The 72,089-nt window shown below is 44.7% G+C and overlaps 1 protein-coding gene across 1 annotated transcript; it reads left to right on the top strand.

Moving 5' to 3' along the window:
- Positions 1–48,849: 48,849 nt before the first annotated feature.
- On the top strand, positions 48,850–54,607 carry LOC141194388 (uncharacterized). The gene is made up of 4 exons (XM_073662292.1): positions 48,850–48,886; positions 52,037–53,217; positions 53,322–53,385; positions 54,561–54,607. The coding sequence occupies exons 1-4, from the start codon at positions 48,850–48,852 to the stop codon at positions 54,605–54,607; spliced, it is 1,329 nt and encodes a 442-aa protein (XP_073518393.1).
- Positions 54,608–72,089: the final 17,482 nt, after the last annotated feature.

Here is a 72,089-nt window from a genome sequence, read left to right as displayed (position 1 = left end):
AAATATCCAAGCTTAATATTTTTGGAAGTTGGAGTGGTTTTTTTTTTAGATTTGGCTATCTTAGGAGGATATCTGTTTGTGCAGGTAACTATTACTGTGCAGAATTATTAGGCAACTTAATAAAAACCAAATATAATCCCATCTCACTTGTTTATTTTCACCAGGTAAACCAATATCAGTGCACAAAATTTAGAAATAAACAATTCTGACATGCAAAAACAAAAACCAAAAAAATTACTGATCAATATAGTCACCATCTTTATGATGACACTCAACAGCCTTCCATCCATAGATTCTGTCAGTTGCTTGATCTGTTTTCGATCAACATTGCATGCAGCAGCCACCACAGCCTCCCAGACACAGTTCCGAGAGGTGTACTGTTTTCCCTCCCTGTAGATCTCACATTTTATGATGGACCACAGGTTCTCTATGGGGGTCAGACCAGGTGAACAAGGGGGCCATGTCATTATTTTTTCTTCTTTTAGACCTTTACTGGCCAGCCACGCTGTGGAGTAGTTGGATGCATGTGATGGAGCATTGTCCTGCATGAAAATCATGTTTTTCTTGAACAATACCGACTTCTTCCTGTACCGCTGCTTGAAGAAGTTGTCTTCCAGAAACTGGCAGTAGGTCTGGGAGTTGAGCTTCACTCCATCCTCAACCCGAAAAGGTCCCACAAGTTCATCTTTGATGATACCCGCCCATACCAGTAACCCACCTCCACCTTGCTGGGGTCTGAGTCGGAGTGGAGCCCTCTGACCTTTACTGATCCAGCCTCTGGCCCATCCATCTGGCCCATCAAGAGTCACTCTCATTTCATCAGTCCATAAAACCTTTGAAAAATCAGTCTTAAGATATTTCTTGCCCATTCTTGACATTTTATCTTACGCTTCTTGTTCATAGGTGGTGGTTTTTCATCCTTCCTTACCTTGGCCATGTCCCTGAGTATCGCACACCTTGTGCTTTTTGATACTCCAGTAACGTTGCAGCTCTGAAATATGGCAAAACTGGTGGCGAATGGCATCTTGGCAGCTTCACGCTTGATTTTCCTCAATTCATGGGCAGTTATTTTGCGCCTTTTTTGGCCGACACGCTTATTGCGACCCTGTTGGCTATTTGCCATGAAACGCTTGATTGTTCGGTGATCAACAATTATATAATAAAAAATGTGTGGCTTGGAAACTGCTGTCCTAATTGTGCTGCATTCAAGCAGCATTGTGATAACAATAGTGAACATTACATGAGGGTCATAGTAAAGTCCCCACACACCAATTGTTTTTTTTTAATTCACCTAAAAAAATCTGATAGGTAATGTGTACATAAGTCTCTGAATCATAACGGTGGTAGTTTGGGAAGCCTGGGGACCCTGACATGATGGAGAGGAGATGAGTTTAATGACAAGCATATGAAAACATTATGTCTACATAACCTGCATTTTCTTACATCATAAGACACAATACATATATTCACATCATTGGTTTTTCCCTTTAAAAAAAATTGTTCCATATAAACAGAACGTAATTGAGAAAGTGGTATCCTTTTTTTGTAGTAGACATAGATATATCTATCAGACATATATGCAGACCTTATCCATACATACACCCACATATACACAATGCTTACAGTATATGTAACCACACAGAGGGTCAGCACTTGCGAGGGAGTCAACAGACAGATGCCCCCTTGCCCAGGCCAACCATGTGGTAATAGTAATACACCCCCCTCCCCAATTGCCATAGACAATAATAATGCTCAACTTTGTTCCCCTCCACAGTTATTGTGCTCAACAATACTAAGGGCTCATCTAGATGTCTGTGCAATGTATAGACTGGCTGGGGGTCTCCTGACCGGAGCATGACAGCTTCATAGAAGTATATGCAGCTCCGTGATGAAGTCCTGATGATAAGAAACAGGGAAGGGTCGATGTAATTTTCCCACCTGGTGGAGTTGAGCCGGTCAGGAACAACTGTGATGAGAGAAGTAGCAAAATGGTATTCATCGTATAGACTGCTTCTCCACTGTTGAAGTCAACAGAGGGAGGCAAAAAATTAGGAAAAAAGGCTTTATGAAGAAGATATCAGATCGAATTTGAAACACATTGCGATCTTTTAATATGTTTGTTGTTTTTCGCCACCTTCTCATCCTTGTGTTCAGCATGACAGCGCCCACCATAAAGCTTCTTTTCTCATTTTTTCCTCGCAATTATAGAAATATGAGGCTGTCATCATGCTCAAGTCAGGAGAATCGAGGCCAGTCCATGCATTGTAGTCTGTACTTGGACAGGTGAATGAGCCGTAACAAGGTTGTTTTTATCCTCTTTGCTGTAATCTATAGGACACAGTTCAGACCGAACTTTCGTCAGGCCTCATAGAGCAGAGCTGCTTAGCACATGATATCAGTAGAGCTCACAGCATTAGAAATATTTATTTTTTTCTCCCACCACACATTCAAAAAACATCACGGAAAAACGGGGCCATATTTACCAAAAGCAAGATGCTGTTACACTGACTTACTTCTCACGGACAAGCCATGAGTTAGGATAGTCAAGGAATTCAAGGTCAAGAGCCAGGAGGGTACGTCATAAAAAGAGGGAAGAAACAAAGGCCTAGTCAGGTCACAGTCCAGAGTCAGAATTCCAAAGTCAGCGTGTGTCAAAGCAAAAGGGGTAATACAAATGGGTAGTCAATAGGGTAAGCCAAGGTCCGGCAATAGAAGATCAGAATGTCTGAATTCAGAGCACAAAGCACAGAGGGAACAAACCACATTGAGCTTTAAGCTACGACCGGCAGCTATCTGGGACTGACAGCTCAGCTAAGTAGCAGGTTAATCACTAGGAACAGGGAACACCTGAAGGAAACTCAGCACCTCCCAGTCTCAGATTGCATGGCTGAGCTGTCACTCAAAATACACGTCCCTGCACTAGATTGGACGACTGAGCTGTCAGTCACTACGACCAAGACACATTGAGCGGAGGAATCGTGACAAACACAATATCAAATACACTGCAGGACACAACAGTCCTCATGATAAAGGCGGAGGCAGCACAGGTGCAGAATGGATGAAACAACCACTCACACACCGACGGTTCATGGAAGGGCGGCTGCCTAGTATTATAAATGCACATGGATAAGGCCGGTTTAAGGAGCCAGTCACACAGATAAGTGAGGTACATAGTGTCTGGCCTATGACCTAATAGAGACGCTCACCACACACTAAACACTTGTACGCGCTCCATCCTGCAGGGTACAGCGGAGTCCTGCATCCACTGAGGGCCCTGATCATGTGACCCCTGACTTCTCCCCTCATGTGACCTCATCACAGGTCCTGTGGGCACAGAGCAGCCATATATGTGGTGGCAGCTCTGCAGGAGGAGGTATTTATTTATGTGGAGATTCCCCATTATTCTCTATATCACAACCATATTCCATGGCGCTGTACACACATTATTATCACCGTCCCCATTGGGGCTCACAATCTCTATAGACTTTATTCACACATTGCAATTGCATTTTGCAGCTGCAAAAACAATTAGATTTCTACATTTGTGTGACCTCCCAACTTTCAAAGAATATAAAGAGGGATAGATTGTACATCATGACAGCATCTTAGGCCACGTTCATAACCATTCCTCTAACCCCTAACCACACTCATGTACCATTTAATTCTACCCTGAACACATAAAGTAAATGGACGACCCCTTTAAGGCTGTGTTTACTGCTAAATCCATCCGTAGTTATGTTCCTTTGTAGAAATAGAGCAATGGAAAACAGACTGGGGACGGATTCATCACTAGATGCCCAGGAGCGGAGCCCGACTGTCCCCACTGACTACAATGAGCTCCGTCAACTTTCTCTCAAGGTTCCCATCATATTTCACACCTAAGTTGTTCTTGTTCTTATAAGTCCAGACTCAGGCCGTCGCTTCGGTGTTCCTCTCTATCCTCTGCATTTCTTGTCGGTCTCCTCAGTGCTCCTCTTTACTCTCAGGCCGTCCCCTCAGCGCTCCTCATTACTCTCAGGCCATCTCCTCAGCGCTCCTCTTTACTCTCAGCCCGTCTTCTCAGTGCTTCTCTCTATACTCAGGACATCTCCTCAGCGCTCTTCTATGCTCCCAGGTCATCTCCTCTGGACCCCTCTCTGCCCTCAGTCTGTCTCATCATCGCTTTTCTATGCTCTCAGGCAGTCTCCTCAGCGCTCCTCTTTACTCTCAGGCCATCTCCTCAGCGCTCCTCTTTACTCTCAGGGCATCTCCTTAGCGCTCCTCTCTGCCCTCAGGCCATCTCCCCAGCGCTCTTATTTACTATCTGGTCATCTCCTCAGCGCTCCTCTTTACTATCTGGTCATCTCCTCAGCGCTCCTCATTACTCTCAGCCCGTCTCCTCAGCGTTCCTCTTTACTCTCAGCCCGTCTTCTCAGTGCTTCTCTCTATACTCAGGACATCTCCTCAGCGCTCTTCTATGCTCCCAGGTCATCTCCTTGGGACCCCTCTCTGCCCTCAATCTGTCTCATCATCGCTTTTCTATGCTCTCAGGCAGTCTCCTCAGCGCTCCTCTTTACTCTCAGGCCATCTCCTCAGCGCTCCTCTCTGCCCTCAGGCCATCTCCTTAGCGCTCCTCTTTACTCTCAGGCCATCTCCTCAGCCCTCCTCTTTACTCTCAGGGCATCTCCTTAGCGCTCCTCTCTGCCCTCAGGCCATCTCCCCAGTGCTCCTCTTTACTCTCAGGCCATCTCTTCAGTGCTCCTCTTTACTCTCAGGCCATCTCCTCAGCGCTCCTCTCTGCCCTCAGGCCATCTCCTCAGCGCTCCTCTTTACTATCTGATCATCTCCTCAGCGCTCCTCATTACTCTCAGCCCGTCTCCTCAGCGCTCCTCTTTACTCTCAGCCCGTCTTCTCAGTGCTTCTCTCTATACTCAGGACATCTCCTCAGCGCTCTTCTATGCTCCCAGGTCATCTCCTTGGGACCCCTCTCTGCCCTCAGTCTGTCTCATCATCGCTTTTCTATGCTCTCAGGCAGTCTCCTCAGCGCTCCTCTTTACTCTCAGGCCATCTCCTTAGCGCTCCTCTTTACTCTCAAGCCATCTCCTCAGCACTCCTCTTTACTCTCAGGGCATCTCCTCAGCATTCCTCTTTACTCTCAGGCCATCTCCCCAGCGCTCCTCTCTGCCCTCAGGCCATCTCCCCAGCGCTCCTCTTTACCCTCAGGCCATCTCCTCAGCGCTCCTCTTTACTCTCAGGCCATCTCCTCAGCTCTCCTCTTTACTCTCAGGGCATGTCCTCAGCATTCCTCTTTACTCTCAGGCCATCTCCCCAGCGCTCCTCTTTACCCTCAGGCCATCTCCTCAGTGCTCCTCTTTACTATCAGGTCATCTCCTCAGCGCTCCTCATTACTCTCAGCCCGTCTCCTCAGCGCTCCTCTTTACTCTCAGCCCGTCTCATCAGTACTTCTCTCTACACTAAGGACAACTCCTCAGCGCTCATCTTTGTTCTCAGGCCATCTCCTCAGTGCTCTTCTATGCTCCCAGGCCATCTCCTCGGGACCCCTCTCTGCCCTCAGTCTGTCTCCTCATCACTTTTCTATTCTCTGAGGCAGTCTCCTCAGTGCTTCTCTCTACACATAAGCTGTCTCCTTAGTGTCCCTCTCTGCTCTCAGGCTGCCTCATTTTCATTCATCTCTAACCTCAGGCTGTCTCTTTAGCACTCATCTCTTCCTTCAGGCTGTCTCCTGAGTGCTCCTCTTTACGCTCAGTCTGTCTCCTCAGCGCTCCTTTCTACCCTCAGGTCATTTCTTCAGCGCTCCTCTCTGCTTTCAGGACCTCTGCTCAGCGCTCTGCTCTCAGGCTGTGTCCACAGCGCTCCTCTCTGTATTCGGACCATCTCCTTTCTTGTCTGCTCTCTGGATGCCTCCTTGGTGCACATGTCTAACCCCAGGCCATCCCCTCAACACTCTTTTTCACTTTCAGGCTGTCTCCTCAGCGCTCCCGTCTTCACTCAGGCTGTCTCCTCATCATTGTTGGTATATGCAACAATTGTGGACTTCTTTGTTTGTGTGAAGGAGGACTTTATGCTGATCTGACAGTAGATGGCGATGTTGGGTAAATTTTCCTTGTTTACTGTATTATAAAAGAAAAAAGTCTCTTTTTTTTTTTTCAGTTTTGTTTTTACTTCCTGGTGCAGTACTGTGTGACTGTGCATTTTTTCCTTTACCTCATGTTCTGAGAAGTAAAAGCTTGTTATCCCATGTAATCTGCTCTGTGAAGTTTCTACTGCAACTGTTGGTATCCAGAAACTATGCAACAGGTTATGGGCCCAGGCACCGAGGACCCCAGGCACCCAGGACACCGTAACTCTCAGCAAGAACCTGGTGAATGCAGAAGAATTCTTCAGTACAATTCTCTCCAAACAAGTAAGACAAGTTAAAGATGACAAGTAGCACAGAGCTAAAACTCACAGTAGCTAAGCTGAATAATGAGAATTATCAGTTATGGAAGTTCAAAGTAGAAATGTTATTGTCTAAAGATGATTTATGGGAAGTAATCACTACAGATAGACCTGATGAGGATAATCAGATATGGGATAAGAAAAATAGACAAGCAAGAGCTACCATCAGCCTATTAGTGGATGATGCTCAATTAATCCACATAAGGAATGAGGATACAGCAAAGGGAATGTGGGAAGCACTAAGAAAGATGCATGAAAGACCCAGCTTAAATCACAAGTTATTTCTGCTAAGAAAGCTTTACAGTATGAGACTAAGTGCAGACAATGACATGCAAAAGCATATATTCTCTATTATGGAAGTGATATCACAGCTGAGATCAATTGGTGAAGATATTAAGGAAAGCCATGTAGCAGCAATATTATTGTGCAGCTTACCGGATTCATATACTGCTTTGATAAATGCACTAGAGACAAGAGCTGAAACAGATATTACATTAGAGTTTGTGAAGACCAGACTCATAGATGAATATCAAAGAAGGAAAGAACAAAAATAATTCTTCTACTGAAAAAGATAATGGAAATGCTCTTAAAGCTACAGAATCAAAAAGACCCTATAATAAAGAGACAAGAGAAAGTTTCAGATGTGATAAAAAAGGACATTTAAAGAAAGACTGTACTATATGGAAAGCAGAACAACAGAAATTACATCATAAAGAGAATACACACAAAGTGAAAAACACAATTTCTGATTCATGTGAAAATAATTGGAATGGCACATTTAAAGTGACTGATAAGAAATAGGGTTGAGCGAGTATGTTCTGTCCGAGTATGCTCGGGCCTAGCTCCGAGTATTTACAGCTGCTCGGTGATGTGTTTGAATCGCTCTCGTGTGCATGATTTGCAACTGTTTGACAGCTTTATTACATGTGAGGAATGTGTAAGAAATAGACATTCCTCACATGTAATAAAACTGTCAAACAGTTGCAAATCATGCACACGGGAGCGATTCAAACACATCACCGAGCAGCTGTAAATACTTGGAGCTCGGCCTGAGCATACTCGGCGAAAGGGTTAATAGAACATACTCGCTCCACACTAATAAGAAAGCATCGTTGGGTTGGTTTATTGATTCAGGAGCAACAAGTCACATGACAAGTAATAAAAATTTCTTTACTGAACCTAATTTAAATAAGAAGGAAGCCATTTATCTTGCAGATGGAAGCAAAATAACTGCAGAAGGTGTTGGATAAGGAATGCTAAACTGTTCTAACAAGTTCGGGCATGTTTCAAAAATACTTGTACAGGATGTGTTATATGCTCCAGCATTAGAAGGAGGATTGTTATCTGTAAAATGTCTAACAGCTAAAGAACTTACTGTAGAATTCAAAGATTATGAGTGTACATCCTAGCTGGAAACAAGGTAATAACCAGTGTCAAGGCAGATGAACAATTATATAATCTAGACACATTAAAGGAACAGATGAAGTTGTGTACACAATATCATAAGAATTGTATTCACACATGTGGCATAGATGTCTAGGACACAGACATTCAGAAAGTATAATGGAGCTACAAAGGAAAGAATTGACAAAGGATCTATTGATATCTGACTGCTCAATTACCGTAAGATGTGAATGTTGTATAAAATCAAAAGCCACAAGGATATCTATTTCCTTAAGAAAGTGAAACAAAAAGCACAAGACCATTTGATTTGGTGCATACTGACGTATGTGGACCCATGAAAGTGACTATATCAGGAGGCAATAGATATATGGTGACTTTTATAGATGACTACTCAAGATACACAGTCACATACTTGATCAAGAACAAAAGCGAAGTTTTCAATAGGTCCATGGAAGGAATATTTGTTGGTATATGAATATGGTATATTTGTTCAGTATATGAATATAGTGAAAATTGCAAAGGATATAGAATCCTAGATCCCAAAACAGACGGAGTTATGGTGAGTAACAGTGTGACATTCATTAAGGATCTAAATGAAGACACTATGATTTCACTGGAAACAAAAAATGAGAAAAACAGCAATGATATAGCTGAAGGAATATCTGATGAAAAAGAAGTTGAAATTAATAAAAAACAGAATACTGAAAGTGAAGAGAAACAACTACAAACAGACACAGAACCAATACGTTCAATAAGAGAAAACAAAGGAAAACCACCAATACGCCTTCTGTACAAGGCAAGTAACATAGTAACATCGTTTTTAAGGTTGAAGGAAGACTAAGTCCATCTAGTTCAACCCATAGCCTAACATGTTGATCCAGAGGAAGGCAAAAAAAAACATGTGGCAAACACTAAGCTCCACATTGGGGAAAAAAAATTCCTTCCCGACTCCATACGACAATCAGACTAGTTCCCTGGATCAACGCCCTATCAAGGAATCTAGTATTTATAACCTGTAATATTATACTTTTCAAGAAAGGCATCCATGCCCTTCTTACATTTTAATAGTGAATCCTTCATTACAACATCATGCGGCAGAGAGCTCCATAGTCTCACTGCTCTTACAGTAAAGAATCACCGTCTGTGATTATGATTAAACCTTCTTTCCTCCAGACGTAGAAGATGCCCCCTTGTCCCCGTCTCAGGCCTCAGAGTAAAAAGATCAGTAGAAAGGTCTTTGTACTGTCCCCTCATATACTTGTACATAGTAATAAGATCACCCCTAAGCCTTCTTTTTTCCACAGTAAATAACCCCAAGTGTAATAACCTGTCTTGGTATTGCAGACCCCCCAGTCCTCTAAAAACCTTGGTCGCTCTTCTCTGCACCCGCTCTAGTTCAGCTATGTCTTTCTTATACACCGGAGACCAAAACTGTACACAGTATTCTAAGTGTGGTCCCACTAGTGACTTGTATAGAGGTAAAATTATCTGAGCATCTATGCCTCTTTTAATGCATCCCATTATTTTATTTGCCTTTGCAGCAGCTGCCTGACACTGGCCACTAAACGTGAGCTTGTCGTCCACCAATACACCCAGGTCTTTTTCAGTTACAGTTTTGCCCAGTGTTTTACAATTAAGCATATAATTATACATTTTATTTCCTCTGCCCAAGTGCATTACCTTACATTTATCCCCATTAAAGCTCATTTGCCATTTATCAGCCCAAGTTTCTAGTTTACATAGATCCTCCTATAATATAAAATTGTCCTCCTCTGTATTGATGACCCTGCAGAGTTTAGTGTCATCTGCAAATATTGAAATATTACTCTGTATGCCCCCTACAAGGTCATTAATAAATATGTTAAAAAGAAGGGGGCCCAATACTGACCCCTGTGGTACCCCACTGTTAACTGAGACCCAGTCTGAGTGTTTTCCATTAATAACCACCCTTTGTTTCCTATCACTGAGCCAATTCTTAACCCACATACATATATTTTCCCCTATCCCCATTATTCTCATTTTATGTATCAACCTTTTGTGTGGAACCGTATCAAAAGCTTTTGAAAAGTCCATATACACAACATCCACTGCATTTCCTTGGTCCAGTCCGGAACTTATATCTTCATAAAAGCTGATCAGATTAGTTTGACAGGAACGGTCCCTCGTAAACCCATGTTGATATTGGGTCATGAGGTTATTCCTCTTCAGATACTATAGTATAGCATCTCTTAGGAAACCCTCCAGGATTTTACCCACAGTACAGGTTAAGCTTACTGGCCTATAAATTCCAAGTTCAGTTTTTGTCCCCTTTTTGAATATTGGCACCACATTTGCTATACGCCAGTCCTGTGGTACAGACCCTGTTATTATGGAATCTTTAAAGATTAAAAATAATGGTCTATCTATGACGTTACTTAATTCCTGCAGTACTCGCGGGTGTATCCCATCCGGGCCCAGGGCTTTGTCAACTTTAGTGATTTTTAGACTCCGCTGTACTTCCTGCTGGGTTAAGCAAGTGACATTTAATGGAGAATTTTTGTTATCACTGATCATGTTTTCTGGCATGCGATTTTCTTGTGTAAATACGGTTGAAAAAAAATAATTTAGCATATTGGCTTTTTCCTCATCCTCATCCACCATTTCACCCAGACTATTTTTAAGGGGCCAACACTATAATTTTTTAATTTTTTACTATTTATGTAGTTAAAGAATATTTTGGGATTATTTTTACTTTCTCTGGCAATGAGTCTCTCTGTCTCAATCTTTGCTGCCTTGATTTGGTTTTTACAGAATTTATTTAATTTTCTATATTTATTTAATGCCTCATCACTACCTACTTGCTTTAGTTCTCTAAATGCTTTCTTTTTCTCACTTATTGCGCCCCTTACAGCTCTATTTAGCCATAGTGGTTTCCTCCTATTTCTAGCATGTTTATTCCCAAACGCTATATATTGTGCACAGGTCCTATTCAGGATGCTAATAAATATCTCCCATTTGCTTTATGTAGTTTTATGTCTCAGGATATCGTCCCAGTTTATTGCACTAAGATCATCTCTCAACCGTTGGAAATTTGCCTTCCTGAAATTTAGTGTCTTTGTAACCCCTCTACTACACATCTTATTAAAGGTTACATGAAAACGTATTATTTTGTGATCACTATTACCCAAGTGACCCCCAACTCGTATATTTGATCTGCGGTCTGGCCTGTTGGTTAATATTGGGTCTGGCAGTGCCCCCCTTCTTGTTGGGTCCTGAACCAGTTGTGAAAGGTAATTGTCTCTCATAGTTGTCAAAAACCTATTACCTTTGCTTGAACTACAGGTTTCTGTCCCCCAATGTATTTCAGGGTAGTTGAAGTCTCCCATAATAATGACTTCTCTTTGAGTCGCTGCTTCATCTATTTGCTTTACGAGGATATTCTCCGCTACTTTCTTTATTTTTGGAGACTTATAACAAACCCCTATCAGTAATTTATTATTTTTTCCCCCTCCCCTTATCTCCACCCACAGGGACTCTACACAGACTATAGCCCTGTAAATTAACTGCCCAGTCATGGCTCTCGTCCAGGCACGTCTCAGATATCCCTACCATGTCGTAATTATTTTCCAACAAAATTAATTCTAATTCCTCCATTTTGTTGGTGAGGCTTCTGGCATTAGTGTACATGCATTTTATGTATCTCTCTGTACCTCTATTCCTTCTTGCTTTATTGACTGTTCTAACCCCACCCCCAATTTCTTTATTTGTGCCCAGGTCACTATCTGCACTATCTTCCCCACCTATAAAATGAATACCCTCCCCCCCAATCCCTAGTTTAAACATACCTCCAACCTTCTAGCCATTTTCTCCCCCAGCATAGCTGCACCCTCCCCATTCAGGTGCAGCCGATCCCTAGCGTAGAGTCTGTAGCCAACTGAGAAGTCGGCCCAGTTCTCCAGGAACCCAAATCCCTCCTTCCTACACCAGTTATTGAGCCACTCATTTATCTCCCTAATCTCCCGTTGCCTCTCTGGCGTGGCACGTGGTACAGGTATTATTTCAGAGAATACCACCTTGGAGGTCCTTGCTTTCAGCTTGCAGCCTAATTCCCTGAAATCATCTTTAAGGACCTACTACTTACCTCTAACTTTGTCATTTGTGCCAATATGCACGATGACCACTGGGTCCTCACCAGCCCCTCCCAGTAATCTGTCAACCAGATCAGTGATGTGCTGGACTCGAGCGCCAGGTAGGCAGCACACTGTTCGACGATCCCTGTCTTTGTGACAGATTGCCCTATCTGTTCCCCTAATAATTGAGTCCCCCACTACCAGCACCTGCCTGGCCTGCCCTTCTCTCCTATTTCCCCCCTTACTGGAGCTGACACTCCTCCGGCTTTCAGGGGACATGCATTGCTGCATCAGTGCTACCCCTGTACCGTCACTCCCCTCATCTGCCAACTTTGCAAACTTATTGGGGTGTGCCAGATCAGGACTAGCCTCCCTAGCACTCTTCCCTCTACCCCCCCTTCTAACTGTCACCCAACTAGCGGCCTCACTGTCCTGCAGCTCCCTACTACCATCCTCTCCCACATCTACCCCAGTGAGCAGCTGCTCAGTGAGCAGCAGACTCCTTTCCATATTGTCAATGGATCTCAGTGTTGCCAGCTGCTCATTTAGATTCATTACCTGGGCTTCCAAACGCACAACGTGCACACATCTCGCTCAGCAGTAAGCAACCCCGACCGGTTGTTCAAGGAATGCATACATGTGGCAAGATGTACACTGGATAGCATTGTCAGTAATGGACAAGTAAAATTTATGAGCCTACCTCTTGGGAAGACATATCTCAACTTCCTGAAGAAGAAGCCAATAAATGGATAGAGGCAACAGAAATAGAAATAAAATCCATGCATGACTGAAAAACATGGACACTAACAGAATTACCAGAAGGAAGAAAAGCCATAGGATATAAATGGGTTTTTAAAGTAAAGTACCAAACAGATGGCACAGCTGAAAGATACCGAGCAAAACTCATAGCTAAAGGTTATTCTCAAAAATATGCAGAAGACTATGATGAAACATTTGCTCCAGTTGTCAAACAAACATACTACAATAAGAACTTTGTTTGCAGTTGCAGCAATGAAACAAATGGAACTGAAACATCTGGATGTAAAGACAGCATTTTTGAAAGGAAGTTTAACAGAAGTTATTTACATGGAACAACCTCCAGGATTCAAAGATGAAAGTAACCCAAACATGGTTTGCAAATTACAGAAAAGTACAGTTATCTGAAAAAGTTTAGGCACCTCTATTAATCTTAAGCTTAATGTTTTATTTAAATTGGTGTTTTTGCAACAGCTATTTCAGTTTGATATATGTAATAACTGTTGGACACAGTAATGTTTCTGCCTTGAAATGAGGTTTATTGTACTAACAGAAAATGTGCAATCTGCATTCAAACAAAATCTCAAGCAAAGTCTCCAATGGAAACTAATTATCTTAAAGAGATGAGTAGTGAGAAAAATGTTACCAAATAATGAAGAGTACAGAATGGCGATAGGAAAATTACTGTATCTAGTGACTGTTTCAAGGCCAGACATTGCAGCAGCAGTAGGAATTTTGAGTAGAAGAGTGTCCAAGCCAAATAAAGCGGATTGGAATGCTGTGAAGAGAGTAATACGTTATTTGAAAGGAACCAGCAATATTAAACTGAAACTGCCTACAAGTGATAAATGCATTTTAACTGGATACGTTACTGCAGATTGGGCTGGAGATCCAACTGACAGAAAATCTACCAGTGGCTATCTTTTCTTTCTCTCAGGTGGACCAATTAGTTGGACTAGTAAAAAACAATCAATAGTAACGCTGTCATCAACAAAAGCAGAATATGTTGCAGCAGCACATTTCTTGAGGGACCATCAGGAACAATGAATCCTGAAATTAGAATATTGTCCAACTGAAGATATGACAGCAGACATTTTCACAAAGGCATTGAATGCTGAAAAACATCAGAGACTAATGAAGAAATTGGGTTTAACTGAATAAGTCCTTACTGTTGAGAAAGGGTGTTGGTATATGCAACAGTTGTGGACTTCTTTGTTTATGTGAAGGAGGACTTTATGCTGATCTGACAGTAGATGGCGATGTGTAAATTTTGCTTGTTTACTGTATTGTAAAAGAAAAAAGTCTCTTGTTTTTTTCTGTTTTGTTCTTACTTCCTGGTGCAGTACTGTGTGACTGTGCATTTTTTTCCTTTACCTCATGTTCTGAGAAGTAAAAGCTTGTTATACCATGTAATCTGCTCTATGAAGTTTCTACCGCAACTGTGGGTATCCAGAAGCTGTGCAACAAGCATTCCTCTCCTTCCTCAGACCATCTCATCAGCGTTCCTCTCTGCTCTCAGGCCATCTAATCATTATTCCTGTCTGTCCTCAGGCTAAGGCTCATTACAACTTGGAACATCACGATGTGCCCTGGACCAGCTGCAGAGAGGAGTATCATAGAAGAGGTTTCCCTTTCAATCTTATGTACACAGTCTATGAGCCTGTGTAATAAATACTATAATCAGCATTACTCACCTTCCCCCTGCTCCAGTGTCGGCTCTCTACTGCTGCTCGGGTCTTGTTTATAGGCTGCTTTGGTGATGTCATGTCTTTAGCGTACAGACAACCGCAGGCAATCACTGAGCTCAATGATTCATAGTAAATAAATTGGCATCAGTTCTGAGATCAGTGGTTGACTGCAGCGGTCTAATGCGCTACAGTTATGATGTCACCAGGGCTGAAAATTAAGTATCTAACAATTTTTTTGTGTCGCCATTTTTTGAGACCCGTAACGATTTTCATTCTTCCATCGATGGCCCGGTTTCAATGATTTGTTCTTGCTTTCTTTGCTTTTGTTGATACAATTTTGGAGGAAATATGACATTTTAATAGCTTTTTATTATGTGGAATTGTGGTGACCAAAAACATTATTCCTAGTGTTTCGATTTATACCACATGGGACAAAAATATTTCAAATTTTTATTAATTCAGACAGTTACGTGCATGGCAATACTGAATAATTTTTTCAATTTGGGGGGAGGGGAATGATATAAACATTTATTGTTTGTTTTTTAATATTTTGTCTTTTTCACATATTTATTTTTCATTACTCTCCTTAGTTGTTCTGCCCATGTTTCCCCACTTCCACATAGTTATAGCACTATCTATAGTGCCATATAAAGTAATAGCCCCCCTCTCATTGCCATATACAGTAATGACCCTCATGTTTGTTACCCCCATAGTTTTAGTTACGCACACCACTAATAGGGTTGTTCTTCTCTTTTGTTGTAATATGCAAGACATGGTTGTAATCATTTATTTTTTGTAACACCAGAAATTAACACCTGAGCATGTACTGCACTCTGCTAGGTGCAACCATGCCAGTGTTTCTTTTGTATTACCATATAAAACAGTGCACCCCTAATACATATTGCTTAAAAGATATCATAATCACAATGGAGACAAGCTTCAGAATATTGCCCAACTATTTTCACTTTTTTTGCTTTGTCAGGGGTCAGATGTGGAATCCACATTCTATATATTGAAGGTTGATTCCTGAACATTGCACCCGTAGCTTATAGCAGTTGAGAATAAAAATTAGTTTTCTTGATCACTTTGAAACATACACTGTGTGCGCAATTATTAGGCAAATTAACATTTTGACTATATCATCATTTTTATGCAGCTTTTCCAAATGCAAGCTATATAAATGTTTGTTTATTGGATGAAGTAGATCAGGTGATGTGTATTTGTGTAATGAGGGTGTGTAGCTTATGTAGGATATTGACAGGACAGAATTATTAGGCAGCTTCTTTTCCTCTGGCAAAATGGGCCAAAATGAGTTTTAACTGACTCTAAAAAGTCAAAAATGTTTAAAAGACTTCCAAAAGGATGCAGCACTCCTTAAATTGCTCAGATATTGGGGAGTGACCACAGAAGCTTCAAAAGTCTACAGGGTTGCAAAAGAAATATACAGAATAACATTAACTGCAAAAGATTTCAGAAGACTCAAACGTGAAGCGGCCAGGAAGATCTTATCCTCCAGTGCTGTCGTATTCCAGAATTGCAGCCTCCCTGGAGACCCAGAAGAACTAGGTGTTCAGTGCTCAGAGACAAAGCCGAGGCTGAATATCAACCACCACTGAACAAGACACAAGTGCGAACATCAAGACTTAGCCAAAAGATATCTGAAGACAGATTTTTTTTAAAGGTTTTATGAACTGATGAGAGTGACTCTTGACAAACCAGATGGATGGGCTCGTGGCTGGATTGGTAATGGGCACAGACCTCGACTTCGACTCAGACGCCAGCGAGATGGAGTTGGGCAATGCTATGGGCTGGTTTAACTACAGATGAGCTAGTTGGACCTTTTCGAGTTGAATATGGACTCAAAATCAACTCCCAAACCTACTGCCAGTTTTTAGAAGACACTTTCTTTAAACAGAGGTATAGAAAAAATCTGCATCCTTAAAAAAAAAAAAACAGGATTGTTCTGCGGGACAATGCTCAATCGCAGCAACGAAGTCTTCACTGCTCAGTACCCGGAAAGGCCTTAAAGATGAAAGAATAATGACATGACCTTTTCCTCACTGGACCTAAACCTTACTGAGAACTTTCAAGCTGTTCTTAAACTCGAGATTTATGGTGAAGTAGAATAGTCCCCTCTCTGATCAGTGTCTGGGGCTGTGTCTGCTGCTGCCCACAAAGATGATCGTTAACAGATTAAGAAACTAATGGACTCCATGGATGGATGACTTATCACTGGTATTGAAAAGAATGGTGGCTATATTGGTCACTGATAAATTTTTATTAAATGTCAGAAATGTATTTTTCTACATTGAGTTGTTTGGGTCTTATTCTCACTATAACAGATGAAAATAAACACAATGGAAAATTTACATTTTTCATATAGTTGCATAATAATACTGGACACAGAGATATTCTCCTAAGACAACACCGCACTTTTACTTTCTTAAATATTCAGGTTTCAGGTTTATTACCCTTTGGATTGACCGACAGCACTGGAGATATTAATAAAAGTAATCATCAAAATTACAGATTGCTTAATAATTGTGCACACAGTGTAGAATAGGCGGTGGAGTTAGAAGACCTCTTCTTTCTAGAACTTATCGTGGAGAAAACTGTTGTTTCTTTATATTGTTGAATTGACTGAATTATTTTATAACTTCCGTAATCCCAACTGACAGCATATAGCCATCTCTGTATGACCTGAAGATGTAAGAAGTGCTCTACCACATTATTGCTTTATACCGGCATCACAATGCTATTGATTTTTTTTATTACACAGAATTTTATAGATTTTACACCAACTTCTCTTCAATCCACTCAGATTCCCACAATATGAGATACTAATAATTTATCTATATAATTTACCTAGAGAAAAATGGATAGAGACAGAAAGAAGATGGTGGAGAGGATATTACACCTCACCCTAGAGATCCTCTTCCAGGTTACTGGAGAGGTGAGAGATTCTGATGACGTCACATTACATCATTCTTATCTATGGGAATAACAGATGGACAGAACTGGAGAGGTGAGGACTCTGGAAATGTCTGTACTGAGATATATTAATGTGTCTCTCCATAACCAGGATTACACAGTAGTGAAGAAGACCTCTAGTGAGCGCTGTCAGGACCCTGTGTCTGAGGGATGGGAAGACCCCTGAGCCCAATCACAGGGCCTTCATCTCACCCCCTGATACACGAGGACATCAATGACCAGAAGATCCTAGAACTCACCTGCAAGATGATTGAGCTGCTGACTGGAGAGGTGACACTGCTGGGAATGCTGGGACATTATACAGGAACGCTATGAAGGGATCGGGGGATGACGGTATCATTGTATGTGTCAGGTTCCTATAAGGTGTCAGGATGTCTCCATCTATTTCTCCATGGCGGAGTGGGAGTATTTAGAAGGACACAAAGATCTGTACAAGGACGCCATGATGGAGGTTCCCCAGCCCCTCACATCACCAGGTAATAGACAGGACTAAATACACACGGCCTATAATTATCTGTATATAAAGAATGAATTCAGTCCTATATGTGTTTCCTCCAGATCTATCCAGTAAGAGGACAACACCAAAGAAATGTCCCCGTCGTCTTCTTCCACAGGACTGTAAACAAGAAGATCCCAATGTTCCTCAGGATCATCAGGTAGATGGAAAAAAGGTGTCATGAGATCTCCCCTATGATGCGTAGATGTTTGTGAAGGTCTTGTGTTCAGTCTTGTTTTATCTACCAGTATTATATGTTTTATACTTGTGTACTGAGAACGGTGGAGACAGCAGGATTAGAGCTTATCAGAGATGTGACTTCTCCATCTGTCTGTGACTTTTATAATATTTGTTTCAGGGTGAAGATTTGACCCATATTAATACTACAGAGACATATGTGAGGGGTGATGAGCGGTGTAAGGAGGTGATTCCTACATATGACCACCCTGGTGAGTAGTAACCACTAAATGCAGAGAAGTCACAGATTCTTCTCAATCACCGGCTGTGGCTGCTTTATCGGTGGTGTAGACCGGTCGTGTCACAATTGTGTGATCACCATTTTACCTCTAGACCACAACATTTTCCTCCATCCAAAAATCTTCACATTACTTTGTTGTAAGGGATCCACAGCGGCGACATCAGGGAGATCACACAATATCCCACTGCTGCCGTCATTCTGTCAGGATTGTCAGGGATTGCACACACGACCCTGATAACCCACTACGTAGCTATTGAAAGTGAGCAGAAAGCTTATGGCGTACACACCTCCGGATTCCAATGCATGGAATATGTATAGATGCCCCAGTGCGGTCACTGCCAGCTTCATGATAGCCCACTTAATATTACTCACTGCCACCACTGACCAGATTTGAAATATAATACAGGCCTGATCAAACTCCTGCTTTCTGGTAGCGTGTATGGCTTCGGGGGAGGGAACGACAGGACAAAAGAAACAGGACTATTAACTTTTATATTTAATCCAAAAGGGAGGCAGTGTTTATGAAAAATATACAAGAGGTTTTACAAAAGGAGACATTACAATACAGAATATACAGTTACACAAATAAAATAGGTTTAAAGAAGAACTAACTCGACAGATCGCAGAGACGATCCAATCTAGCTGGAATGGAGGCGATCCAATTGATTTGATCGTTATTGAACGGGACCCCTTGCTTATAGAATCTATACCTCCCAGCAATGAATACTGATACATCTTCAGCTGGGTCTTTTATGCTGAAGGGGGAACCTGCCCACAGACCTCCTGTGCTGACCTCATGGAAGCTGGAGCCCAGCCCACGTATTTTCATTAACATATCTGGCTTCTGCGATAACTTCTCGCTGGTTGATCGCAGAAGCCTGAAAGTGATACCATGTTTTCTATTATGAATTTACCTTTCTTTAGAGACCACACATGACATAGCTGCAATCTGTAATTTTGTACTTTTGCATTACTGCTCACCGGAGGGGCGTTCAGCTATGGAAAATTATGCATACTGTTCCTTGGATGACCCTGCCACTAAAAATATGGGCCCCATTATTATCAGAAGTATAGAACTTTAGATATTCCATATTTTGTGTCGGTGCCGGCCAGACTGCAGATTTCTGTTGAATTATTTTGAGCCAGGAACTACATCTTTCTCACCTAGGTGTATATTGGTCGCAGGCCTGTGCCACTAGAAAATACACTTGCATGTTAATTGGGTTAGTAGCTCCCTTTGTCCTAGCATTTGCTATTACCCTCTTCTCAGGGTGTAAACTCTTGATCCCTTGACAAATACTATATGGGAGGAGGGAAAAGTGGCTTGGAGGAGAAGAGAGATTTTCAATATTTCTATGACATCTCCCCCTCTTTGAGGTAGCATAGGGGCTGATTTACAGATCGCCCCTTAAGCCTACCTCGAGGCCCACCCTTCCTGCTGATCCAAAAAGCAATGGACCCGACTCGCCCACCACTCTGACCGACTGGGGATCCAGCTTTCCGATCACCCTGACTGGTTTGGGGTACATTTTCCCCACCCCTCTGACAGGCTATGGGTACCTTCTTCCCATGCCCCTGACAGACATTTATTTTACCTTGCCTGGTTGTGATGCCTACCTTTCCACCCCTCATTGTTACCTTGGGAGCCTTGCTCACTATGGGTGAGCTACGACCCAGTCCGTCGTGACACCGATTGGCGGCACGGGACCACTTTCCTATGATCCCCGTGTTTCTCCTCATCCTTTCTCATTACCTCTGGAGCCGTGCTAGTCATGGGACAACTACCACCGACCATGTCGCCATCTGGCGTGACACTGGTCACCTGCACAGGGCGACTTGCTTCCTGGTGTCTGTGCCTGCTCCCATTGCCGATAGCACTTATGCTGGCTTGTGTTAGGGGACCCTCAGCAGCATCACCTCACGGCATGATGTGGCTGAGTTCCCTTTTAACACAACACACATTTTCATTATGCATCACATTGACATTACTGACAGTGGCATTACATGACATATCAGATCTGGGAGGGCTGCTAGGAATGTATCGGGCAACCAACCATCCCAGATCAGTTCCCAATAGCACGTTAGTAGGGAGATTCTTAGACACGCCCACTTCCCTTAACCCCCTCCCCGCACCCCAGTCCAGGAAAACTCGGGCCATCAGTATGGGACGGCGAACACCCCCAAACCCGGTGACAGCCAGGGTCTTCCCAGGAATGATTTCATCTGGTAACACGAACTCAGTGCGGATGAGGGTCCGTTCTGCGCCAGTGTCCTTAAGTCTAACAGTAATGGTGTTGCCCACAGTAACCAGTTTTAAGTTCTCATGGGCCCTTCCAATCGCCCCACCCACAAAAAGAATGGCTGCAGTAGGTCCTGGGGCCTCAGGTGTGGGGTTCATCTTCTACCTCTCCAGGCAGACAAGGCTAATGTGACCCATTTGGTTACAAGTATAACACTTATGGGAGTCAAATGCAGGGCGGGTGCTGGAAGATGGGGCAGGACCCGCTGAGAACTGGTTGGTTGTTGGCTTACCCCCTGTCCAGTTGGTGGCTGACTTCCGCACCTCTGGTGTATGGTTGGCCTCATAGGCATCCGTGATCTGGGCTGCTTTGGCGGATCCTTTGGCTCCCGGTCAAGCACAAATTATCGCACTTCTACAGGGCAAAGATGAAGAAACAGGTCCTTCACCATCAGATCCTTCAGGTCCTCGAAGGTAGTGACTGACAATCCTCGGACCCACTGCTCAAAGTTGGTCTTGAGCCCATCTGCTACATCACTGTAGCTATCATGTGGCCCACGTTGGAGGGCTCTGAACTTTTTCCGGTAAACATCCGAAGTCAGCTGGTACTTTTTTATCAAGGCCTGCTTGATGGCTTCAAAGTCTCCATCTTGGTCTCGAGGGCGAGAAGCAAACACCTCCAGAGCTTTTCCACTGAGCCCTGGAGTTAAATACCTGGCCAACTGGTCTTCAGGCAGCTGGTACAGCCTGCAGGCTTTTTCAAACCCTCGCAGAAATATGTCAGGAAAATTACAGGAAAATGCCCAGGACAGGGTTTAAAGCTGTTGGACTCACGGATCTGCAGGGTGGATGGCTCCATCTGAATCAGGGCTAGCTTCAGCTGGTACAGACTCTCCTCTTGGGCCTGTCGCTTGGCTCTCTCAGCCTGGACCTCTCGCTCAGCAGCCTCTCGGTCAGCTTGGGCCTGCTGCTCGGCTCTCTCGGCCTCTTGCTCAGCAGCCTCTCGGTCAGATTGGGCCTGTCGCTCAGCTCTCTCAGCCTCTTGGAATTTCATGATCAGCTGCAGTCATCAGTCACGATCGTCTGCTGCGATCTGCTCCAAGACCATCTGCAGGTGGGGGTCCACACTACCCGGGCTGCGGGTATGGCTGACAATCACAGGTGGAACCCCTGCAGCAGCGCTGGCCGCCCCATCATCAGTGTTAGAACCTTGCTGTTAGGTTTTTTTTCCTTTGCTGGTCACATGACCTTGTTGGCCTATTTAATCCTGCTCCGCCCTTCTGGCTTTGCTGGACTTCATTGTATATCTACTTTCTAGCTAGCCTGTGCTCTGTATCTAACTCTGTTAGTTTGCTTGGTCTACGGACCTCTATGTTCTATCTATTTTGTTTGTTCGTCTGTCTGCTACTATTTCTGTTAGGAGGTGTCCCATATTCCTCCCAGTCCTTAGTACTTGTAGGGATTCCCTCCCCAAATCTATAGGTCTCCGTACAGACTAGATTAGGACTTTAGCAGGTCTGATCGCAGGATCAGGTTCCCTGTTACATCGTAGGGATTCAGCTGAGTCTTATAGTAGGGACAGATCTCCTCTCTTTCCTTAGCTTTGGTAGCAGAACATAACAGTAAGTCCAGCCTGTAAATTCTCTAAGGAAAGATTTTTTTTTTTTTTGTTCCATCATGGTGTCGGTTCAGGATTTGGCTAAACACCTGCAGGGACTCTCTCTGGAAGTGGCCGAGCTCCGTCAGCACGTGAGTAACTGTCCTGGAGCATATTTCTTGGAGCCTAAGGTATGTTTGCCGGATTTATTTTTTGGTGAACATCGAGAATTTTTTTCATTTAAAAATGCTTGCTTATTGTATTTTCGTTTGAGACCCAAGTCCTCTGGGGATGAATCCCAGCGCGTAGGGTTCATTATGTCACTTTTGCGCAAAGAGCCTCAGGAGTGGGCCTTTTCTTTGCAACCTAGTGATACATGCTTCAGATCAGTGGATAGTTTTTTTTCTGCTTTAGGACTATTATATGATGATCCTGACCGTGTGGCATCAGCTGAGACTGAGTTGAGACGTTTAAAACAAGGATCAGGTAATATGGAAAAATATTGTACACATTTTCGTCGTTGGTCCACTCAAACAGGGTGGAACGATTCTGCTCTGAAAAGTCTATTTCTTGCTGGGCTCAGTGAAAAGGTTAAAGACCTGCTAATTGCTTATCCTACACCTGAGGATTTGCAACAGGCTATGCAATTAGCTATACGGGTGGATAGAAGACTGCGTGCTAGGGTTAATGAGAGCAAATCCTCTGCTATGTCAGTTTCTGGTTATGATAATGTGTGTACTAACAGTGGTGAACCGATGGAGATTGGATCGGTGGCACCTCGCTCTCAAGAAAAACACCGTCGTTTTTCAGAAGGCTTGTGTTTCTATTGCGGGAAATCTGGTCATTTGATTAAAGGCTGTGAGCTTCGTATGAAGAAAGAAAAAAAAATGGTCAGTCACGCCCGTATTGCCTGTTTAAATTCCAAGGGTATATTTTTAGCTGCTTCCACGATTGCTCAGGAAAAATTTATGGAATTTCGGGTGTTTGTTGATTGCGGGTCTACACTGAATGTTATTGATGGGGGATTCGTGGAAAAACTCAATTTAAAACCTGAACCTTTATCATTCCCCATTGCTGTGGTTTCTGTGGATGGCTCCCCTTTGAAAGATATTACTCTCAAGGTCTGTGAATTTCCTCTCACTATTAATGGTGTTCACCATGAGAAATTGGATTTGGTAGTTTTGAATAACTTGCCTTCTCCAGTAATATTGGGTTTGCCCTGGTTAAAATTTCACAATCCTGTACTGGATTGGTCTACCAGTGAAATTAAATCCTGGAGCCATAAATGTTATGACAAGTGTTGTAACGGGCGTATTGCAGCTTTGGATAGGGGAGAATTGCCTGTTCCTATTCAGGATTTTTGGAGAGTTTTTTCTGAGAAAGAATCGCAGGTTTTGCCTCCCCATAGAGACTATGATTGTTCTATTGAATTTGTCCCTGGAGCGACTCTTCCTAAAAGTCGTTTATTTAACCTTACTATTCCTGAGAGGAAGGCTTTGGAGGAATACATACAGACAAGTTTGGCCGCCGGTCACATTAGGCCCTCTAAGTCTCCTGTGGCGGTTGGATTTTTTTTTGTAAAAAAAAAGGACGGCGGTTTACGTCCTTGTCTGGATTTTCGTGAGATTAACAAAATTACGGTACGCAATCCTTACCCACTGCCATTGATTCCTGATCTGTTTAACCAGTTATTGGGGGCCAAGTGGTTCTCTAAAATTGACCTTAAGGGGGCATACAATCTGTTGCGCATGAAGGAGGGTGATGAATGGAAGACTGCTTTTAACACTCCTGTGGGTCATTTTGAGAATCTGGTTATGCCTTTTGGTCTTACTAATGCTCCTGCATTTTTTCAGAATCTGATTAATGACATCCTTAGACCTTTGATCGGTAAAAATGTGGTTGTGTATTTGGATGACATTTTGATTTATTCGCCAGATCTGGAGTCTCATTGGCGGAGTGTGCGTGAGGTATTACAGTTATTAATGGACAATTCGCTTTTTGCTAAGCTGGAGAAATGTGAGTTCGCTGTACAGAGAATTAGTTTTTTGGGCTACATTATCTCCAGCAAAGGTTTTGAGATGGATCCGGTTAAGGTTCAGGCTGTGCAGGAATGGCCTAGGCCTATTGGTTTGAAATCGATACAGAGGTTTTTGGGTTTCGCCAATTACTATAGAAAATTCATAAAAAATTTTTCTAGTATTGTCAAACCTCTGACTGATCTCACCAGGAAAGGTGCTGATGCGGTTCAGTGGTCTTCTGAGGCCATTGAAGCTTTTGTGTATCTCAAGGAGAGGTTCACCTCTGCTCCCATCCTTATGCAGCCTGATGTTACTAGGCCGTTTTTGGTTGAGGTTGATGCTTCCTCTGTGGGGGTTGGCGCAGTATTGTCTCAGGATAACGGGGATGGATTACATCCCTGTGCATTTTTTTCAAAAAAATTTTCGGAGACTGAATTGAATTACGATATTGGTAATCGGGAATTATTGGCTATTAAACTCGCATTTGAACACTGGCGCCACTTCTTGGAAGGTGCGGAATTTCCCGTTCAGGTTCTTACGGATCATAAAAATCTGATATATCTTGACGCTGCCAAGCGCCTGAATGCCCGTCAGGCTAGGTGGGCACTGTTTTTCTCGCGGTTTAATTTCTCCGTTACTTACATCCCTGGTACTAAGAATGTTAAGGCGGATGCCTTGTCTCGCAGTTTTTCTCCCATAGTCGGTGCTGAGAAAGAGGAAAACATTTTACAAGAAGGTGTTGTGATAGCTGCTTTAGACTCCGTTTTGGAAGATGAGATTCTTAAAGCTCAGGAGAATGCCCCATCTAACACTCCTCATGGGAGGTTGTTTGTGCCTGGGACCTTTAGGAGAGATTTGTTTGTTGAGTGTCACGAATCTCGGTTGGCAGGTCATCCCGGAATCTCTGAGACCAAGAGACTGGTGGGTCGCAGTTTTTGGTGGCCTGGATGGCAGAAGGAAGTCATTAAGTGGGTGCGCCAATGTACTATATGTGCTAGATCTAAGTCCTCACATACTCCTGCTGCGGGGTTGCTTTGTCCTTTGGAGGTCCCCAGTGCTCCTTGGACACATTTGGCTATGGACTTTATAACTGACCTTCCCCCCTCTGAGGGTTTTACTGTCATCTGGGTGGTCGTGGACCGTTTTAGCAAGATGTGTCACTTGGTTCCCTTCGTCAAACTGCCCTGCGCTAAAACTCTCGCTAAGGCCTTTGTCAAGGAAATTGTCAGACTTCATGGCGTTCCTACTGACATTGTTTCTGATAGGGGTCCTCAGTTCGTGGCTCGTTTTTGGCGTGCCTTTTGTGACAGGTTGGGAATTCATTTGTCGTTTTCGTCCGGATATCATCCTGAATCTAATGGCCAGACAGAAAGGAAAAACCAGGATGTTGAGCAGTTCTTGCGTTGTTTTGTGACAGACAATCAAGAGGGGTGGTCTGAGTTTCTGCCACTTGCCGAATTTGCTCTGAACAATCATACATCTTCTTCTGCTGGTTGTTCGCCTTTTTTTTGTTGTTCTGGGAGACATCCGTCGTTTGGGTCGTTCTCCAAGTTGGGATCTGCCGTGCCTGAGGAGGAGAATTTTTCCGGTGATTTGGAAAGAGTTTGGACGGATGTGCGTGGTAATCTTCAGGAGGCCAACAGAAAATCTAAAGACTACTTTGATAGGAAACGACAGGAGGTTTTGTTCGCTGTTGGTGACATGGTTTGGTTGTCCTCTAGGAATCTGCGGTTGAGGATTCCTTCTAAGAAATTGGGTCCCAAGTTTGTAGGGCCCTTTAAGGTGCTTCAGGTTGTCAACCAATCTGCTGTTAGGTTGGAGGTTCCTACCTCCTGGAGAATTAATCCGGTCTTTCATGTCTCTCTGTTAAAAAAAGCTGTTGTGTCGGATGGTGACGCCTCTGCCTCTGTTCCTCCGGTGGTGGAGGATGGGGAATATGAAATTTCTCGCATCCTTGACTCTAGACGGTATAGAGGTAGTTTGCAGTATCTTGTGGCCTGGAAAGGTTTCGGACCCGAGGATAACTCTTGGGTGAGGTCGGATGATGTTTCCGCGTCCAGACTTATCAGAGCGTTTCACAGGAGATTTCCTGATAAGCCTGGTCCTAGGGGATCCGGAGGATCCTCTTAGAAGGGGGGGTACTGTTAGAACCTTGCTGTTAGGTTTTTTTTCCTTTGCTGGTCACATGACCTTGTTGGCCTATTTAATCCTGCTCCGCCCTTCTGGCTTTGCTGGACTTCATTGTATATCTACTTTCTAGCTAGCCTGTGCTCTGTATCTAACTCTGTTAGTTTGCTTGGTCTACGGACCTCTATGTTCTATCTATTTTGTTTGTTCGTCTGTCTGCTACTATTTCTGTTAGGAGGTGTCCCATATTCCTCCCAGTCCTTAGTACTTGTAGGGATTCCCTCCCCAAATCTATAGGTCTCCGTACAGACTAGATTAGGACTTTAGCAGGTCTGATCGCAGGATCAGGTTCCCTGTTACATCGTAGGGATTCAGCTGAGTCTTATAGTAGGGACAGATCTCCTCTCTTTCCTTAGCTTTGGTAGCAGAACATAACAATCAGGGCTCTGCTGTCGGACTGACTCTCCGGCACCTTGCAACTGTTCAGCAATCAGTTGGGCCTTGGTTTTGCCCGTGGGGTCAATCTGTCTCAGCTCACAGAGGGCAGTGATAGTGTTCTTTGACTGCTGGTGATACCAGGGCTCTCCACGCTTAGCCATTATTGGCAAACAAAAGATAGGACAGAAAAACTAGAGAAGGGGAGGGGATGCAACTGGTACACATATAGTAATGTCTCAGATAAAAAAATATTAAAAACTGAGTCTGATTTCTTAAAACTTTGCACAGAGTTCTCGCAAGAACCGTGCAAGTTTTCAGTAACAGGAATGATTGCTCAGTCCAGCCACTGATGTTCTGTAATATCCCACCGCTTGCCACCAATTTGTCAGGGATCCACAGCGACGACACCTGGGCGATCACACAATATCCCACCACTGCCGTCACTCTGTCAGGATTGTCAGGTATTCGTGCACACACGAACCTGATAACCCACTACATAGCTATCGGCAAGCGAGCAGAAAGAGTTTGGCGTACACACCTCTGGATACCAATGCATGGAATATGTGTATACTCCCCAGTACGGTCGCTGCCAGCTTCACGATAGCCCACTTAATATTACTCGCTACCACCACCTACCAGATTTGAAATATAATACAGGCCTGATCGGATGCCTGCTTTCTGTTAGCATATATATAGCTTTGGGGGAGGGAACGATTACAGGACAAAAGAAACAGAACTATTAAATTTTATATTTAATCCAAAAGGGAGGCAGTGTTTATGAAAAATATACAAAGGGTTTTACAAAAGGAGACCTTACAATACACAATATACAGTTACACAAATAAAATAGGATTAGGCTATGTGCACACGATGAGGTTTTAATACGTTTCTCTTCAAGAAAGCTTACAGCCTGCAATGACCACACTGCCTCCTCAACAACGCCGAAGCTACTACTACTGCAACCCCCCAACCTACTGTCTCCTCTCCATTCCCGCAGAATGTAAGCCCGCAAGGGCAGGGCCCTCTTCCCTCCGTACCAGTCTATCATTGTTAGTTTGTTTACTGTAGTGATATTCTTATTTTATATGTAACCCCTTATGTACAGCGCCATGGAATCAATGGCGCTATATAAATTAATAATAATAATAATAATAAAACCGCCACGGAAACGCATTAAAACCGCTTGTTAATAGGTCTGCCATGTATAGCAAGGGTAATCCGCATGTGCTGTGCCCATGATGCGGAAATTTCCACTTTGGTTTACCATTGTGGCAAAAACAGCAGCAGGACCATTTCTAGTGCGATTCCGCACTGAATTTGCGCCCATTGACTTGCATTAAATCGCAGCAAATCCGCATGTATACATGCATCTATACATGCGGATTTGCTGCATTTCAATCACAGTCAATAGGCGCAAATCCACGGCGGAATCGCGCTGCAGGTGGTACCCGGGTCGGGTAAGGAGATTGCTACTCCTCTCATCCGACTGCTGCTCTGGCTGATAACAGCAAGAGCATCGTGGATGGAAAGAGCAGCAGTCTGCTCTTCCCAGCCCGCAATACACTGTGTTCCAAATTATTATGCAAATAATATTTTCTCAGATTTTCCCAAATTACCTATATGAATTGCAGTCATTGTAATTTTCCAGTCAAATAACTATTAGAGTACAATTGAAAGGTTTTTGTACAAACTGCCTATGATAACAGTATATTTTTAAAAAAATAAAAAACTCAAACTGCTCTCAAAATGCATGTTCCAAATTATTATGCGCAGCAGAGTTTTCAACCTTTTCATTTTAATAAAGAACAAAAAAATGGTCATTTTTGAAATTATAAGCATTAGCAGGTTATTACAAACTGAAATCAAACAGTTTTCAACTCAAAACTTTATTCTAGGTGATGTTACATTTGCACATAGGACCCCTTGTTCGAAAGGAGCTTCTGAACTCTTGGATGGTTTCTGCTTCAATTGTTTTGCATGAGGACAGAATACCCTCCCAGAGCTGTTGCTTAGATGTGAACTGCCTCCCGCCATCATAGACACTCCTTTTGATGATGCTCCAGAGGTTCTCAATGGGGTTGAGGTCAGGGGAGCATGGGTGCCACACCATAAGTTTGTCCCTTTTTATGCCCATAGCAGCCAGAGATGCAGACGTGTTATGTGCAGCATGAGACGGGGCATTATCATGCATGAAAATGATGTTGATGGTCCAGATGGATGGAGTGTAGGATGGCTGGTTGATGGACACCCCATGCAAACACGGCTACGGCGCTAACAAGGAGGAGGTGGAGTAATGTTTTTGGCTGGAATCATGGGGAGAGAGATTGTCGGCCCTTTTAGGATCCCTGAAGGGGTAAAGATGAACTCCATAATGTATGTTGAGTTTCTCAAACAGCACTTCCTTCCATGGTTCAAGAAGAAGAACCGTGCATTCCGCAGCAAGATCATTTTCATGCATGATAATGCCCCGTCTCATGCTGCACATAACACATCTGCATCTCTGGCTGATATGGGCATAAAAGGGGACAAACTTATGGTGTGGCACCCATGCTCCCCTGACCTCAACCCCATTGAGAACCTCTGGAGCATCATCAAAAGGAGTGTCTATGATGGCAGGAGGCAGTTCACATCTAAGCAACAGCTCTGGGAGGGTATTCTGTCCTCATGCAAAACAATTGAAGCAGAAACCATCCAAAACCTGACAAATTCAATGGACGAGAGAGTTCAGAAGCTGCTTTCGAACAAGGGGTCCTATGTGCAAATGTAACATCACCTAGAATAAAGTTTTGAGTTGAAAACTGTTTGATTTCAGTTTGTAATAACCTGCTAATGCTTATAATTTCAAAAATGACCACCAGGCGTGGAATAAAAAAAATTGTAGAACCGTGTGTGTTTGATTTCATTAAAATACTTTATTATGGCCATGTTTTTATTGAAAAAGCGCCGACCACATTACTACGCGGTTAGTAATGGGGGCGTCTTATAGACGCCCTCCATTACTAGCCTGGGCTTCACGTCAGATGCCAATACAAGGCTGACGTGAACCCCATCCCCATTGCCCCACTGCCACCGCTTCAAGGCAGTGGGAAGAGCGAGGCTAAGCGCCAGATTTGGCGCATCTTATGGATGCTCCATTTCTGGGACTGCTGAGGGGTGATATTAATAGCCACGGAGGAGGCTAGTATTCATGGCCCCTTCCATGGTTATTAATATCAGCCCTCATCTCTCTAGTTTAGCCTTTGCTGGTTAGATTTTATAAGGGGACCCCATGTCAATTTTTTTCTGGGGTCCCCCTGTAATCTAGCCAGTAAAGGCTAAAAAAACAGCTGTGTGCTGATATTAATAGCCAGGGAACATTGTTGGCTAATGGTCCATTCCGCGGCTACTAATATCACGCCCCAGGGGTCGGCTTTCCCTCTGCTGGTTATAAAAATGACACAGGAGCCTATGACATTTTTTTTTTAAATTTTAGGCTCTGTTCCCATAATTCAGACGTAGCACCGCTTTGGACGCAAATTTTTGCTGCGTCCAAAACACTGCATTCTATTGTACGTAGTGTGTTCACTGAACCATGCGGATTTACCGCATTCAATACATTCTAGTGGTTAAATTTCTGTTGTGGAGACTAGCAACTCCACAAGAGAATTTGACATGCTGCGGTCCTGAAAGACGCGCCACATGTCAGTGTCCACGGGTGATTCGCAGCCTCTGATGCATGCATAGTGGACGTGGGATTTCTAGAGATCCCATCCACTATAACATAACATCTGGACGCTGTGGGTTTAATGCTGTATAAACTCGCAGCGTCAAACCTGCAGCGGCTCCTGACCATGGCCACGTACCTAAACTCACCCGCAGCATATGAATTTCTGTAGCGGACATGCTAGTCTCCGCAGCAGATTTTGACCGATTGAAGTGTGATTATATGCGGTGGATTCACATATACCGACAACGAAAGTGTGACATTAGAACATCGCGTTTTGGACGCAACATAAATATGTTATGTCCAAAGCGCTGCTGAGTGCTGATCAGGGGTTAGTAGTGGCTAACTAACCAGCTGTGAGATGTTATTTAATGGCCAAGGACCATGTTTGCCTAATGGCACTTTCCCAGGGTAAAATTAACAGCTCACAGCAGTTGCATAAATTACATGAATAGAAATGCTAATAAAGATTGGATGAATGGGATTAGCTGACCCCCAGCTCTTTTGTTTGGTGATGTCAAGGTGTTAATCAGACCTTTTCATGACCAAACTATGACCAAACTTTAATAAGTAAAGAGACACACAGACACAGTGTAAACACGTTATTTCAAACAAGAGACCCATTCTTTAATCATTTAAATAAACCAATATACTAACCCCAGTTCTTATGGTAATCCAAGGGCTTAAGCAATGTATCACCAAATAACTTTATTTACTTCCAAAAAGCATTTATTGATGTACAAAAACGCTTCAAAAAACGCATGTAAAACTTCATGTAAAAACGCGTCAAAAACGCATGTCAATCTGCATGCGTTTTTTTCTGCCAGGGAGAAGCAAAAACGCTCAGGAAATTTCTGCTTCAAATCCTGAACGTGTGCACATACCCTTAAAGAAGAAGTTACTCAACAGATTGCAGAGATGATCCAGTCTAGCTGGAAGGGAGGCGATCCAATTGATTTGACCGTTATCTAACGGGATCGCTTGCTTATAGAATCTATACCCCCCGGTAATGAATACTGATCCATCTTCAGATGGGTCTTTTATGCTGAAGAGGGAACCTGCCCACACACCTCCTGTGCTGACCACACGTGGGCTGGGCTCCAGCTTTCATATTTTCATTAACATATCTGGCTTCTGCGATAACTTCACACTGGTTGATCGCAGAAGCCCGAAAGTGATACCATATTTTCCATTATGAATTTACCTTTCTTTAGAGACCACACATGACATAGCTGCGGTCTGTTATTTTGTACTTTTGTATTACCGCTCACTGGAGGTGCGTACAGCTATGGAAAATTATGCATATTGATCCTGGCTGACCCTGCCACTAAAAATATGGGCCCCATTATTATCGGTAGTATAGACATTTAGATATTCCATATTTCGTGTCGGTACCGGCCAGACTGCAGATTTCTGTTGAATTCTTTTAAGGCATGAACTACATCTTTCTCACCTAGGTGTATATTGGTCGCAGGCCTGTGCCACTAGAAAATACACTTGCATGTTAATTGGGTTAGTAGCTCCCTTTGTCCTAGCATTTGAATATTAGCCTCTTCTCAGAGTGTAAGCTCTTGATCGCTTGACAAATACTATAGGAGAGGAGGGAAGAGTGGCTTGGAGGAGAAGAGAGATTTTCAATATTTCTTTGATATGTGTAATTGTGAAAGTCCTTTTCTGTAGAACTTACAAACTGGAGAATCCACCTACCCCCTGGGATTAGAAGACGCTGACCATTACCTGCCCAGCTTGGTAGACTATAAAGCCAAATGACAGCGTACGTAGAATGTGCATTCAAGTGAGAAAATCACTTGAAGAGAAAGCGTAGGATAAAGATGCTGTTGGCTTCCTAGAACCCTGATATTGGATGAATCTACCTTCCCTCCCTTCTGTGCTGCTGAATGTGCTCGTATGGTCCCTACAAGACCAGGTCCAGTCTTTCTGGCCCAACTTCACTTTTATGATCAACAACATTAAATGTGCAGTGAGGGCCAAGTGTGAATTTCTGTATAATAACAACAGAGTTTCCCTTCATCTTGACCTTTCAATTTATTTTCAAACCAACTAACTTCAAACAGGATTGTGATAAACTAAAGAGAAAACATTACACTTGTGCCATGATATGTCTCTAAGCTGTGCGTGGCTGATGGCTGTAATATACATCTATTCCCGCCTGCAGGAGATGTGGTGGCATGGCTCGAGCCCTGGTTTCATGGATTCACTCCACGTCATAAATTCCATTATGTTTTCAATCCTAAGGAATTCAGATTGCTGCACAATCTCTCCTGAAATGTGGAGCACTAATACTTTCTCTACTCTTCTGCTCAGGACTCATAGTAGCTCCAATGGTCCACCATAAGAATGCAACTCCGGTTTAGTGTTGGAGCTTTCCCTTATATATACGTTGTTGTTGGGGATGCAGCATATCTTTTATTCCATCTTTTTATACAGGTTCATTTTGTAGGATAGCTTTGTTGTGGTTGGATTAGCCTGACTCACTTATGTGTCTCTGTAACTCCATGGTAGTCTTTAAAAGAAGGTCTCCATTACATCTTCCCAAAGCCCGAGGTCTAAATTTAAGACCCCTCAGCTCTGCACTATTATAAAAAAGTTATCTTTCAATGTCTATTATTTCTTTTTGAAACTCATCTGACAGAAAATATTGGCCCTTATCATAGTTTAGATTATGAAGAGTTACCGAGCCCCAGACTCTAATTACCCCAGAGAGGTTTCACCACTAGTTACTCATTTTTAAGACGGTTGAGTCACTTCAGTAGATGTGTGATTGTCTATACTCACAGTTGTGACTACAGTAGTTAGTTCACAAAATACTCTGATGTAACCCCTTCCCGCAGCCAGTTTTGTGTTCGTTATCCGGCTCCATTGTATTTTTTAAATCTGACGTGTGTCACTTTATGTGGTGATAATTCTGGAATTCTTCACAAAGGATAATAGGAAACAAATGGACCTTACAAATTATTTTCCAACTTCTCTTGAATCCGACAATCCCCTATACACAGTTGTACACTACTGTCTGGGCACATGGCAGGTTAAGAAGGACGAACCACAACTTACACAGTTTTAGGTGCTCCGTAAAAACACACCTTTTTAGGGCGGCCTATCACATTCCCTAATCAAAGTCCTTTTACTGTATATTCTTATAGCCCATCCTTTATTTCTCCAAACACAACTCTCCACCGAACCCAAAAGCACTACAGATACTGGCTGGTGAGGAGCTCATGCAGCCTTTATCTATCCCTCATCCCCTCAAGATGGCGGACCATCATTGTAAATAAGCCCCTGTACATTGTGTCACCCCCACCTCATTGTAGATTGTAAGCTCTTACGAGCAGGGTCATCATTATTTTTGCTTTAATTATTGTATTATCTTTAGCTACAGTGCCTACAAGTAGTATTCAACCCCCTGCAGATTTAGCTGGTTTGATAAGATGCAAATAAGTTAGAGCCTTCAAACTGCATTCGAGAGTAGGTTTTATGAACAGAAGCATAAATCTTACAAACCAAAAAGTTATGTTGCTCAGTTGAATTTTATTAAATTTTAAACATAAAAGTGTGGGTCAATTATTATTCAACCCCTATGTTTAATATTTTGTGGAATAACCCTTGTTTGCAATTACAGCTAATAATCGTCTTTTCTAAGACCTGATCAGGTCGGCACAGGTCTGTGGAGTTATTGTTAGAACCTTGCTGTTAGGTTTTTTTTTTCCTTTGCTGGTCACATGACCTTGTTGGCCTATTTAATCCTGCTCCGCCCATCTGGCTTTGCTGGACTTCATTGTATATCTACTTTCTAGCTAGCCTGTGCTCTGTATCTAACTCTGTTAGTTTGCTTGGTCTACGGACCTCTAGGTTCTATCTATTTTGTTTGTTCGTCTGTCTGCTACTATTTCTGTTAGGAGGTGTCCCATATTCCTCCCAGTCCTTAGTACTTGTAGGGATTCCCTCCCCAAATCTATAGGTCTCCGTACAGACTAGATTAGGACTTTAGCAGGTCTGATCGCAGGATCAGGTTCCCTGTTACATCGTAGGGATTCAGCTGAGTCTTATAGTAGGGACAGATCTCCTCTCTTTCCTTAGCTTTGGTAGCAGAACATAACAGTAAGTCCAGCCTGTAAATTCTCTAAGGAAAGATTTTTTTTTGTTCCATCATGGTGTCGGTTCAGGATTTGGCTAAACACCTGCAGGGACTCTCTCTGGAAGTGGCCGAGCTCCGTCAGCACGTGAGTAACTGTCCTGGAGCATATTTCTTGGAGCCTAAGGTATGTTTGCCGGATTTATTTTTTGGTGAACATCGAGAATTTTTTTCTTTTAAAAATGCTTGCTTATTGTATTTTCGTTTGAGACCCAAGTCCTCTGGGGATGAATCCCAGCGCGTAGGGTTCATAATGTCACTTTTGCGCAAAGAGCCTCAGGAGTGGGCCTTTTCTTTGCAACCTAGTGATACATGCTTCAGATCAGTGGATAGTTTTTTTTCTGCTTTAGGACTATTATATGATGATCCTGACCGTGTGGCATCAGCTGAGACTGAGTTGAGACGTTTAAAACAAGGATCAGGTAATATGGAAAAATATTGTACACATTTTCGTCGTTGGTCCACTCAAACAGGGTGGAACGATTCTGCTCTGAAAAGTCTATTTCTTGCTGGGCTCAGTGAAAAGGTTAAAGACCTGCTAATTGCTTATCCTACACCTGAGGATTTGCAACAGGCTATGCAATTAGCTATACGGGTGGACAGAAGACTGCGTGCTAGGGTTAATGAGAGCAAATCCTCTGCTATGTCAGTTTCTGGTTATGATAATGTGTGTACTAACAGTGGTGAACCGATGGAGATTGGATCGGTGGCACCTCGCTCTCAAGAAAAACACCGTCGTTTTTCAGAAGGCTTGTGTTTCTATTGCGGGAAATCTGGTCATTTGATTAAAGGCTGTGAGCTTCGTATGAAGAAAGAAAAAAAAATGGTCAGTCACGCCCGTATTGCCTGTTTAAATTCCAAGGGTATATTTTTAGCTGCTTCCACGATTGCTCAGGAAAAATTAATGGAATTTCGGGTGTTTGTTGATTGCGGGTCTACACTGAATGTTATTGATGGGGGATTCGTGGAAAAACTCAATTTAAAACCTGAACCTTTATCATCCCCCATTGCTGTGGTTTCTGTGGATGGCTCCCCTTTGAAGAATATTACTCTCAAGGTCAGTGAATTTCCTCTCACTATTAATGGTGTTCACCATGAGAAATTGGATTTGGTAGTGTTGAATAACTTGCCTTCTCCAGTAATATTGGGTTTGCCCTGGTTAAAATTTCACAATCCTGTACTGGATTGGTCTACCAGTGAAATTAAATCCTGGAGCCATAAATGTTATGACAAGTGTTGTAACGGGCGTATTGCAGCTTTGGATAGGGGAGAATTGCCTGTTCCTATTCAGGATTTTTGGAGAGTTTTTTCTGAGAAAGAATCGCAGGTTTTGCCTCCCCATAGAGACTATGATTGTTCTATTGAATTTGTCCCTGGAGCGACTCTTCCTAAAAGTCGTTTATTTAACCTTACTATTCCTGAGAGGAAGGCTTTGGAGGAATACATACAGACAAGTTTGGCCGCCGGTCACATTAGGCCCTCTAAGTCTCCTGTGGCGGTTGGATTTTTTTTTGTAAAAAAAAAGGACGGCGGTTTACGTCCTTGTCTGGATTTTCGTGAGATTAACAAAATTACGGTACGCAATCCTTACCCACTGCCATTGATTCCTGATCTGTTTAACCAGTTATTGGGGGCCAAGTGGTTCTCTAAAATTGACCTTAAGGGGGCATACAATCTGTTGCGCATGAAGGAGGGTGATGAATGGAAGACTGCTTTTAACACTCCTGTGGGTCATTTTGAGAATCTGGTTATGCCTTTTGGTCTTACTAATGCTCCTGCATTTTTTCAGAATCTGATTAATGACATCCTTAGACCTTTGATCGGTAAAAATGTGGTTGTGTATTTGGATGACATTTTGATTTATTCGCCAGATCTGGAGTCTCATTGGCGGAGCGTGCGTGAGGTATTACAGTTATTAATGGACAATTCGCTTTTTGCTAAGCTGGAGAAATGTGAGTTCGCTGTACAGAGAATTAGTTTTTTGGGCTACATTATCTCCAGCAAAGGTTTTGAGATGGATCCGGTTAAGGTTCAGGCTGTGCAGGAATGGCCTAGGCCTATTGGTTTGAAATCGATACAGAGGTTTTTGGGTTTCGCCAATTACTATAGAAAATTCATAAAAAATTTTTCTAGTATTGTCAAACCTCTGACTGATCTCACCAGGAAAGGTGCTGATGCGGTTCAGTGGTCTTCTGAGGCCATTGAAGCTTTTGTGTATCTCAAGGAGAGGTTCACCTCTGCTCCCATCCTTATGCAGCCTGATGTTACTAGGCCGTTTTTGGTTGAGGTTGATGCTTCCTCTGTGGGGGTTGGCGCAGTATTGTCTCAGGATAACGGGGATGGATTACATCCCTGTGCATTTTTTTCAAAAAAATTTTCGGAGACTGAATTGAATTACGATATTGGTAATCGGGAATTATTGGCTATTAAACTCGCATTTGAACACTGGCGCCACTTCTTGGAAGGTGCGGAATTTCCCGTTCAGGTTCTTACGGATCATAAAAATCTGATATATCTTGACGCTGCCAAGCGCCTGAATGCCCGTCAGGCTAGGTGGGCACTGTTTTTCTCGCGGTTTAATTTCTCCGTTACTTACATCCCTGGTACTAAGAATGTTAAGGCGGATGCCTTGTCTCGCAGTTTTTCTCCCATAGTCGGTGCTGAGAAAGAGGAAAACATTTTACAAGAAGGTGTTGTGATAGCTGCTTTAGACTCCGTTTTGGAAGATGAGATTCTTAAAGCTCAGGAGAATGCCCCATCTAACACTCCTCATGGGAGGTTGTTTGTGCCTGGGACCTTTAGGAGAGATTTGTTTGTTGAGTGTCACGAATCTCGGTTGGCAGGTCATCCCGGAATCTCTGAGACCAAGAGACTGGTGGGTCGCAGTTTTTGGTGGCCTGGATGGCAGAAGGAAGTCATTAAGTGGGTGCGCCAATGTACTATATGTGCTAGATCTAAGTCCTCACATACTCCTGCTGCGGGGTTGCTTTGTCCTTTGGAGGTCCCCAGTGCTCCTTGGACACATTTGGCTATGGACTTTATAACTGACCTTCCCCCCTCTGAGGGTTTTACTGTCATCTGGGTGGTCGTGGACCGTTTTAGCAAGATGTGTCACTTGGTTCCCTTCGTCAAACTGCCCTGCGCTAAAACTCTCGCTAAGGCCTTTGTCAAGGAAATTGTCAGACTTCATGGCGTTCCTACTGACATTGTTTCTGATAGGGGTCCTCAGTTCGTGGCTCGTTTTTGGCGTGCCTTTTGTGACAGGTTGGGAATTCATTTGTCGTTTTCGTCCGGATATCATCCTGAATCTAATGGCCAGACAGAAAGGAAAAACCAGGATGTTGAGCAGTTCTTGCGTTGTTTTGTGACAGACAATCAAGAGGGGTGGTCTGAGTTTCTGCCACTTGCCGAATTTGCTCTGAACAATCATACATCTTCTTCTGCTGGTTGTTCGCCTTTTTTTTGTTGTTCTGGGAGACATCCGTCGTTTGGGTCGTTCTCCAAGTTGGGATCTGCCGTGCCTGAGGAGGAGAATTTTTCCGGTGATTTGGAAAGAGTTTGGACGGATGTGCGTGGTAATCTTCAGGAGGCCAACAGAAAATCTAAAGACTACTTTGATAGGAAACGACAGGAGGTTTTGTTCGCTGTTGGTGACATGGTTTGGTTGTCCTCTAGGAATCTGCGGTTGAGGATTCCTTCTAAGAAATTGGGTCCCAAGTTTGTAGGGCCCTTTAAGGTGCTTCAGGTTGTCAACCAATCTGCTGTTAGGTTGGAGGTTCCTACCTCCTGGAGAATTAATCCGGTCTTTCATGTCTCTCTGTTAAAAAAAGCTGTTGTGTCGGATGGTGACGCCTCTGCCTCTGTTCCTCCGGTGGTGGAGGACGGGGAATATGAAATTTCTCGCATCCTTGACTCTAGACGGTATAGAGGTAGTTTGCAGTATCTTGTGGCCTGGAAAGGTTTCGGACCCGAGGATAACTCTTGGGTGAGGTCAGATGATGTTTCCGCGTCCAGACTTATCAGAGCGTTTCACAGGAGATTTCCTGATAAGCCTGGTCCTAGGGGATCCGGAGGATCCTCTTAGAAGGGGGGGTACTGTTAGAACCTTGCTGTTAGGTTTTTTTTTCCTTTGCTGGTCACATGACCTTGTTGGCCTATTTAATCCTGCTCCGCCCTTCTGGCTTTGCTGGACTTCATTGTATATCTACTTTCTAGCTAGCCTGTGCTCTGTATCTAACTCTGTTAGTTTGCTTGGTCTACGGACCTCTAGGTTCTATCTATTTTGTTTGTTCGTCTGTCTGCTACTATTTCTGTTAGGAGGTGTCCCATATTCCTCCCAGTCCTTAGTACTTGTAGGGATTCCCTCCCCAAATCTATAGGTCTCCGTACAGACTAGATTAGGACTTTAGCAGGTCTGATCGCAGGATCAGGTTCCCTGTTACATCGTAGGGATTCAGCTGAGTCTTATAGTAGGGACAGATCTCCTCTCTTTCCTTAGCTTTGGTAGCAGAACATAACAGTTATCTTGGCCCACTCCTCCATGCAGATCTTCTCCAAGTTATCTAGGTTCTTTGGGTGTCTCATGTGGACTTTATTCTTGAGCTCCTTCCACAAGTTTTCAATTGGGTTAAGGTCAGGAGACTGACTAGGCCACTCCAACACCTTGACTTTTTCCCTCTTGAACCAGGCCTTGGTTTTCTTGGCTGTGTGCTTTGGGTCGTTGTCTTGTTGGAAGATGAAATTACGACCCATCTTAAGATCCTTGATGGAGGAGCGGAGGTTCTTGGCCAAAATCTCCATGTAGGCCGTGCTATCCATCTTCCCATGGATGCGGACCAGATGGCCAGGCCCCTTGGCTGAGAAACAGCCCCACAGCATGATGCTGCCACCACCATGCTTGACTGTAGGGATGGTATTCTTGGGGTCGTATGCAGTGCCATCCAGTCTCCAAACGTCACGTGTGTGGTTGGCACCAAAGATCTCGATCTTGGTCTCATCAGACCATAGAACCTTGAACCAGTCTGTCTCAGAGTCCTCCAAGTGATCATGAGCAAACTGTAGACGAGCCTTGACATGACGCTTTGAAAGTAAAGGTACCATACAGGCTCGTCTGGAACGGAGACCATTGTGGTGGAGTACGTTACTTATGGTATTGACTGAAACCAATGTCCCCACTGCCATGAGATCTTCCCGGAGCTCCTTCCTTGTTGTCCTTGGGTTAGCCTTGACTCTTCGGACAAGCCTGGCCTCGGCACGGGAGGACACTTTCAAAGGCTGTCCAGGCCGTGGAAGGCTAACAGTAGTTCCATAAGCCTTCCACTTACGGATGATGCTCCCAACAGTGGAGACAGGTAGGCCCAACTCCTTGGAAAGGGTTTTGTACCCCTTGCCAGCCTTGTGACCCTCCACGATCTTGTCTCTGATGGCCTTGGAATGCTCCTTTGTCTTTCCCATGTTGACCATGTCTGAGTGCTGTTCACAAGTTTGGGGAGGGTCTTAAATAGTCAGAAAAGGCTGGCAAAAGAGATCTTTAATCCACACATGTGAAGCTCATTATTCTTGGTGCCTGAACTACTTCTTAATACTTTAGGGGGACCAAACAGAATTCTTGTGGTTTGAGGGGTTGAATAATAAATGACACTCTGAATTAACTTTTAACGTTTTTAAAAAAAATAAATAAAAAAAAACAAAAACAAAATTTGCTGCAGTGCATTTCCCACTTCCAGGCTGATCTACAGTACAAATGTCACAATGCCAAGTTAATTCCGCATGTGTCAACCAGCTAAATCTGCAGGGGGTTGAATACTACTTGTAGGCACTGTATGTTACTTATGACTGTTGAATATGAACCTCTGGATTGTAAAGGGCTGTGGAATATGTTGGCGCTAGATAAATAAAGATTATTATTTTTATTATTATTATTATTATTATGGGAAGGAGCGCCATTTAGCTATTTGAATGCAGATCTTGCTGGAATATATTGCAGACACAATGCATTAAGGGCGCTGTTCATGGTCACCTGGCAGCTCAAAAGATGGCCACCACAAACAGACTTGGTGCTATATAATCCAGATCCCAGGGATTGCCTTGCTTATCACCCTTTAACTCCAAGAAGAATAGTCAGGTAGCCGGGTCAGAACTAGGAGGGCAGAGAAAATACAAGATAAGAAGACACAAGAGTAGTCAGTAAACGGGCCGGGGTCACAACAGGAAACCAATACACAAGCCGGGAGCTGATCACAGAGGCCTGAACCAGAGGAGAACAAGGCTGGATCTGGCAGCTTCTGGCAATATGCTTCTGACTCGCCCCCTGGGCCGTGGAGCACGCGGAACCGGGCGATAGGGAGACGCTGGGAGTAGTAGTGGCGGCCCGGTCCCGCGGCTCAGGGTGGTCAGACCAATGGTAGTCTGCTACGTACTGATGATAAAGTCCGACTACGCCACCCGTGGATTCGCGGTCATTAGGAACCGCCGCTGCAGGGCAGACAGCTGCGGCTGATGATGGGTGCAGCTGAGGTGATGTGACTCCCCACGGGAAGAGTGCAGCCCCAGGGCAGTGTGGTGGATGGTGGGAGTGATGGTAGCACGAGTCCCGGTGCTAATAGTGCTGGAGGCGCGAAGGAGCACACAGACAACAAGTTACAGTCCAGGGTCTTTACTCACAGTTCGTTTGTTCCGGGTCACTTCTGTCAGCAGTGACCGCCCGAGCCGTGCTGCGTCCACCAGGTGAGGGGCTCGGTCAACTCCCAGGCAGTTCAGGAGCATGGCACAGGACCCCCTTTTATCCTTTCTCTGGCCTGCCTCATCAGTGACCCACTTTTGTCCAGCTGCCGCGGACCTATGCGGTTAAACGTGGGCCCCGTCCTCCACTTTCCTATATGGTGCCTTCCTAGCAGGTTTGATGAGGTGTCGCACCAATATATGATCACGACGACCGGTCTTTGGCTGAGGGTAGTTTCTCCTCCACCAACTTGGGATCCGGTACCCTTAATCTGCCTGACCCTTCACCCTGGATTCTCGTGGGTTCTTAGGGTCCCTTCCACCTTCTTGTTCCTGAGCCCTTCTGTTTCTCTGTCTCTCCTCCGTCTTTCCTGTTCCTTCTTCTCCTCCCTTTCTCGTGGAGCTGGGCTCAGGTGGCACCACAGCTCCCCTTCACCTCCTCCTCGGCCTCTCACTAGGCCCTTCTGGAGTAGAGCTCCTACAGAGCCTCTACTCCCTGTCTTCTCCTCTCTGGACAGAACCTAGATCTATCATGGTGCCCACCTTTTATACCTCCCTCTGACCATGAGCCCAGGTGACCAGCAACCAATGGGCTCCTACCTACGCTCAGGAACCAACTGTTATGATCTGCTACAGAGACTAAGGAAAGACAGGAGATCTGTCCCTACAATAGAACTAAACTAGATCCCTACGATGTAACGGGGAACCTGATCCTGCGATCAGACCCGCTAAAGTCCTCGGCTAGTCTGTACGAAGACCTATAGATGTGAGGGAGGGATCCCTACAAGAACTAGGGACTGGGATAAGTTGGACACCCCCTAGCAGAAATCGTAGCAGTCAAAGACAAACACACAACAAAAAGCATAGAGGTCAGAAGACCTAGCAAAACTAACAGAGAACGGCAACAGAGCACCAAGCTAGCTCAACAGTAGTAAATACAATGAAGTCCAGCAATGCCAGGAGGGCGGAGCCGGATTAAATAGGCAAAAATGGTCATGTGACCAGCAAACTAAAAAAAACCTAACAGGAGAGTTGTAACAGTACCCCCTCTTCTAAGAGGATCCTCCGGATCCCCTAGGCCCAGGCTTACCAGGAAACCTCCTGTGAAACGCTCTGACAAGTCTGGAAGCAGAAACATCATCCGCCCTCACCCATGAGTTATCCTCAGGTCCAAAACCCTTCCAAGCGACGAGATACTGCAAACTCCCTCTATACCGTCTAGAATTTAGGATGCGGGAAATTTCATATTCCCCGTCCTCCACCACCGGAGGAACAGTGGCAGAGGCGTCACCATCCGACACATCAGCTTTTTTCAACAGAGAAACATGAAACACCGGATTAATCATCCAGGACGTAGGAACCTCCAGCCTAACAGCAGATTGGTTAACTATCTGAAGCACCTTAAAGGGCCCTACGAACTTGGGACCCAATTTTTTAGAAGGAATCCTCAATCGCAGATTCTTAGAGGACAACCAAACCATGTCACCAACAGCAAACAAAACCTCTTGCCGTTTCCTATCAAAGTACCTCTTAGATTTTTTGTTAGCCTCCTGAAGATTACCACGCACATCCGTCCAAACTCTCTCCAAATCACCGGAAAAACTCCCCTCCTCAGGCACAGCCGAAACCAATTTGGAGAATGACCCAAACGACGGATGTCTCCCAGAACAACAAAAAAAAGGCGAACACCCAGCAGAAGACGATGTATGGTTGTTAAGAGCAAATTCAGCAAGTGGCAGAAACTCAGACCACCCCTCTTGATTGTCTGCCACAAAACAACGCAAGAACTGCTCAACATCCTGGTTCTTCCTTTCTGTCTGGCCATTAGACTCAGGATGATATCCGGATGAAAACGACAAATGAACTCCCAACCTGTCACAAAAGGCACGCCAAAAACGAGCCACGAACTGAGGTCCCCTATCAGAAACAATGTCAGTAGGAACACCATGTAGTCTGACAATTTCCTTGACAAAGGCCTTAGCGAGTGTCTTAGCGCAAGGCAGTTTAATGAAGGGAACCAAGTGACACATCTTGCTAAAACGGTCCACGACCACCCAGATGACCGTGAAACCTTCAGAGGGAGGAAGGTCAGTAATAAAGTCCATAGCCAGATGTGTCCAAGGTGCACTAGGAACCTCCAGAGGGCAAAGCAACCCCGCAGCAGGAGTATGCGAAGACTTGGATCTTGCACACACAGTACATTGGCGCACCCACTTAATGACTTCCTTCTGCCTTCCAGGCCACCAAAAACTGCGACCCACAAGTCTCTTGGTCTCAGAAATTCCTGGATGACCTGCCAACCGAGACTCATGACACTCAACAAACAAATCTCTCCTAAAGGTCCTAGGCACAAACAACCTCCCATGGGGAGTGTTAGATGGGGCATTCTCCTGTGCTTTAAGAATCTCATCCTCCAAAACGGAGTCCAAAGCAGCAATCACAACACCTTCTTGTAAAATGGTCTCCTCTTCCTCCTCAACACCGACCATGGGAGAAAAGCTGCGAGACAAAGCATCCGCTTTAACATTCTTGGTACCCGGGATGTAAGTAACGGAAAAATTAAACCGCGAGAAAAAAAGTGCCCACCTAGCCTGACGGGCATTCGAGCGCTTGGCAGCATCAAGATAGATCAGATTTTGAAAACCTGAATGGGAAATTCAGCACCTTCCAAGAGATGACGCCAGTGTTCAAATGCGAGTTTAATCGCCAGCAATTCCCGATTACCAATATCGTAATTAAGTTCAGTCTCAGAAAAGTTTTTGGGAAAAAAGGCACAGGGATGTACTCCATCCTTGTTTTCCTGAGACAACACCGCACCAACCCCCACCGAAGAAGCATCAACCTCAACCAAAAACGGCTTAGTCACATCAGGCTGCATAAGGATGGGAGCAGAGGTGAACCTCTCCTTTAGAAACACAAAAGCTTCAATGGCCTCAGAAGTCCACTGAACCGCATTAGCACCTTTCCTGGTGAGATCGGTCAGCGGTTTGACAATAATAGAAAAATTTTTTATGAATTTTCTGTAATAATTGGCGAAACCCAAAAACCTCTGTATCGATTTCAAACCAATAGACCTAGGCCATTCCTGCACAGCTTGAACTTTAACCGGGTCCATCTCAAAACCTTCACTGGAGATAATGTAGCCCAAAAAACTAATTCTCTGTACAGCGAACTCACATTTCTCCAGCTTAGCAAAAAGCGAATTGTCCATTAATAACTGTAATACCTCACGTATGCTCCGCCAATGAGACTCCAGATCCGGCGAATAAATCAAAATGTCATCCAAATACACAACCACATTTTTGCCGATTAAAGGTCTAAGGATGTCATTAATAAGATTCTGAAAAAATGCTGGAGCATTGGTAAGACCAAAAGGCATAACCAGATTCTCAAAATGACCCACAGGAGTGTTAAAAGCAGTCTTCCATTCATCACCCTCCTTCATGCGCAACAAATTGTATGCCCCCGGAGATCAATTTTAGAGAACCACTTGGCCCCCACTAACTGGTTAAATAAATCAGGAATCAATGGCAGTGGGTAAGGATTGCGTACAGTAATTTTATTAATCTCACGAAAGTCCAGACAAGGATGTAAACCGCCATCTTTTTTTTTTACAAAAAAAAATCCAACAGCCACAGGAGACTTGGAAGGCCTAATGTGACCGGCGGCCAAGCTTGTCTGTATGTATTCCTCCAAAGCCTTTCTCTCAGGAATAGTAAGATTAAATAAACGACTCTTAGGAAGAGTCGCTCCAGGGACAAATTCAATGGTACAATCATAGTCTCTATGGGGAGGCAAAACCTGCGACTCCTCCTCAGAAAAAACTCTCCAAAAATCCTGAATAGGTACAGGCAATTCCCCTCTATCCACAGCAGCAATGCGCCCGTTACAACACTTGTCATAACACTTAGGGCACCAGGACTTAATTTCATTGGTAGACCAATCCAGTACAGGATTGTGCAATTTTAACCAGGGTAACCCCAATATTACTGGAGAAGGCAAATTATCCAATACCACCAAATCCAAATTCTCTTGATGAATACCATTAATAGTGAGGGGAAATTCACAGACCTTGTGAGTAACACTCTTCAAGGGAGAGCCATCGACAGAAACTACAGCAATAGGGGATGACAAAGTTTTAGGTTCTAATCTAAGTTTTTCCAAGAATCCCCCATCAATCACATTCAGAGTAGATCCACAATCCACAAATACCCGAAATTCAATTATTTCATCCTGAGCAGCAGTAGTGGCAGATAGGAATACTCCCTTAGAATTTAAACAGGCAATACGGGCATGACTGACCATTTTTTTTTTCTTTCTTCATACGAAGCACACAGCTCTTAATGAAATGACCAGAATTTCCGCAATAGAAGCACAAGCCTTCAGAAAGCCTGCAGTCTTTTTCCTGAGAGCGGGGTGCCATCGCCCCAATCTCCATCGGCTCTCCATTGTCAGCACAGACCCTCTCAGGACTCGGAGCTGACATAGCAGAGGATTTGCTCTCATTAACCCTTGCACGCAGTCTCCTGTCCACCCGTATAGCTAATTGCATTGCCTCCTGCAAGTTTCCAGGTGTGGGATAAGCAATCAGTAAATCCTTAACCCTTTCACCTAGCCCTGCAAGAAACAAGCTTTTCAAAGCTGAATCGTTCCACCCCACCTGGGCAGACCACCGACGGAAGTGAGAACAATATTTTTCCACATTACCTGATCCCTGCCTCAAACATCTTAATTCAGACTCAGCAGATGAGACACGATCAGGATCATCGTACAACAAACCCAAAGCAGAAAAAAAACTATCCACTGATCTAAAGCACGGATCACTAGGTTGGAGAGAGAAGGCCCATCCCTGAGGATCTTTGCGCAAAAGTGACATTATGAACCCTATGCGCTGTGATTCATCACCAGAGGATCCGGGTCTCAAACGAAAATATAATAGACAAGCATTTTTAAAAGAAAAAAAATCTTGTTGTTCGCCAAAAAATAGATCAGGCAGACGTACCTTTGGTTCCACAAAATGCGCTCCAGAACAGCTACTCACGTGTTGTTGGAGCTTGGCCACCTCCAGAGAGAGTCCCTGCAAGCGTTGAGCCAAATCTTGCACCGAGACCATGATGGAAAACTGGAGGTCTTTCCTTAGAGAAATTTTTTTTTTTTTTTTCTTTTATGGCTGGACTTACTGATATGATCTGCTACAGAGACTAAGGAAAGACAGGAGATCTGTCCCTACAATAGACACCAACACCAACTCCTATCTGCCCCTACAGCACTGGGTATTCCACCCCCCTCCCCACTCCAGGCAGGAACATGGTCGGTCGTGCCTGCACTTCTGTCTAGTGGGAGCACCGTTGAGCTGTCCCTCGGAAATGGGGTGTGTGTGCTGTATGCAGCTAACTGAGCCCTGGTCCATACTCCATCCTTACCTGGGAGTGGAATATCACACCTCTGGTCTGAGGTGCAATACCCCTGCAGCGGCCGAACCCTCGGGGCGCTACATTCCCCCCTGGTAAAGCACAGCACGTCCTCGGGCTGGAAAAGAGCAAAAACAGTTAAGTACAGGACATGCAAAAACTTTTCCAATAACTTTTTACATTTAGAAACAGACAATACGGTTCAGTTCCCTTTATGGGACACACTTTTCTTTCACCAGGCACTATAAAATATTTTTAACACTACTGGAACTCTTTTGTCACTTTGTCATATAAAACGGTTTCAAGATTACGTAAAACATTTTCTAGCAGCATATTAAACTTCTCATATAAAACATTTTTAGGCAAAACATATTCTTGTATCATGGCCGCGGTGCAACTTGAGACCAGGTGTTCTTTCTTCTTCTAAGTGCAACAGTCCAGTAAACTTGTCTTGAGGTTGACTTTGCAGTCTTTTTTATAAAACCAGTAGGGGGCGCTTTAGGAAGCGCAACTATGTACAAGGGGTGGCCGCTCTCAGTCCTCGGCCAGTTTTGGGAAGGGAAATGGCTGCTCACAGTCCTCAGCCTGTTAGGGGATGAGGGGCACACAGGTAACAGTTCAGTACTTGTCCCAACGGGGACCACACTTTCAAGATGGGAACAGTCCCAAAAACAATTCTGATATCCTGACGGGTAACTATGTACACAGGTACTTTGCTACTTACTAGTAGCGGTGTCCTCCATATGCTCCTTCCTCCTCCTCATATGGTTCTTCAGACCCGTCCGGGTCCTCTTGGCTCTCCTCATAGCCGCGGTGTTGTAGTTCCTCCTCAGTGAGCCTATGAACATGTAGGGCGTACGGTCCTTTTGCACCTACGTGGTGGGTGAAGGTGACCACATCACCAGGGTACAAGTCACGGCCACAATGTCCCTCAGGTAGATGACTTTCGACGTCCCTGCGGGTCACAAAGACGTCGCCTACGGTTTCTGGGCCCCTGATGAAACCCCAGCCGTTCTCCATGTGAAATTTGACTATGGTCCCGGTGATTCGGGGACCACGGGCTGCTTGAGGGTCTTGGCGGGCCTTGCGTTTTTGCTCAGCACTCTGGGCTTGGAGCCGTTCCTCTCTGACGCGCCTCTCTCGTCGCTCCCGCTCAAAGGTCGCCAGTTGCTGATGACAGGCCTCCAGACGACGGACCGCGTCTGCCCGGGTCTCTTGAGAGAACCCCATCAAGTTCTCGCCGGTGGGGTCCCACGCAAATTGGACGTCCTCCAGTGGGGGTAGGGTGACCTCCACGGGTTCTGGAGCCGGTATCAGAGGCTCGCGCGGGGGCTGGGCCTTCCATGGCTGACTGCTGATTACCTCAGCCGGCCACTCCAGCGGCAGTCCATCCGGACCGGTATGATGGGCAATCAGGTCCACACCCAGTCGTGGTATAGTGGAGGGACCTGATCTGGGAGCAGCGCCCGGGGGCACTCGGCCTTGCGACCAGGCCGGGGGTCTCTTGGTGGCGTCCGATGTTAGTCCCGTCCGGGACAGGGGCGCAGGCTTAGCGATGGCGCCCGGGTCATCCAGGCCTTGCGACCGGGCCGATGATGCTTCATGCTTTACGGCGCCCGGGGTCAAGGGGCGTGGCGCCGGGTGGGGCGTGGCCGCGGCGCTCGCCGCTTGAGGCCTAGCTGGGAGCAGTGGCGGCGCGGCAACAGGCGCGGTGAGTGGGGCTTCGGGTGCTGCGACGGGAGGCTGGGGCAGGCTTGCAGCTGCTGGGCCTGGGGTGGTGACGTCCCCTGTACTTGCCTTGGTCTCCACAGCTTCCTCTGCGGCACCGCCTCCGGCCTTCACTTCTCCTGCTCTGTCCTCAGAGGCAGGCGGACCCCGGGGTGCGGGTAGTACCTGCCGCTGGTGGGTCTCAGCCTGCTGGGCCAGTTCCTCCCTCCACTCGATGAGCGCACCCCGCTGCTCTCGGACCATCCTCCGCTCCAGGTCCTCCAGTGCAGCTTGCGCACGCTCCGGGTCTCGGGAGAGCTGTACTAGGACTTCCGCTAGGCTGCAGGACAGTTCAGCCTGCAGCAGGCTTCGGGCCAAGATGCTGGTGCTGCTCAATGCGTCCATTCCCGGGTGCGGTCTGTCTGGACTGATCCAGACCGCGCCCTGCCCCACAGTTTTCTTCTCTTCCCACCCCCATTGGGGGTGGCCCCGGGGCAACTTGGTGACAATCACTTTCAGGGGCAGCCCCCCCACGTTGACAGACACTTCTACCGCCATGCTCATGGTTGTTGGGGGCGGGCTTCTCCTTTGGCGCCATTCTGGGACCTGGCCCACGATGGGAGGTGGCCTCCTGTGGTCTTTTGGCGCGCACATTATGGCGCTCGTTCTTCTAGGGCGGGCGCCATTTTCCAACACAGTGAAACAATCAATCTCAATTAAACAGTCTCTTTCTCTTCAGGCGCGCAGTACCCGTTATTAGCGGGCACGTAATCCTGCCGACTACTCCAAAGCTGACTCGCCCCCTGGGCCATGGGGCACGCGGAACCGGGCGATAGGGAGACGCTGGGAGTAGTAGTGGCGGCCCGGTCCCGCGGCTCAGGGTGGTCAGACCAATGGTAGTCTGCTACGTACTGATGATAAAGTCCGACTACGCCACCCGTGGATTCGCAGTCATTAGGAACCGCCGCTGCAGGGCAGACCGCTGGGGCTGATGATGGGTGCAGCTGAGGTGATGTGACTCCTCACGGGAAGAGTGCAGCCCCAGGGCAGTGTGGTGGATGGTGGGAGTGATGGTAGCGCGAATCCCGGTGCTAATAGTGCTGGAGGCGCGAAGGAGCACACAGACAACAAGTTACAGTCCAGGGTCTTTACTCACAGTTCGTTTGTTCCGGGTCACTTCTGTCAGCAGTGACCGCCCGAGCCGTGCTGCGTCCACCAGGTGAGGGGCTCGGTCAACTCCCAGGCAGTTCAGGAGCATGGCACAGGACCCCCTTTTATCCTTTCTCTGGCCTGCCTCACCAGTGACCCACTTTTGTCCAGCTGCCGCGGACCTGTGCGGTTAAACGTGGGCCCCGTCCTCCGCTGTCCTATATGGTGCCTTCCTAGCAGGTTTGATGAGGTGTCGCACCAATATATGATCACGACGACCGGTCTTTGGCTGAGGGTAGTTTCTCCTCCACCAACTTGGGATCCGGTACCCTTAATCTGCCTGACCCTTCACCCTGGATTCTCGTGGGTTCTTAGGGTCCCTTCCACCTTCTTGTTCCTGAGCCCTTCTGTTTCTCTGTCTCTCCTCCGTCTTTCCTGTTCCTTCCTCTCCTCCCTTTCTCGTGGAGCTGGGCTCAGGTGGCACCACAGCTCCCCTTCACCTCCTCCTCGGCCTCTCACTAGGCCCTTCTGGAGTAGAGCTCCTACAGAGCCTCTACTCCCTGTCTTCTCCTCTCTGGACAGAACCTAGATCTATCATGATGCCCACCTTTTATACTTCCCTCTGACCATGAGCCCAGGTGACCAGCAACCAATGGGCTCCTACCTACGCTCAGGAACCAACCCCTATCTGCCCCTACAGCACTGGGTGTTCCACCCCCATCCCCACTCCAGGCAGGGACATGGTCGGTCGTGCCTGCACTTCTGTCTAGTGGGAGCACCGTTGAGCTGTCCCTCGGAAATGGGGTGTGTGTGCTGTATGCAGCTAACTGAGCCCTGGTCCATACTCCATCCTTACCTGGGAGTGGAATATCACACCTCTGGTCTGAGGTGCAATACCCCTGCAGCGGTCGAACCCTCGGGGCGCTACACTTCCAGCTTTAGTAGGGTGCGGTGCTTTCCAATTGGCTGAAGCAGGGAGCAGATTAATCCAGCTGGACAGCACACACACCCATACTGCCAGACTGGATGGTACTACAGGTCTCAGGAACCCTAATCTTAGGGGCTGGACAGAGCCTGTGCCCCCCAGAGCTTCTGGTTCTGACGTCTCCTCCATCACCAGCGCCACCTGCAGAATGAATAAGGTGGTGCCTGGTGGGAGAAGCAGACGTCACAGGAGCAGATCCCAGAGGAGATGGGACACACCAACTGCATAAGCCCTGATATGACAAAATGGCAGAAAACCAGTGCAGTAGATATCACCATAAAGTGACTCCATTTTCGAAATTATAACCCTCAGTGAATTAATCTATAGGAGTAGTGACTATTTTGACTACACAGACACTTTTCAGAAATTAGCTCACAGTGGATGTTGGAGAGTAAAAACTTCAAATATTCCATTTTATTCCCCAACACATAGTGTCCAGATTGTGCTCCAGGAGACACACACCGTAAATGAAGAGGGTTCTTCTCACTATAGTAATGCCAAATACATGGATGATAAATGTGGTTTGCACACACTGCAAGGCTCAGAGGAGAGGGGGAGATCTGACTTTCGGAGAGCGGATATTGCTGGACAGGTTTATGGAAGTCATGTTTCTTTTCTCTGAGCCATGAATAATGTGGAAACCTCTGTTTTTCCATAGACAGATGATGGACCTGAATGGGGTTTGTTTTTTGCCGGTTGAGTAGAAGTTTTTATTGGTATCATTTTTGCCTACATAACATTGTTTGGTGGCTTCTTATTCCATATTTTTGAGGCAGAATGAACAAAGAGTTGGACACCGCGCTCCACTGGTTCATCCTATGAGGTTTTCTATTAAACTGTGAACTGTCATTCTGTCAATAACTTGCCATTTCTACAGACATCTTAAGTACAATTAACATAAGAATCCGTAGAAAAATAAATAAAGATTGCATACCACTTCTAAATCAATCTAAATAAACACATCCTTGGGCTACATGCTAGTCCAGGAAAATGAAGAGATACCTCAAGTTTAAAAATCAGTTTTATTAGACACAAATCTAAAAAATAGAAGAATATTTAAAATATTCCTCTATTTTTTAGATTTGTGTCTAATATGTAGCCCAGGAATGTGTGTGTTTAGACATTTTAAGTAGAAATGTTCAAAAAATATAAATTTCAAGGATATTTTATTCAAAATTAATAATTGTTTTTTTCTCGTCAGATGACTGTACCAGGAGATCAGAGGGACAAGAGATTTTTAAATCGGACAATCTTAAGATCCCACTGGATACAATTGAAGTGAATGCCATTACTCCAGATCTACCATCATCCCTTCACAGCAAAGATCTGTCGTCTGATCCTATGAAACAGGTCCTGTCTTCTGATTCATTACCGACCACTAAGGAAAATCAAAATAAAAAAATAAGCATTAAAAAACAAACTGCTACTAAAGCACAGAAGACATTTTCAGGTTCAGAATATGGAAAGGGTTTTACCCTCGAAAAGTCTATAAGTAAAAAAATACACACAGGGGACAATAGATTTTCTTGTTCCAAATGTGGGAGATGTTTTAACCAGAAATCAGATTTTGACATACACCAGAGAACTCACACAGGGGAGAAGCCTTTTTCATGTACAGAATGTGGGAATTGTTTTAAACGGAAATCACATCTTATCCTACACCGGAGAACTCACACAGGGGAGAAGCCTTTTTCCTGTTCAGAATGTGGGAATTGTTTTAAACAGAAATCACATCTTATCCTACACCAGAGAACTCACACAGGGGAGAAGCCTTTTTCCTGTTCAGAATGTGGGAAATGTTTTAACCAAAATTGGATCCTTGTTAATCACCAGAGAACTCACACAGGGGAGAAGCCTTTTTCATGTTCAGAATGTGGGAAATGTTTTAATCAGAGATCTGATTTGATTAAGCACCAGAGAATTCACACAGGGGAGAAGCCTTTTTCATGTTCAGAATGTTGGAAACATTTTAAGTGTAAATCAGTTTTGGTTAAGCACCAGAGAATTCACACAGGGGAGAAGCCTTTTTCATGCTCAGAATGTGGGAAATGTTTTAACCAGAAATCAGCTTTGGTTAAGCACCAGAGAACTCACACAGGGGAGAAGCCTTTTTCATGTTCAGAATGTGGGAAATGTTTTAACCAGAAAACAGCTTTGGTTAAGCACCAGAGAACCCACACAGGGGAGAAGCCTTTTTCATGTTCAGAATGTGGGAAAGGTTTTTTACAGCAATCAAATCTTATCAACCATCACAGAACTCACACAGGGGAGAAGCCTTTTTCATGTTCAGAATGTGGGAAATGTTTTAATCAGAGATCAGATTTGATTAATCACCAGAGAATTCACACAGGGGAGAAGCCTTTTTCATGCTCCGAATGTGGGAAATGTTTTAACCGGAAATCAGCTTTGATTAAGCACCAGAGAACCCACACAGGGGAGAATCCTTTTTCCTGTTCAGAATGTGGGAAATGTTTCAACCGGAAAGTACATCTTATCCTACACCAGAGAACTCACACAGGGGAGAAGCCTTTTTCATGTTCAGAATGTGGGAAACATTTTAAGTGTAAATCAGTTTTGGTTAAGCACCAGAGAAGCCTTTTTCATGTTCAGAATGTGGGAAATGTTTTAACCAGAAACCAGCTTTGGTTAAGCACCAGAGAACCCACACAGGGGAGAAGCCTTTTTCATGTTCTGAATGTGGGAAAGGTTTTTTACAGCAATCAAATCTTATCAACCATCACAGAACTCACAAAGATGAGAAGACTTTTTCATGTTCAAAATGTGAGAAATGTTTTGCAAAGAAATCAGATTTGGTTAAGCACCAGCGAACCCACACAGGGTAGAATCCTTTTTCCTATTTTTTTTTTAATCCAATAAATTTAAGATTTTCTTCATTCGTTTTTTTTTTTACAAATCAAGAAACCAAATACGCAAAGGGTCTGAATACTTATGACCATGTGATATTTCAGTTTTTCTTTTTTAATAAATTTGCAAAAATTTCTACATTTCTGTTTTTTTCAGTGAAGATGGGGTGCAGAGTGTACTTTAATGAGAAAAAAATGAACTTTTTAGAATTTACCAAATGGCTGCAATGAAACAAAGAGTGAAAAATTTGAAGGGGTCTGAATACTTTCCGTGCCCACTGTATATGACCACTAAGTACTTGTTGCTGGAGGAGTAGGACATGATTTCCAGAACAAAATGGGTTTGGATGGTAAGGGATGGACGTGAAGACAACTTCCAAAAAAGAACATTTGAGCTGCATTTACGTTGGGTTGCTGTCATCCATTGGGATTACAAAAGGAAATCCAGCCCTTGTTCAATTTTAGAAGAGTCGGCCTGTCTGCATTTTCCATTGACAGGCCTATGCGCCTATCCGCCTATCCGTTATGATTTCAGAGGCCGAACTAAAAACTCGCTCAGACAATACCCTTGCGACAGGTCATGGCAGCAACTCCAAGGCATACAAGGAGAGGTCGGGCCATGTGTGCAGCTTGGACAACCAATAGTTAAACGGCACTGCAGAATCAGGAAGGATGCTGGTATGGTCACGTAAGTACTTCTTCGCCATCTTGGTTGACTTCTCCCTCCTTGTCATAGTTATACCCACAGATAGCCCTTGCTGATGTGATGGTTTCATGAAAATGGCCCAGTTGGTGGACCCCCACCCCCCCACCCCGAGTTGCACATGGCGTGCGTGTCCCTCCCCTGTAATCCTTGTGGGTGAAAAGAGCCAGTACCTCTGAGGGTAATCTCTTCAGCAACTCTTCAACAACGTCCCTCTGTCATGCATGCACTGAAAATGTCACGTCTGCCTCCGTCATGAGAGAAAGAAATTTCTCCTTGTACAGTGGGTCAAGAAAGTTACACAGCCAGTATTTAATGGTGGACAAATGGTCCACCACGCAAGTGTCTTGGGAAAGGCATCTGGACATGAACTGTGCCATGTGTGGCAGACTACAACGAGTCAAACGTTCAGTGTCCCCACGAGGACGAAGATTAACCATCCTCTTCTCCTCACATGGCATTGTCTCCTCCTCTTCCTCCTCCTCTTCAGGCCTTCCATGCTGGACAGGCGTTAAGCTGGGATTGGGAGTCCCCTCTGTAGCGCAGACCAAAAACTCCTGATCCTCCTCCTGTTCCTTGTCATCACCCAATGTGGCCTGAGAATATTGTCTGAGGCTGGGCTGTGTGGTATCAGCCACTGTAAAATCTTGCTACATAGCCACCTGCTTGGCATTCAAGGCTTCCTCTTTGAGATTCTGCAGCAAACGTTTTAATAGACAGAGCAGCAGGATGGTTACGCTGATAATAGCATCATTAGCGCTCACTATCTTGGTGCAGTATTCAGTTTTGAAGAACCTCACATATGTCAGCGATCCACACCCACTCGGCAGTTGTTATGTGTGGGGCTGAGTGTTACTCTGACGGGCATTGAGAAGTTGGAATTCAGCCACTGCCCTCTGCTTCTCACTAAGTCTTGCCAACATATGAAAGGTCGAATTACAGCGTGTGGGCAAGTCACAAATCAGTCGGTGACCAGGCAAATTAAAGCGCAGCAGCAGCACAGCCGGACCGGCAAAAGCCTGAGATGACTTTTGGAAATGGGCACTGACACGGCGTACCTTGGCAAATAGATCCAGCAAGTCAGGGTATTATTTTAAAAACTGCTGTACAACCAAGTTCAGCACGTTGGCCATGCATGGAACATGTACCAGCTTGCTGAGCTTTAAAGCCGCCACCAAGTTACGCCCATTATCGCACACAACCAGACCTGGTTGTAGGTTCAGTGAGGAGAGATACTGATCGGTCTGGTCTTTTATCCCTTTCAATAGCTCTACTGCGTTGTGAGCTTTAGCACCTAAAGAGATGAGCTTCAGCAGGGCATGCTGCTGCTTTGTCAAAGCAGTGCTGCAGAGCTCCCAGCTGAGGAGCGATGTGGAGGCTAGTTTAGCTGAGAAATGAGAAGTAGAGACAGGAACTGGCATACGAGGAGACTGAAACCCTGATGGAAGTTGGGCCCGCTATTCTTGGTGTGGGTAAGATGGTTGATATCCCAGACTCCACCAGGTTCACCCAGTGTGCCGTCAGGGAAATGTAGCATCCCTGTCCACAAGAACTTGTCCACGTGTCTGTGGTTAGGTGGACCTTCTCTGTGACTGCATTGGCCAGAGTACGGCTGATATTGTGTAACACATGCTTCTGTAATGTGGGGACGGCACACTGGGAAAAATAGTGGTGGCTGGGAATCGAGTACCGGGGCACTGCCACCGCCAAGAGGTCGCGGAAAGACTCAGTTCCCACAAGCCGAAACGGCAACATTTCCAGGGCTAGCAATGTGGGCGTTTAGAGTTTGGGCATGTGGGTGGATATCTATGCTTCCTTTGAAATGTCTTGGGCAAGGACAACTGAACTCTGCGCTGGGACCACAAACTGGAAGTGGTTGCTGACTGTTGTGTCTGTGTAACTGCAGCTTGTGGGCAGGAGGCATCAGTTCCTGCTTCCTGGACTGCAGATTGGGAAGGCCGTAACACAGGGGAAGGGGCAGTGGTTTCACCTTCAGACACAGATTTTGTACCCAGGCGTTCCGCCCACCTACTGGGGTGCTTGGCTGCCATGTGCTTCTGCATGCTGGTGGTGCTCAGGTTGGTAGTGTTCTTGCCTTTTCTCAGCTTGGTATGGCAGATGCTGCAAATTAAAGTTGTTTTGTCTGAAGAACTTTCAGAAAAAAACTGCCATACAGGGGAGCAACGTACCCTTGGCCAGTTATCTAGCCGAATGGAGGGGCTCTGTGAAACAGTTGATCAATTTCTACCTCTGTTCAAACCACTACCTCTTTTTGCCTGTTTTCGTTCTATGGATCCATCCCTCTCTGCACTGCTGTGCTCACTATGTGTGCCATCGTGCCAGGTTGGATCAGTGGTCTCATCATAGACCACATCGTCTTCCATTTCATCTATCTGATCCCCCTTCTGAGTTGCGATTTTAGGCTGACCTGATGGCAACTGTGCATCATGATTATCCTCCACCTCTTCAGACATGAATTTACCTTCTTCCCCAATGTGGCTTAATTTTTGCAGTGGGTGCTCAAATGTTTGTGCATCACTGCACTCCACCTCCTCATGACCCTCTTTAATGGTGCACAGTGAGAGGCAAGAATATTTACAAGGAAATGTAAACAGTTCCTCAGAGTGGCCAGTGTTGGGGTCATATGTCTCCTGGGACTCTTGATGGGGGGGAGGAAGGAGGACCAGGTTGAGGATTGCGAGGCCCAGCCTCTTGGCTAATGAGGCTGGACCGTGTGGAAGACTTGGTGGTGCTGGTTGTTGACACACTGAAGCCCGTGTCTGCTATCCAACCCACAACATCCTTGCACTTGTCTGGATTTGACAGCGGTGTAGCATGCAGACTGAATTTTGACAGGAAGCTAGAACAAGATAGTCACCTTCTGATCTGTCACAGGGCCTTGGCGGGCACCACTACAACCACGTCCCCATTCCTTATCGTTCGTCACCCTTTCCCATATTGAATGCATTATGAAAAAAAAAAATCCTGGCTTTATTTTTGACAAGCAGCCTCACAGAGATGTTATGTACAAATTCCCTGTGTCTAGTAATTTTTTTTAGCTATCAGCTTTATTAAACATGGCAACAGCAGACTCAGGAATATTACTGGTAAATAGTGATGTTTGCGTATCTGAGCAGGCTTTGCGCATCTCAGCAGACTTTGCGTCAGTCGCGCAACTGCTAAATAAAGAGATGCTATTTATTTAACCATACATGAATGACTCAGAGAGCAGAGTAGCATATAGGTAATCAATATATGAATTCCATACATATCTTAAACTACTGCCTAAAGGACAAACTGGTAAAGACCCAGTCGTTTATAAAAATGAGACAAAGAGAGTGGCCATGAGCCAAGAAACGACAGAAAAGGTCCATCTATTAAAAGTAAAAAACTTTTAATATTTATAAATAAGGACGACAGGATAAAGGAGCAAATGCAAAAGGACAATACATACATATTTTAAAAAAAGAAAGCGGCGCAGCAATGTGAAGAAATTCACTATCATTATATCTCTATTAAGAAAAGTAAGTACTAGGCAGCAAACTCATATATCATATATTAAGACCACTAGATTCACTTGTCAAATTATGGAGCAATTGTGCTTGGCAAAGCCCACATCATACCTCAAGGAACAAGTGGCAGCAGCCCAAATCATCATGATGCACAACATCACCCCAACGCGTGTTTCGGCCTGAGCCTTTCTCAAGGAGTACTGATTGTTCATACCTGCCTGCTGTAAATAGGGGACCAACACACCCACGAGTCACATATGCACACCCAAAACACTGCCCGCTACAAGAATCAATACCGCATTGATTCTTGCGTCAGTCGCAGAACTAATAGATAAATATACGCTATTTATTTAACCAATAGCAGAGTAATTTGTTTTTTGTATATCACCTTTATGACACACGCCAACAGCAGACTCCGGAAAATTACTGGTAAATAGTGACGTTTGCGTATCTCAGCAGGCTTTGCCCAGTCGCACAACTGCTAGATAAATATACGCTATTTCAGAAATAGGATAGGAATATTATTTAGCTCTAAAAAAAGCGGTTTAGTATATGCTGGAACTGAGGAATATTATTTTGCTCTAAAAAGAGCTGTTTTGTATATTATGGTGCTGGATATGAAACCCTGCCTCTCTCCCTACTCCCACAATCTGTTCCTACACTATACACAATGCAACCTAGCCGAGATCTGCAGCATGTACTTGCAATGCTAACACCCTGCCTGCTTTTCCCTCTCCCTTGTATTAAATCTCTCTACGCTATCTAAACCTAACAGAGAATTTATCTTCACTCTAAATAGCTCTTAAAAGAGCTTTTTGGACTCAGAAACTCTCCCTATTCGCTGCTTTCACTCTCCCTATGCTCGCAATACGCTGTTTCCGCATGTAATGAGCGCAAGATGGCGCCAGCAGGGCTTAAATATCCCCCTATGATGCTGTAAGGCCAGCCAATCACAGTAATGCCTCAATAAAAGATGGAAATTATGATAACAAACACTGCACTTCCGGGTATACTTCGGTGCACAAGTAGGACCCTGATCCTTTAACCCATTTAAAGCCCAAGACGTATTAATACGTATTTGCGCCCTGGGCTTTAAGAGCCTGATGCGTATTAATACTTCTTTGCGATCGCTCGCGCACATAGGCTGTGCGGGCACAATCGCCGCCGGGTGTCAGCTGATTCTCACAGCTGACACCCGGTACTATGTGCAGGGAGTGGTCCTGCACCGCTCCCGGCACATTAACCCCCGCAATGCTGCGATCGAAGTCGATCGCAGCATTGCGGTGGCAAGGGGCAAGGTGATCGTGATACTCACCTCTCCTGCCGGCGTCCAGCGCTGTCTGCCGCGGCTTCCCGGATGTTGCCATGACGACCCGATGTCATCATGACAACATCCGGGTCACCAGACAGCAGGAAGATATTTTGGTCTTGCGCAGTGTATGACCAAAATATCTTCTGCATCTGCAGCGCTGACAGCCTGTATAGCACAGGGATGGTGCTTCATCCATGTGCTATACAGGCGATCAGAATAAAAAAAGTGAAAGTCCCATAGTGGGATAAAGAATAAAAGTAAAAAAAAAGTGTTTTAAAGTGAAAAAAAATAAAAAAAAATTGTAAAAATATATAAAAAATCCACCAAAAATAAAAATATAATGTACCCATCAATAAATACACTGTGTTCCAAATTATTATGCAAATAATATTTTCTCAGATTTTCCCAAATTACCTATATGAATTGCAGTCATTGTAATTTTCCAGTCAAATAACTATTAGAGTACAATTGAAAGGTTTTTGTACAAACTGCCTATGATAACAGTATATTTTTAAAAAAAATATAACTCTCAAACTGCACTCAAAATGCATGTTCCAAATTATTATGCACAGCAGAGTTTTCAACCTTTTCATTTTAATAAAGAACAAAAAAATGGTCATTTTTGAAATTCTAAGCATTAGCAGGTTATTACAAACTGAAATCAAACAGTTTTCAACTCAAAACTTTATTCTAGGTGATGTTACATTTGCACAAAGGACCCCTTGTCCGAAAGGAGCTTCTGAACTCTCTCGTCCATTGAATTTGTCAGGTTTTGGATGGTTTCTGCTTCCAATTGTTTTGCATGAGGACAGAATACTCTCCCAGAGCTGTTGCTTAGATGTTAACTGCCTCCCGCCATCATAGACACTCCTTTTGATGATGCTCCAGAGGTTCTCAATGGGGTTGAGGTCAGGGGAGCATGGGGGCCACACCATAAGATTGTCCCCTTTTATGCCCACTCCATCCATGTGGACCATCGAACTGTTTTGTTCACCGATGAGTGCCGTGCAACGCTCGATGGTCCAGATGGATGGAGTGGAGGATGGCTGGTTGATGGACACCCCATTAAAACACAGCTACGGCGCCAACAAGGAGGAGGTAGAGTAATGTTTTGGGCTGGAATCATGGGGAGAGAGATTGTCGACCCCTTTAGGATCCCTGAAGGGGTAAAGATGAACTCCATAATGTATGTTGAGTTTCTCAAACAGCACTTCCTGCCATGGTTCAAGAAGAAGAACCGTGCATTCCGCAGCAAGATCATTTTCATGCATGATAATGCACCGTCTCACGCTGCACATAACACATCTGCATCTCTGGCTGATATGGGCATAAAAGGGGACAAACTTATGGTGTGGCCCCCATGCTCCCCTGACCTCAACCCCATTGAGAACCTCTGGAGCATCATCAAAAGGAGTGTCTATGATGGCGGGAGGCAGTTCACATCTAAGCAACAGCTATGGGAGGGTATTCTGTCCTCATTAGTGTTGAGCGATACCTTCCGATATCAGGAAATATCGTATCGGATTGGATCGGGCCGATACCCAAAAAGTATCGGATATCGCCGATTCCGATACCGGAAACCAATGCAAGTCAATGGGACAGAAATATCGGAATGAAAATAAACCCTTTCTTTCCTTGTAGGTTAATTCTACATGAAGTAAAACAACTAAGAATAATGTAGAATGACATGAAAAGCCGGCAATTCATCAGCGGCATTCACCGGTACCCGACAATTTACAACAGAAAGAATAGAGCTTCACACATAGATTAGATAGATAGAAACATGTCAGTCACATATATATGAAGTACAGTGACAGTATTGCTTACTGTACTTGTCATTTAGTGTAAAGGATTTATTAAAAAAAATATTAGTGTTTTCGTGCACCGTCTCTTTAAAAAAGCCGGCCGGCAATTCAGCAGCGGTACCCGACAATTTATAACAGACAGAATAGAGCTTCACACATAGATTAGATAGATAGAAACATGTCAGTCACATATATAATAAGTACAGTGACAGTGTTGCTTACTGTACTTGTCATTTAGTGTAAAGGATTTATTTAAAAAAATATTAGTGTTTTCGTGCACCGTCTCTTTAAGAAAGCCGGCCGGCAATTCAGCAGCGGTACCCGACAATTTATAACAGACAGAATAGAGCTTCACACATAGATTAGATAGATAGAAACATGTCAGTCACATATATATGAAGTACAGTGACAGTGTTGATTACTGTACTTGTCATTTAGTGTTAAAATAAAGGATTTATTTAAAAAAAAATTGGCGTGGGGTTCCCCTTAATTTTAGGCTCTAGCGGAGGTTAAGCAGACAGCTGGGGCAAATGTTTGAAGCCTGGGAAGGGGGTTATACCAATGGAGCTTCCCAGGCTACTAATATCAGCCCCCAGCTGAATACCTAGCCTTTACTAGCTATTAAAATGGGGGAACCCCCCAAAAAAAATAACGTGGGGTCCCCCCTAATTTAATAGCTAGCACAGGCTAGGCAGACAGCTGGGGGCTGATATTAATAGCCCAGGAAGGGTGCCATGAATATTGGCCCCCTCCCAGGCTAGAAACACCAGCCGTCAGCCGCCCCAGAAATGGCGCATCCATAGGATGCGCCAATTCTGGCACTTAGCCTCGCTCTTCCCACTGCCCTGTAGCGGTGGCAGTGGGGTAATAGGGTTGGGGTTGATGTCAGCTTATAATGCCAGCTGACATCAAGCCCAGGTTAGTAATGGAGAGGCGTCTATAAGACACCCCCATTACTAACCCCATAGTCAAAGTTGAAGAAAAACACAAACACCCAGAATAAATTCCTTTAATTGAAATAAACACACAATTCTTTATTGTTCTAAATTAAACCATACTTACCATCACGCCCATTCCAGCTGAAGCCAACGATCTCCTGCAATAAAAGTAAAATAATAAAGCAACCTCATCCTTACCTTTCGATGGTTCCCAGGACAGCTCCAGCTCTGCTACATCGAGATGACAGGCTGGACCGCAGCAGAACGCTGCCATCCAGCCTGTCATCCCGCAGACACTGAGAAGCGCAGGCATGCTTGCGCTCCTCAGTGTCTCTCTGTGACGTCATCCAGATGAGCCGAGTTCATGTCCAATGAACTCAGCTCACCTCATGCACGTCACTGACAGCGTGGGAAAATTCTCCTGCACTCAGCGCTTCAGCGTGAGAATTCTCCCACGCTGTCAGTGACATACATGAGGTGAGCTGAGTTCATTGGACATGACCTCGGCTCATCTGGATGCCGTCACAGCCAGACACTGAGGAGTGGAAGTATGCCTGCGCTTCTCAGTGTCTGCGGGATGACAGGCTGGATGGCAGCGTTCTGCTGCGGTCCAGCCTGTCATCTCGATGTAGCAGAGCTGAAGCTGTCGTGGGAGCTATGGAAAGGTAAGGATGATGTTGCTTTATTATTTTACTTTTATTGCAGGAGATCGTTGGCTTCAGCTGGAATGGGGGCGTGGTGGTAAGTATGGTTTAATTTAGAACATTAAAGAATTGTGTGTTTATTTCAATTAAAGGACTTTTTTCTGGGTGTTTGTGTTTTTTTTAAATACTTTACTAGAAATTCATGGTGGTCATGTCTAATATTGGCGTGACCCCATGAATTTCGGGTTTAGGGCCAGCTGATAATGCCAAGCTGGCCTTAACCCCTTTATTACCCAGTGAGCCACCGCACCAGGGCCCTGGATGAGTTGGGTACAGCGCCAGAAGATGGCGCTTCTATGAACGCGCCATTTTCTGGGGCGGCTGCAGACTGCAATTTGCAGCGGGGGGGGGGGGCAGAAAGCTTGGGCCTCCCTGCGCTGCGGATTCCAGCCCCCAGCTGCCTAGTTGTACCTGGCTGGGCACAAAAATAGGGCGAAGCCCCACGCATTTTTTTTTTAAATTATTTCATGAAATTCATGGAATAATTAAGAAAAAAAGGGCTTCCCTATATTGTTGTGTCCAACCAGGTACAAATAGGCAGCTGGTGGTTGGGGGCAGCCCGTTCCTGCCTGCTGTACCTGGCTGGACACAAATATAGTGCGAAGCCCCACGTCAATTTTTTTTAAATCATTTCAGGAAATTCATGAAATAATTAAAAAAAATTGATGTGGGGCTTCGCCCTATATTTGTGTCCAGTCAGGTACAGCAGGCAGGAACGGGCTGCCCCCAACCACCAGCTGCCTATTTGTACCTAGCCGGACACAACAATATAGGGAAGCCCTTTTTTTCTTAATTATTCCATGAATTTCATGAATTTAAAAAAAAAAAACGTGGAGCTTCGCCCTATTTTTGTGTCCAGCCAGGTACAACTAGGCAGCTGGGGGCTGGAATCTGCAGCGCAGGGAGGCCCAAGCTTTCTGGGCCCCACCCGCTGCAAATTGCAGTCCGCAGCCGCCCCGGAAAATGGCGCGTTCATAGAAGCGCCATCTTCTGGCGCTGTACCCAACTCATCCAGGGCCCTGGTGCGGTGGCTCACTGGGTAACAAAGGGGTTAAGGCCAGCTTGGCATTATCAGCTGGCCCTAAGCCCGAAATTCATGGGGTCACGCCAATATTAGACATGACCACCATGAATTTCTAGTAAAGTATTTAAAAAAAACACAAACACCCAGAAAAAAGTCCTTTAATTGAAATAAACACACAATTCTTTATTGTTCTAAATTAAACCATACTTACCATCACGCCCATTCCAGCTGAAGCCAACGATCTCCTGCAATAAAAGAAAAATAATAAAGCAACCTCATCCTTACCTTTCCATGGCTCCCACAACGGCTCCAGCTCTGCTACATCGAGATGACAGGCTGGACCGCAGCAGAACGCTGCCATCCAGCCTGTCATCCCGCAGACACTGAGAAGCGCAGGCATACTTCCACTCCTCAGTGTCTGGCTGTGACGGCATCCAGATGAGCCGACAATGAACTCGGCTCACCTCATGCACGTCACTGACAGCGTGGGAGAATTCTCCTGCACTCAGCGCTTCAGCGTGAGAATTTTCCCACGCTGTCAGTGACGTGCATGAGGTGAGGTCATGTCCAATGAACTCGGCGCACCTCATGCACGTCACTGACAGCGTGGGAAAATTCTCACGCTGAAGCGCTGAGTGCAGGAGAATTTTCCCACGCTGTCAGTGACGTGCATGAGGTGAGCTGAGTTCATTGGACATGACCTCGGCTCATCTGGATGCCGTCACAGCGAGACACTGAGGAGCGCAAGCATGCCTGCGCTTCTCAGTGTCTGCGGGATGACAGGCTGGATGGCAGCGTTCTGCTGCGGTCCAGCCTGTCATCTCGATGTAGCAGAGCTGAAGCTGTCCTGGGAACCATGGAAAGGTAAGGATGAGGTTGCTTTATTATTTTACTTTTATTGCAGGAGATCGTTGGCTTCAGCTGGAATGGGCGTTTCCAGCCCCCAGCTGCCTAGTTGTACCTGGCTGGGCACAAAAATAGGGCGAAGCCCCACGTATTTTTTTTTTAAATTATTTCATGAAATTCATGGAATAATTAAGAAAAAAAGGGCTTCCCTATATTGTTGTGTCCGACTAGGTACAAATAGGCAGAATTTCCTGAAATAATTTAAAAAAAATTGACGTGGGGCTTTGCACTATATTTGGGTCCAGCCAGGTACAGCAGGCAGGAACGGGCTGCCCCCAACCACCAGCTGCCTATTTGTACCTGGTTGGACACAACAATATAGGGAAGCCCTTTTTTTCTTAATTATTCCATGAATTTCATGAAATAATTTAAAAAAAAAAAACGTGGAGCTTCTCCCTATTTTTGTGTCCAGCCAGGTACAACTAGGCAGCTGGGGGATGGAATCTGCAGCGCAGGGAGGCCCAAGCTTTCTGCCCCCCCCCGCTGAAAATTGCAGTCCGCAGCCGCCCCGGAAAATGGCGCGTTCATAGAAGCTGGATGCTGTACCTGGCTGGCATACAAAAATATGGCGAAGCCCACGTCAAAAGTTTTGGGAAAAATTAATTAAAAAATAAATAATAATTTAGGGACTGCATCTTTATTAACTCCTCAAATGTCATTTAGTGTTAAAATAAAGGATTTATTTAAAAAAAAAATGGCGTGGGATCCCCCATAATTTTAGTCTCTAGCGGAGGTTAAGCAGACGGCTGGGGCAGATGTTTGAAGCCTGGGAAGGGGGTAAAACCCACGGAGCTTCCCAGGCTACTAATATCAGCCCCCAGCTGAATACCTAGCCTTTACTAGCTATTAAAATGGGGGACCCCCCCAAAAAAATGACGTGGGGTCCCCCCTATTTTAATAGCTAGCAAAGGCTAGGCAGACAGCTGGGGGCTGATATTAATAGCCCAGGAAGGGTGCCATGAATATTGGCCCCCTCCCAGGCTAGAAACACCAGTCGTCAGCCGCCCCAGAAATGGCGCATCCATAGGATGCGCCAACTCTGGCACTTAGCCTCGCTCTTCCACGCTGCCCTGGTGCGGTGGCAGGGGGTAATAGTGGTGGGGTTCATGTCAGCGCCAGCTGCCATGAAGCCCAGGTTAGTAATGATGGGCGTCTATAAGACACCCCCATTACTAACCTACAAAGTGTTAAAAAGAAAAAACACACTACACCCAGAAAAAAATAATTTATTTGAAATAAAACACACAATTTTATTTAATTCTTAGTTTACTAAAAATAATAGTTACCTGTCCACGTTCCTGCGCTGATCTCCCATGCACAGCTGTCACATCTGGAGATGGTGACAGCTGTGCATGGCTGCTGTAAGCTCACGCTGCCGGGAACATGTCCGCTCCCAGCAGCGGGAGCCACTGACTGAGGTCACCGGAGTGCATTCAGGCAGCGCAGCTCCGGAGACCTCCTTTACGGTACTGCTGTACCGTGGGAATTTCTCACGATACAGCAGGGCCGTAAAGGAGCTAACCGGAGCAGCGCTGCCTGAACTCCGGTGAACCCTTACGGCCCCGTCATTCTAGCGGCGGCGGCGGTTCAGAGCGGTCACATTCTATGTGGCTGCTCTGAACTGGAGATCTTCGTGGGACACTCGTGGACTGCTACGGAGGGGTAAGGATAAGGTTGTGGTTTATTATTTTATATTTTATTACAGGAGATCGATGGCTTCGGGGAATTAGGTGTCTAGGTGAGTATAGGTGTAGTTTTTTATTTTTTACTTTATTTTAGGTGGCGATCGGCGGGGACAGGTAATGTATGAACTAATTTATTGTAGGCAACCACTGGCCACCAATGACATGTATTTAACATTTATTGGGGACCATGGGGCAATTTAAATAGCAGGATCAGGCTGATGGGAACTACTGCTCCATCGAGCTGATCCTGCTGGCACGAGTGGATGGGGGACAGACATAGGCCGATGGGAGTAGTAGTGTCACATCGGCCTATGTCTGCCTGCACGCACACACCCGCACAGACACCGCACACACCCGCACACATCGCACAGACACCGCACACACCCGCACAAACATCGCACACACACCCCGCACACACACCCCGCACACACACTAATCATGACGGGTCTGGGAGGTGAGGCTGACCTGTGCGGCCGTGGGAAAGTTCATGTGAGTTCATGCAATACAGTCAAGCATGAACTCACATGAACCCTCTGAGGGCAACGCGGCGACTTCAAATGAACAGCTGATCGGCATCAGCTGATACCTCAGCTGTTCATTTGAAATAACCGGCGGGAAAGCGCAGCACAGAACGGGAAAGCCGGCGGTGAAGTCTTTTCACTGCCGGCTTCCCCGCCCGGGTCCTTCGCTCCTTGGTGCTGCGCTCCCCGCCCGGTCCTAACTTACGATCGGGATGGGAGGTGGCGAGGGGAGCGGAGGATCGGGGTGGGAGGCTGCGGGGAAGCAGTATGGGGCTGTGTGATTGTTTAAAAGCCGGCGGCTTTTTACCGCCCGCCGGCTTTTAAACAATCAGGAGAATTCTCCCCCGCTGGGATGGCATTCTGATGACAGGCTGGATCGCGCTGCCATCCAACTTGTCATCCTTCACAGACACTGCAGAGCGCAGGCATTATGGGAACTTCCGATTCCGGTATCCGATATTGTAAAAGTATCGGAATTCCGATACCGCGAATATCGGCCGATACCCGATATTACAGTATCGGAATGCTCAACACTAGTCCTCATGCAAAACAATTGAAGCAGAAACCATCCAAAACCTGACAAATTCAATGGACGAGAGAGTTCAGAAGCTCCTTTCGAACAAGGGGTCCTATGTGCAAATGTAACATCACCTAGAATAAAGTTTTGAGTTGAAAACTGTTTGATTTCAGTTTGTAATAACCTGCTAATGCTTAGAATTGCAAAAATGACAATTTTTTTGTTCTTTATTAAAATGAAAAGGTTGAAAACTCTGCTGTGCATAATAATTTGGAACATGCATTTTGAGTGCAGTTTGAGTTTTTTATTTTTTAAAAAATATACTGTTATCATAGGCACTTTGTACAAAAACCTTTCAATTTGACTGGAAAATTACAATGACTGCAATTCATATAGGTAATTTGGGAAAATCTGAGAAAATATTATTTGCATAATAATTTGGAACAAAGTGTATTATTATGAAAAAAAAACAAAACAATAAAAGTACACATATTTGCTATCACCGCGTCCGGAACGACCTGATCTATAAAACTGTCCCACTAGTTAACCTCTTTAGTGAACACGGTAAAAAAAAAAAAAAAAAAAAAACGAAGCAAAAAACAATGGTTTATCATCATAACGCCAAGCAAAAAATGGAATAACACGCGATCAAAAAGACGAATATAAATAAAAATGGTACCGCTGAAAACGTCATATTGTCCCGCAAAAAACAAGCCGCCATACAGCTCCATCAGCCGAAAAATAAAAAAAGTTATAGCTCTCAGAATAAAGCGATGCAAAAAAATATTTTTTTCTATAAAATAGCTTTTATTGTGTAAAAGCGTCAAAACATAGAAAAACTATATAAATGTGGAACCGCTGTAAACGTACTGACCCGAAATATAAAGCTACCTTATCAATTTTACCACACACGGAACGGCATAAAAATTTTTCAAAAAAACAATTCCGGAATTGTTGATTTTTGTTTATTCTGCCTCCCAAAAATCGGAATAGAAAGCGATCAAAAAATGTCACGTGCCTGAAAATGGCACCAATAAAAACGTCAACTCATCCCGCAAAAAACAAGCCAACACATGACTGTCTGCCAAAATATGGAAAAATTATAGCTCTCAAAATATGGTGTTGCAAAAACTAGATTTTACAAAAAAATGCGTCTTTTAGTGTGTGACAGCTGTCAATCATAAAAACCCGATATGATTCTGGTATCGCTGTAGTCGCACCGACCCAAGGAATAATGTCGTCTAATGTCTTATACCGCACGAGGAACGGCGTAAAAACTAAACTCTCGGGTTAGGGTTGTGCTAGGGTTAGGGTTGGGGTTGGGGTTGGGGTTAGGGTTGGGCTAGGGTTGGGCTAGGTTTAGGGCTAGGGTTAGGGTTGGGCTAGGGTTAGGGTTGGGCTAGGGTTAGAGTTCGGATTTTTTTCAAAAGTAAATAAAAAAAAGATGATGATTGAGCGCAAGTGCTCGCTACTTGAGTTTGCATCGGGTGCCTCGGTATGCACTGAGTATCGCGGGTGCTCGAATGACATACGGGGATTGCCTGCCATGCACGAGCAATCCCTGCATGGCTTTTTTTGGGTGTCTAATAACCGAAACATGCGGGCGGTGACTCAAGCATGTCACTCGAGCACCCACGATACATGGTGCATACCTGTGTACCCGATGCAAACTCAAGTAGCGAGCACTTGCACTCAAGACTAATGACAACTTATTCAATATGATGTTATCAAATTCTGTGTCATACCTCTGTGTTCAAAATGTTCACTATACCCCGTGATAAAATCCTTGAGGGGTGTAGTTTCCAAAATGGGGTCACTTGTGAGGGGTTTCCATTATTTAGGCACATCCAAACGCGACATGGCGTCCGCTCTCGATTCCAGCCAATTTTGCGTTCAAAAAGTCACACAGTGCTCCTTCCCTTCTGAACTCTGCTGTGAGCCCAAACACTGTATTTTCCCCACATATGGGGCATTGGCGGACTCAGGAGAAATGCACAAAGGTTTTTGGGGTCCATTTTCTCCTCTTACCCTTGTGAAAATAAAAAAAATTGGGGCTAAAACATAATTTTTGTGGAAAAAGTTTGATTTTTTTTTATTTTCACGGCTCCATGTTATAAACTTCTGTAAAACACTTGGGGGTTCAGGGTGCTCACCACACATCTAGATAAGTTCCCTGAGAGGTCTAGTTTCTGAAATGGTGTCACTTGTGGGGGTTTTCCACTGTTTAGGCACATCAGGGGCACATCCGCTAATTATACAAGCAAATTTTACATTCAAAAAGTCAAATGGCGCTCTTTCCCTTCCGAACCCTGCCGTGCGCCCAAGCAGTGGTTTTCCCTCACATATGGGGTATCTGCTTACTCAGTAGAAATTGTACAACAAACTGGATGGTGCAATTTCTCCTGTTAGCCTTATGAAAATGCAAAATTGGGGGTTGAAAAACATTTTTGTTGGAAAAATGTGAAAATTTTATTTTTACGGCTCAATGTTATAAACTTCTGTGAAATACCTGGGGGTTCAAGGTGCTCACCACACATCTAGATAAGTTCCCTGAGGGGTCTAGGTTCCAAAATGGTGTCACTTGTGGGGGGTTTCCACTGTTTAGGCACATCAGGGGCTCTCCAAACGCAACATGGCATCCGCTAATTATTCAAGCAAATTTTCCAATCAAAAAGTCAAATGGCGCTAGATAGAATCAGGCTATTTAATACTCATTTTCTGAGTGATTGCTAGGCGTAAATTTTATTGCTTTGCAAAATATCATTGCAGCCTTATTAGGAAACTATGTAGACAAGATATAATTAGGCTACATATTATTTACCTTTTTGATTGACTGCTAGGCATTTAATTTACTGTTTGAGCAGCCTTACTTGGAAGCCATATGTAGTTTGAGCAGGATCCCATGTGTCTCTATTTTCTATTTGTGCTGGATTATTTTCAGCATTTTTTCTATAGTACCATTGCAGTATTTTTTGTCACTCCAAACTATTTTAACTGATATTCTCTATGCTATATATCTATTATATTAAAATAAAATTTGTTACCTTCTTATAAACTGATCCCACAGTTTTTCTCTAATTCCCGTTTGCTTGTGATTATATATTATATGTTATACTACTGGGATAGCAAAACTGATCAGGGAATGTTCTGTTTTTCGGCTCTTCATATATTATATAGAGTCATTACAGACAGAGTGATCTATTTCAAGTGTTTATTTCTGTTAATGTTGATGATTATGGCTTACAGCCAATGAAAACACGACAGTCATTATCTCAGTAAATTAGAATACTTTATAACAACAGCTTGAAAAATATTTTCCGAAATGTTGGCCTACTGAAATGTCTGTTCAGTAAATGCACTCAATACTTGGTCGGGGCTCCTTTTGCATCAATTACTGCATCAATGCGGCAATGTGGCATGGAGGCGATCAGCCTGTGGCCCTGCTGAGGTGTTATGGAAGCCCAGGTTGCTTTGATAGCAGCCTTCAGCTCATCTGCATTGTTGGGTCTACTCTACTCTAACCTATTAAACATTTCTTATAATACCCAATAATCTTTCTAAGTATATTATTCTTTAAGGGAATGTGTCACATACATTTTTTAAAAATTACCAATAATACCAAATACAAGGGACAAATGCTGCCACATTACCACCACATAGTGACCGAATAATACCACCACACCATAACCAGACCACATATTACCACCACATAGTGAGTGAATAATGTCACATACAAGGACAAATACCGCCACACCATGACTAGACCACATATTATCACCACATAGTGACTGAATAATGTCACATACAAGGAACAAATACAGACACACCATGACCAGACCACATATTATCACCACATAGTGACTGAAAGATGTCACATACAAGGAACAAATACCGCCACACCATGACCAGACCATACAGTGCCTACAAGTAGTATTCAACCCCCTGCAGATTTAGCTGGTTGACACATGCGGAATTAACTTGGCATTGTGACATTTGTACTGTAGATCAGCCTGGAAGTGGGAAATGCACTGCAGCAAATTTTTTTTTTTTTTTTTTTTTTTAAAAACGTTAAAAGTTAATTCAGAGTGTCATTTATTATTCAACCCCTCAAACCACAAGAATTCTGTTTGGTCCCCCTAAAGTATTAAGAAATAGTTCAGGCACCAAGAATAATGAGCTTCACATGTGTGGATTAAAGATCTCTTTTGCCAGCCTTTTCTGACAATTTAAGACCCTCCCCAACATTGTGAACAGCACTCAGACATGGTCAACATGGGAAAGACAAAGGAGCATTCCAAGGCCATCAGAGACAAGATCGTGGAGGGTCACAAGGCTGGCAAGAGGTACAAAACCCTTTCCAAGGAGTTGGGCCTACCTGTCTCCACTGTTGGGAGCATCATCCGTAAGTGGAAGACTTATGGAACTACTGTTAGCCTTCCACGGCCTGGACAGCCTTTGAAAGTGTCCTCCCATGCCGAGGCCAGGCTTGTCCGAAGAGTCAAGGCTAACCCAAGGACAACAAGGAAGGAGCTCTGGGAAGATCTCATGGCAGTGGGGACATTGGTTTCAGTCAATACCATAAGTAACGTACTCCACCGCAATGGTCTCCGTTCCAGACGAGCCTGTATGGTACCTTTACTTTCAAAGCGTCATGTCAAGGCTCGTCTACAGTTTGCTCATGATCACTTGGAGGACTCTGAGACAGACTGGTTCAAGGTTCTATGGTCTGATGAGACCAAGATCGAGATCTTTGGTGCCAACCACACACGTGACATTTGGAGACTGGATGGCACTGCATACGACCCCAAGAATACCATCCCTACAGTCAAGCATGGTGGTGGCAGCATCATGCTGTGGGGCTGTTTCTCAGCCAAGGGGCCTGGCCATCTGGTCCGCATCCATGGGAAGATGGATAGCACGGCCTACCTGGAGATTTTGGCCAAGAACCTCCGCTCCTCCATCAAGGATCTTAAGATGGGTCGTAATTTCATCTT

Source organism: Phyllobates terribilis, unplaced genomic scaffold (assembly GCF_046119375.1).
Source record: "Phyllobates terribilis strain yellow unplaced genomic scaffold, ASM4611937v1 Scaffold_70__1_contigs__length_7381418, whole genome shotgun sequence".
NCBI lineage: Eukaryota > Metazoa > Chordata > Amphibia > Anura > Dendrobatidae > Phyllobates > Phyllobates terribilis.
The sequence above is the reverse complement of the archived record's forward strand: the minus strand, read 5'-3'. Positions and strand labels throughout refer to the sequence as shown.

What these genes read in the sequence shown, in the direction of transcription:
- LOC141194388 (XM_073662292.1), top strand. Translation starts at nt 48,850, where the DNA reads ATGCTGGTGCTGCTCAATGCGTCCATTCCCGGGTGCG. An exon ending in TGCGTCCATTCCCGGGTGCG is followed by an intron (nt 48,887 to 52,036) that starts GTCTGTCTGGAC and finishes CTGCTACTAAAG; the next exon opens with CACAGAAGACATTTTCAGGT. An exon ending in GACTTTTTCATGTTCAAAAT is followed by an intron (nt 53,386 to 54,560) that starts GTGAGAAATGTT and finishes CATGTGTGGCAG; the next exon opens with ACTACAACGAGTCAAACGTT.